At 36.1% G+C, this 72089-nt stretch overlaps 5 protein-coding genes and 1 pseudogene across 5 annotated transcripts; 1 reads left to right on the top strand and 5 right to left on the bottom strand.

Annotated features, from left to right (window-relative positions):
- Window positions 1-3776: 3776 nt before the first annotated feature.
- On the top strand, window positions 3777-4678 carry LOC113175041 (olfactory receptor 4C16-like; annotated as a pseudogene).
- A 7501-nt stretch (window positions 4679-12179) lies between these two features.
- Window positions 12180-13112, bottom strand: LOC113175083 (olfactory receptor 4C16-like). Its single transcript, XM_026379247.2, has one exon. It carries the CDS (start codon window positions 13110-13112, stop codon window positions 12180-12182), a length of 933 nt encoding a protein of 310 aa, XP_026235032.1.
- An 8354-nt stretch (window positions 13113-21466) lies between these two features.
- Window positions 21467-22399, bottom strand: LOC113175085 (olfactory receptor 4C11). The gene has a single exon (XM_026379249.2). The coding sequence runs from the start codon at window positions 22397-22399 to the stop codon at window positions 21467-21469; it is 933 nt and encodes a 310-aa protein (XP_026235034.2).
- An 18674-nt stretch (window positions 22400-41073) lies between these two features.
- LOC113175086 (olfactory receptor 4C11-like) lies at window positions 41074-42060 on the bottom strand. The gene has a single exon (XM_026379250.2). It carries the CDS (start codon window positions 42058-42060, stop codon window positions 41074-41076), a length of 987 nt encoding a protein of 328 aa, XP_026235035.1.
- Window positions 42061-50474: 8414 nt separating this feature from the next.
- On the bottom strand, window positions 50475-51410 carry LOC113175087 (olfactory receptor 4C13-like). Its single transcript, XM_026379251.2, has one exon. It carries the CDS (start codon window positions 51405-51407, stop codon window positions 50475-50477), a length of 933 nt encoding a protein of 310 aa, XP_026235036.2. The 5' UTR covers window positions 51408-51410.
- Window positions 51411-68024: 16614 nt separating this feature from the next.
- On the bottom strand, window positions 68025-68969 carry LOC144254369 (olfactory receptor 4C46-like). The gene has a single exon (XM_077797453.1). The coding sequence runs from the start codon at window positions 68961-68963 to the stop codon at window positions 68025-68027; it is 939 nt and encodes a 312-aa protein (XP_077653579.1). The 5' UTR covers window positions 68964-68969.
- Between the last annotated feature and the right edge of the window lie 3120 nt (window positions 68970-72089).

Below are 72089 nucleotides of genomic sequence, written 5' to 3'. Positions count from 1 at the left end.
CCATCAACAGCCTCAACTCTTTATTTCTCTTCCAAGTCTTTACAAACACTCACTGCACTAAAGACCTTAAGAGCCTGCCTTTTTTCTTTTTCCATCTTTCTTGCATTAGTAAATTAGTTAAAGTACTAAGGAGTGAGCAAGATTCCCAAAAGCAAAACAGTAGGATGGGAGTGACTCATGTACTTGAACAAGCTCTTCCATGTGGGCCATTTGAACACATGTCTGTCTATGTCAAGGGAGTTGCTTGCAGATGGGAGCCAACCCAATAGAGCTGGCAAGGAGATGAGGGGCTGAAGCATGGGGTATCTGAGCTCAACCTACCATTCTAAGAATCCTGCTTTCCACCTAGCAGGAGATTCCCACCCACTTTAGTTCCTTCTCCTTCCGGGGCTATAAAGCAGTTCCAATGCATTTTATATCCATGACTAGTAGAAATACTGACATTATGCAGTTTGGATCTGATGGTAACCTAAGCAGTTGTATTACTGCAGGGGAGAGAAAACAGAAATAAATCTCATGTGAGCATTTAGCTCTTCAGCCTGCCAAATATTGAGGTGTAAGTGATACATTGGAAACAAAGATGAAATGGAACTTCAGAGCGTCACTATGTAAAAACCTTCACCAAGGTTTGAAAAACAATTTCCTACTCCTTATGAAGTTGTCTGCTGCCACATATATAAACAATGGAAATTTCAAGAGACATGCAAGTCTTGAGTGAGGATGGAGATATGAGGAGAAGGGATAAGAGTCATCTCAGGAAGACACTCTTGCAGAGGCAGAGAATTGACATGAGTTCATGGTCAGGGAGAATGGAAAGAAGTCCTGGTGACAGTTCTTGAAGAGATCAGACACTGGAGATAGAAAAAACATCCTAGGTCACTGATTTAATGACTTCAGAGAATCTTTTCCTGTGTTGAGGGAATCGGAGTCTGCTAGCAAGAGCCATTTTCAATAGTGAATAGTAGGATTCAACTCCAAAGCTTCTTGCCAAAAACTGTTGGCTGCTAGAAGTTATCACTGGGGAATTGAAAAACAACTGTGCCTGTTAGTGTATAAATAGTTTTGGCAGCAAATATTCTGAATAATTAAAGCATTGTATCAGCCTTGGAGACCAAGGGACTATGTTGGAAGGAGCTATTGACCACAGCTTCCCATATCCCTCAGGGAATGCTCCTTTCCCTTCCCAGCTTCTCAAGCCAGCAGCTGAAGCTGGAGTTTCAAGGGATCTGTAAGCGGGTCTGATCTAAAGAATGGATCATTGTCATGCCCTCAGAATAGCTCATATCCCTAAGAAATTACACCCTAGAGAAACACTTGGCATATGCCTGCAGGCCTCTATATATCAGCAAATTAATCATTTTGGTTTTATAAATTATGAAATAGGATGAAGATAAAACTTTGATTAGAAAATCACTGTGAATATTTACTTTAAGTCATTTCTTATGGACAAAAATATCTGCATACAAGAGTCCTCCATTAGAAGGTAGCAGGTAAGACTCAAGGTTCTGAAAGTTGATCTATTTTTTTTAGTTGCATAAAAAATCAGTAAAAGAGTAAAGGCAATACATCTCATTATCATTTTCCAAATGGGAGAACTAATTCTATTTGGTTAGACTTTTGATTCTAAGCTTTTCTCAGGAAAGAAAGAACACTAAGTTCTCATATTATATTTTAAAACTGCATTCCAAGGAGACATGCTATGTTTCTGATAACCTCTGCAAGTCATCTTTCATTAATGTAAATATATAGCAGTGGAAGGAAGTTTCTTATGAGTATGCTTGTCAGTAATAGAAAAATCATAAACCCCAAATCTAAATTTCTATCTCATATATTTTAATGTATTTAATACATAAGGGTAATGACACAAAGAAAGGACATCTATTTTAGTGTTCAGATATTTTCTGCTAAATATGATACATATCAACTGACATTTAAAAACTGACATTAAAAATATAAGCTCAAGATTTTTATGGGTTACTGATTTATCCATGTATGTTATTAAAATAAAAAAAATAGAGGATTTTTCAAGTTAATCCTCTTCTCTTAGTGTGGAAGTTACTAAATTGTTTCACAAATATTGTCTCTTTCATTCTCTGTTTCTGTCTCTCTCTCTCTTTCTTTTTGGGTACATGATTACATTTCCTAGTCTGGAAAGCTGAACATTGGCACATCTGGCAAGCTATCAATTGCATTCCAAGGAGACATGTTTAAAAATGTTTGTTCATTGGTACAATATTGGATAAATATGTTTTGAATAATCACACATGGGATGTGGAAAGAATTAGCTTTTTGTGATGATTAATACAAGAGTGATGTTCAACTCAGATTCTTTAGAATTTAAGATCATTAAAAAATCCTTAAAAGTGAATAATTTTTTGATTTAATTTTCAACACTTCAAGCCTATTGAGAAGAAAAAAATTTACTGACAGAAAAGGAGAAACAAGTAAAAGTAATTTTGTGTTTATTTTGTCTGTCATATCCTATGTGTTGGCTAACTCACGACTCTCAATACAACATATTGACAATATGAATGGGAACATAATGGGCCAGATATGTCTTCCAGATTGAATTTAAGTAACTTACACTTTAATTTATGTTTTTACTTCCCTATCTGAGTTTTCTAAGCTCATCTTGACAAGAAAGTTCTAGGAAAAATGTTTTGTTTTTGAAAGTGGAACCCATGATAATATTTTTGTGCACATTAAAATAAATCTTCATTGAAAGAAGTGCCATTTCAAAATTGAATAATCATTGACTTTTGCAGGACATAAACAAAATGAAGAATTCAAGTAGTATCTCTATCCCTCAACTCTAAAACAACATATTGTTCCCTTTTCCGGATTTCTACTCTGTTTCATGTACTTTTCAGATTGGATAATAAAAACTCTTCTTGGAGATAAAATCATGATCTCATCCTATGACAGCTGCCTGGTGATGTCCCTCCAAATAACTCCAGTTCCCAACTTCATATGCTACAAACTTGAATGAGAGCAATATGAATAATGAAGTTGTCATATACTCTACTACCATTTCATTTAAATGTAACCAAGAGACTACAAATGCTCTTTATAAGGTAGTAGTGGTATTTAGGTTCTTATTTATATCATGAAACTCCAAGGTACACAGATATACTATAAATATTGTGACATATTTGTAAAACATGGGTGCTGATATTTACTATGAAAAAGCTGAAGTTATTATTAAATTGATCCATACCTTTTAATTTCACATTAATTGAATTGGCAAAGAAATTATCAGAATCATGTAAAAATTAAACAGCATTTGTATTTGAAGGAAATTATGGAAAATAATTACATACAAAATAATATTTGAGACTCATAATACAATGAATTGGTCATTAAAATTGAGAAAAGTTTGTTGACATGATTTTTTAAGAAACTATAGACAGATGGCATGGGAGTACATGCCTGTAATCCCAGAGACTCTGAAGGCTGAGGCAGAAGGATGACAAGTTTGAGGACAGCCTCAGCAACTTAGACATTCAACAACTTAATGAGACTCTGTCTCAAAAAAAAAAAATACTTAGGATGTAGCTTAGTGGAAAAATGAAAGAAAAAAAAAGAAAAAAGAAAGGAAGGGAGGAAGAAAGAAAAAATGAAAACATAGACTGTGGTCCCTTGTGAGAAATATAAATTTTACTTAAAATATTTCATAACATAACAGCATATTGTTAATTAATTTCTTTATTTTTGCAGATAAACCATCTCTCACTCACCCCTTCTCCTCATTCATGAAATCATGCAGCTAAACTATAATGTGGATATTGACACATGATCCATTTAGGAAGAAAATAGTATTTGAAATAGTATTTGTCACATTTTTGCTTTTCTATTTGGGGACATTGCTGGGTAACTTGCTGATTATCACCACCATCAAGACCAGTCGGGCACTTGGCAGTCCAATGTACTTCTTCCTTTTCTATTTATACTTATCTGACACCTGCTTCTCTACTTCCATAACTCTTAGAACAATTATGGATGCCCATTTGGAAGAAGGCCACTATTTCTTTCAGTGAGTGCATAATCCAAGTCTTTTCATTGCATTTCTTTGGTTGCTTGGAGATCTTAACCCTCATCCTCATGGCCATTGACCTCTATGTCATGAGCCACCGGGTCGGTAGTGTGTTGGTAGCTGTGGCCTGGGTGGGGTCCTTTGTGCATTCTTTAGTTCAGATTTTTCTTGTCTTGTGTTTGTTTGCCTCTCTGTGGTCCCAATGTGATCGTCCACTACTTCTGTGACTTGGAACCCTTATTGAAGCTCGCCTGCACAGACATATATGTGACCAACCTCCTCCTGGTGTCCAATAGTGGGGCCATTTGTACTGTGAGTTTTGTCATGCTCATGTTCTCCTATGTCATCATCTTGCATTCACTAAGAAACCACAGTGCAGAAGGGAGGAGAAAGGCCCTGTCCACCTGCATCTCCCACATCACCGTGGTCATATTGTTCTTTGGACCATGCATATTTATATACACAAGGCCTGCAACCACCTTCCTCATGGATAAGATGATAGCTGTGTTTTACACCATTGGAACACCTTTGCTCAACCCTCTGATTTACACACTGAGGAATGCAGAAATGAAAAATGCCATGAGGAAGTTGTGGAGCAAGAAATTGGTCTCAGATGACATGAGATGCCTTCATATTTTGTGTTGACCTGGAAGAAGTAAAAAGAATATTATCTTTTTATTGTTTGGTTAATATACTAAAAACTTATCTCCTGTGGGTTAGTTCCTTCTGGAAAGGAGGAAGTGTACTTACAGACACTAATTAATGTTGAGTCAGGTTTATTAGAGGAAGAATCAGCAATCCTGAAAAACCAGCATCACATAGTTGATGCCAATGTCTGCTCCCATCTCCAGCAGTAACCAACTTCCAGGGACCATGGCTGCAGTAACTTTCAAGTGCCTGGGTGGCTGAGCATGGTGAAACAACTTTCTAGACCCACTGTGTGAAAGCAGAGTGTCCTGATTGTCTCTGGTCAGGGGAATTTTCACTTTTTCATCTTTGAGTTTGAGATGGGTGTGGTCTTGCCAGTTCCTGAGATGATCTCAAGTCATCTTTCTTACTGTCTCTGGGCAAAGTCTTTTAGTGTTTCTTTAGTGGCTAAAATGTTGTTTTTAACAACCACATATTCATTAACCCACTTTTACTTGCAGTTTTCTGGCCAAACTGCAAGTTTTTCAGATTTTTCTGCTTTGATTTCTACTCCTGATCATCACATTATTTGGATAAAAGCTGCCAGCAATATCCTTGCAACTGCCTGAATACTGTTTCCTAGAATCTTTTTCCACCTGATTAATTCCATAACTTTTATATTCAGCCTCACTGAGAGTGTCAGGACATGGGGAAAATGTAGACAACTCCTATGACTGTTTATTTTGCGGCTCACAGTTTCAGAGGTCTCAATCCATAGGCTACAGACTCCATTCCTAAGTTCAAGGTGGGGCAGAGCATCATGGTGAAAGAGTGTGGCAGAGGAAAGCAGTGGGGGATATGGCAATAGGAAGCAGAGAGAGAGATAGCTAGAGAGGCAGAAAGACAGAAAAGGGAGGAGAGAGAGAGAGGGACTCCACCTTGCTAGGAACAAAATATATACACTAAAGGAAAACACCCAATGAACCACCTCCTTCAGCCATGTGCTACCTGCCTATAGTGACCATCAGTTAATTCCTATCAAGAGATTAATGCACTAATTGGGTTAAGACTCATAACTCAAATATTTCACTTTCTTGCATTTTCTCACACATGAGGTTTGGAAGACACCTCATATTGTAACCATAACAAGTGGAAACCAGAGGGAAAAAAAGTAAACTCATGAAAGTAGAAGGGAGATCAAGAGAGTAAAGAAAGGAGATCAGAGGAAGGGGGTAAGAGCAAGGGGATGGTGCTGGATAATAAATTAATCAAATTATCTTATATGCAGGTATGTCACAATAAAATCCACTCTTTCGTATAATTAGTACGTAGCAATACAAATTAAATGAAAAAGAATCATCTTCAAAGCTTATTTTGTTCTTAGTTAAATATAGTTATACACATAGCTGAAGAAAAAAATTAAAGTAATCTTTTAAATAGAATCTTTTGGCCATCATCATTTAAAATGATGAAGATTTTCTTAGAAATTTTTTTTCCTTGCTGATGAATTTCCACTATGAATAGATTGTATGATTTGGAGGAAAATATTTAACTTACATCTTTGATACCAGCAAACCATATTTGAAAGTCTTGATTCTACTTGAATCCTACCTATATAATTCAAAATTTAAACTTGACTTTGAAATAATCAGCTCACTATTTTATTATCTTATTTTACACTGGAAATTCATAAATACTTCCTATATGTTCACAATTATTGTAGTGTTTGTGCAGCATTTTACATGTGTCAATTTGCCAAATTTTCTCCTTGTGCTTCTGTGAAAGTATTAATATTGCTATATCATGCATGAAATTAAAATATGTGTATTAAATTTAAAATAATTTTACAAGGGCTGGGGTTGTGGCTCAGTGGTAGAGAACTTGCTTAGCACATGTGAGGCACAGAGTTCAATTCTCAGCACTACATAAAAATAAAAAAAAATTAATCACTTTATAGTGCTTTTTACAATTTCTAGCATATTTTACAGAATATTTGAAATGAATATATAAAAGTCAAGAAAGAAGAGACCCTAATGTCATTTGATTAATAGTCATTAGAAAAAGTATAAGAAGAGCAGTTTAATTAAAACAAAACACAAAATTTAACTGTGAAAGACCAATCAAGTGATCTGGAGAAGTTAGTCATTAGCAGTGCAATGAAATACATAAGGTATGAAATAAGGTTTTAGGGAACACATGAAAAAGGAAAAAACTTACGGAAATGGGGAAATTTAAGACTGACCTTAATTGTGTTAAATAAAAAGAAAAATTATTTCACTATTAATATATGATCAGCCTTGATAGCAGAGAGGAGGATTATTAATACTTATGATGAATACATATTTATTTTCTGCATAAATAATTTTATGACTATTTTTTAAAATTTTTGGTTACTAACCATAAAATCTATCCTGAAATTTAAAATTATATATTTAAAGCTATTTAAATAATTTACAAATTATGTTAGAAAAACTGAACAACTATAAAGTCATGAGAGTTACATATTGTTAGATTTGTCCAAGAATTGCCATAGGGATAGCCAATGGGCTTGAACCCAGGTACCACTAGTGCGCTTAAGTCTTCTCCCAACTCTATGTGCACCTACTTCAGGAGCCTCTATACTCCATGCATTTAGGGAACTGGTTTTGGATGCTCATTATTGCATGGAAGGAAGAAAGAGCGAAAGGCCAATATGCATCTGATTTTTCTCTTGGAGTATTGTGATGTAACTCTCATTCTCATGCTTAGTACCCATAGAGTAAATTTTTATATTTTAAATATAATTTGAAAGCTACATACAAAGCATGAGGATTTTTTCACTGTGTTTCTGCTTAAGATATCTACTTCTTATTTGGGGTTAGAATTTAGACTTTTTATATTTGTTGTTATGATTTCAAGAACAAAGATATTGCTTCAAATGCTGATCGGAATTGAATGACAACCAATGTGGAGTTTTTATTATATTCATCTCATTTTTACATCTTCCTCTGCTTTGTATTCCTTGCATGCCAAAGTCTTCGTAAAAGTCATTATTTTGAATAACAATAACGTTAAATATCCTTATTTGCCTGTTTTTCAAGAAATTTTTTTCCATGGGTAAATACTCTAAAAATATAGCTGGTAGGCAACTATTTTTTAAAACTTGTGCCCTGTCTTGGGAAACAGGTATTTCAACTGAGACATCTGTTACAGATACAGAGAATTGAGAACTTTTTTTACTGAGGTTTCCATTGCAATTAAAAAATGAAGAAATATTAAAAAAATCTGTTGTATTTTAGATCTGTAACAAATTAAGGTTTGAAAATTGTGTAGTACAAAGTAGTTTTCCTATTTAAATTGTAATTGATGGAAGTTATTGTAAATAATCCTTAATAACCTGTTGGTGGTGTAATTTACTAATCATGAGTTTCAAATTGGGGCAATGCCATATCAAATTGATGAAATAGAAATTTCTATCATATTCCCCCCCATAGAAATATCATTTTGAACAACTGTCAATGTACAAATATCCTTTCACAAGAGTTAACAAACCAAGTGAGTGTTTATAGTACCTGAGTGTGTAACATAGACATTAGAAAAAATGAATTTAAAGAAGCAGGAAGAACAGTTTTACTTTATGGGTGTCACCCATTTTCCCATGAAGAGAGAGACTCCCTGTCAGGACAGAAGAGGGAAGGGAGCAGTGCACTTTGCCCTAGACCCCTAAGCAGGGCCTGCCTCAGTGAAATCTAGTGCTGTGCAGACTCTTAGAGCACCAGATTCTAGTCCCTGTACCTGTGGACTGAGCCTCTCACTCACCACAGCACCAGAGGCCCAGACTCTAGGCCTGTCTGGAAGTTCTTGGGGCCTGACTCACCACTAGTACAACTTGAGTAGCCCTCGACTCTAGACCAATCCCACCAAAGGACTGATCTTGGCCCCAGGCACTAGAATGATCCAGACCCTAGTCATAGGGTGGTACCCACAAACTCAGTCTTTAAGGAGATCTTTCGGATATAAGCTCCAAGCTGGCAGCCATGGACTGAACTTCCAAGTCTGCCTTATGCCAGGCAAGATTCTGTAGCCCCAGATCCAAGCCTGTCCCACAGGACCAGGATTCAGGCCCCGTCCAGCACCAGGCTGGAACCTGTTACCCTATTCATTAGGCCATCACCATTTAATCAGAGTCCAGGACAAAGCCTGCAGACACAGACTCCAGAATGGTACCCATAGACTGAACTTCCAAGCCCTCCCTCATGCCAAACAGGATCCTGTGATCCCAGGTTCCGGGCCCATTTCTGTTCCAGGATAGCCCCCCTGACCTCAGGCACAGACTGGTGCTGTGGATACAGACTCCTTGTCCAATAAGCAGCATGTAAGTCACCATGGCCTCACACTCAAGGCCAGCTCCTTCAGTCACACCAAAAGCAAATTAAGGGGCCAGTCTTTTCCTAGTAGTTTCCATTGCTGGACCAGCTCCCACAATCTCAATCCCCTGGACCATTCTTATTGGCCCAGGTTTCAGCTTTTCCCTGAGGGATCTAGCTTCCAGATCAGCATCCATATACCCCACATGCAGGCTTGCCGTAGCAGGCTCAGGCTTCAGGCCAATCTTCAAAGTTGCGGGTTACAGGCCAGCAACAGGCTGACCCTAGGCTACGTGTACGTAGTCTCCATGCCTACATCAGCTTAAGGCCAGTTTCAGGCTCCAGGATGGTGTGGTCCAAGATTCTTCAATATTTAGGATCCATGCCTTCTCCAGAAGACCTAGCATCAAAGTTCACCCCAGCAGACCCCAATGCCAGGATATTTCCCATGAACTGAAATTCTAGGGTCACCCCTATAGACCCAGGCTCCAAACCAGTTACCATAGACCCACAGTCTCATCTGGAGATTTGGTTCCCAGACAAAGCCCTACGAATTGAAGGTACAGGTTCATTAAAGTGGTGGAAGAACAAGGCCTAGTCCAGTTCCTAGAATCCCCTGTAGATTAGACTGGTCCCTGTGGACATAGGCTGAAGTCCATCCACCCTGCACATAATCAAGAGATCCATCTCAGTGGGTCCTGGATTCAAGAAAAAATTCATGGACCTAGATGTGGTGCCTTCCAATTCCTGCTTACATTTCCCATCTGTTCTTGCAGTCTCTGTACTTTATCCATGAGAGCCTTGGCAGGGACTGAATGTCATGAATTCACAACTCCCATGTTGAATCCTAACCCCAGCTGAGACTTAAGGAGGCAATTCAATTGTGAAGGCAGAGTCCTCATGCGTGGAATTAGTGCCCTGACAACAAGAGACAAGGGGACCTGATTCCCTCCTTCTCTGCTCTCTGCCATAAGAGGACATGGGAAGAGGATGGACATCTGAAAACTAGCAAGAGGCCCTTCCAGACCCTGCTGGTGTCCCTCAATGAATGCTACTGCATTCTGGGTCTGGGTCCTGAGTAAGTTGGAGTGGGTGGATCTGAGCGGCTGGGCTTGTCCTCCCGGGTAGTCCACTGGTCAGAAATGCTAGTCCTTAACCAGAAGATAGGATCTGCTGAGTATCTGCCCCCTCCCCCCAGAAAGGGGTGGACTAGGCCTGCTGTGCACTGGGCCCCCTCAGAGGCTGGTGTGGTTGGTCTGGGAGTAAAGGCACTTTTTAGATCTCTAAATTTGAACATACTAAAATCTTTCCAGGAAATGTAGTTAAAGTCATTTAATGCAAATTACTCACGATAACCAGCATTCAAATTAATGTTTATGAATACTTAATATTTCTCAATATTTAAAAACTGGCACACAGAAATTATAATATTGTGCATTTAATCATGGCATTTGTACCATTTGTGTTGCACACTAGGAAAAATTTTGGGTTGAGGGCACCAATATGTTAATAGAAGAAATACCAAAATTTTGTAAAAATTTCCAATAATACATTTTAAAAACTGATAATGGAAAGTTGGGTTTTCTGTTGTTAGCATAACTTAGAAATATGCTTTGTTTTTAGGGCAATTTTAGGTTTACATGAAAATTACACAGAAAGTACAGAGAATACCTTAATAATGGCATTCTGCCCCTTATAGTTGTGCAAGGCCCTGTTGTGGCCCCTTGCATTGGTGTTAAACATTTCTAATAATTTTGAACCAGTATTAATAAATTTTTACTGAAATTCACAGATTTTGTTACTGTTTATTCTTTGTATTGTAGAATTTTATGATAAATTTGTTGTCATGTATCTATTATACTTGCATCGTACAGAATAGTTTCACTGTCCTGAAGATGTTCCGTGCTTCATTTATTCTTTGTTTTTCTTCTCTTCCTGAATCCCTGAAAACCACTTATTGTTTTTTTACTGTCTTTAGTTCTGCCTTTTCAAGGAGGAAAATTTATAATTCATACACTATAGTAAATATTTGTTACAAAGCTCAAATTCTCTTTTTGGTATTTCAAACTTTGTTAAAATCATTCATATTTTTAAAGTCTTCAACATCAACTGCTTATATATATATTTTTACTTTGCAGTACTGAGGATTGAATTATGGGTGCTCTATCACTGAGCTACATTCATAGTACTTTTTAAAATTTTGAGACAGGGTCTTGCTAAATTGAGGAACTGGACTTGAACTTGTGATCTTCCTCTCAGCCCCCTGTCACTGGGATTACAGGGGTACACCAATACATCTGACTCAACTGCTTGTATTCTTGCCTTATAATCCATATAAATGTATCATTTTTCATTCGCATCATCTATGCCACAATCATAATGAGGCTCTATTATGAACAAATTTCAATAACTGTAATTTTTTAAGGAACCTAAGGTCACTCCTTCAAATTAGAAGCAACAAATTAGGACCATAAAGTATATTTTAGGAAAAGAATGATTTATTAGAAAAAGAAAATAAAACCACAAAGTCTGTGTAAGATCAAAGGACTCCTTCTGAAGGGTGAAATTTCTGCCCATATTCTGCCTGTTCTGGAAGGTTCTTTGTAAACATAAGGTAAGAGTCCAAAGTATATTCCTTCAAGTATTGGTTTGGGGATTACCTAGATTATCCATAATGTTCACAATAACAGGAAACTTTACAATCATTGCATATGGTACATTCTGCGGAGTCAGGAGGAACAAATAAGTTGAGGTACATAATCAGATATAAGAAGTTAAAATGTCTAACAAATAAGGCTATTTGGATGAGAGAGAAGCTGCCAGTCTGTGGATATGAGCATGTGGAACAATATTGATAAGCAGAGAACACCAATGTGAAAAAAGACCAGACAAACACTAGAGAAATTTCACAAAAGATCATAGGCAAATAAGAGAATGACACAGAAGGGAAAAAATATTTAAGGCAGTAACCCTTATATATCTGTTGGCACCTCAACTAGTCTCATTTTCTACATATAGTCAATTCAAACTAACCAGTACACATGTATGCACATTTCCTAAAGGAACTCTCATTCCCCTAGGGAATATTCTATAAAATCTGCTATTAGAAGTTAAAAATTTCTACGTACTTCTTTTAGTTTAATCCAAAGGAAGAAGAATTCAAAAACCTCCATTCATCTCTTATCATCAGGGACCAATTTCTTGCTCCACAACTTCCTCATGGCATTTTTCACTTCTGCATTCCTCAGTGTGTAAATTAGAGGGTTGAGCAAAGGTGTTCCGATGGTGTAAAACACAGCTATCATCTTATCCATGGGGAAGGTGGTTGCAGGCCGTGTGTATATAAATATGCAAGGTCCAAAGAACAAGATGACCACGGTGATGTGGGAGATGCAGGTGGACAGGGCCTTTCTCCTCCCTTCTGCACTGTGGTTTCTTAGTGAATGCAAGATGATGACATAGGAGAACATGAGCATGACAAAACTCACTGTACAAATGGCCCCACTGTTGGACACCAGGAGGAGGTTGGTCACATATATGTCTGTGCAGGCAAGCTTCAACAAGGGTTCCAAGTCACAGAAGTAGTGGTCGATCTCATTGGGACCACAGAAAGGCAAACGCAAGGCAAGAAAAATCTGAACTAAAGAATGCACACAGGACCCCACCCAGGCCACAGCCACCAACACACTGCAGACCCGGCGGCTCATGATGGTCATGTAGTGCAGGGGCTTACAGATGGCCACATAGCGGTCAATGGCCATGAGGATGAGGATGAAGATCTCCAGGCAGCCAAAGAAATGCAATGAAAAGACTTGGATTATGCACTCACTGAAAGAAATAGTGGCCTTCTTCCAAAGGGCATCCACAATTGTTCTAGGGGCTATGGAAGTAGAGAAGCAGGTGTCAGATAAGGATAAATAGAAAAGGAAGAAGTACATTGGACTGCCAAGTGCCCGACTGGTCTTGATGGTGGTGATAATCAACAAGTTACCCAGCAATGTCCCCAAATAGAAAAGCAAAAATGTAACAAATACTATTTTCTTCCTAAATGGATCTTGTGTCAACCCAAGTAAGATGAACTCAGTTACATTGTTGTTTAGCTGCATGATTCCATGAATGAGAGGAAGGGGTGAATGTCAGATGATTTATCTGCAAAAGAGAATGGATTTAATTTATGGTATATTCTGGTTAAGTTGTGAAATATTTGAAAAAAGTAGTTCATAGTGCTGTGTGTGATTATGGAATATTTAAAACAAATATAATATTACTCTCTGGGTACCTTCCTGCTATGATATTTTAATTATTCATATCAAAACTTGATTCCTCAATTTTTAGTGACCACTTAGTCCCGGATATCATTTTTAAATAAGGATATGAATGTGATGCTTTCCTACACAATTCTTCAAAAACAACTCTTCTTAACTTTGGTATGATTTTGATTGATTTTGCAACTTAGATATATGAATTGCACCTACGAATTGTTTTTTACTTCTTTTTTTCATATTAAAAATTCTTGACAGTATATTTGCATGGTGAATACTTTGCATTAAAGACATATTTGATTGCCTTGGAGCTTCATGATAAAACCATAAAATCACATACTACCCTCAAACTCATACAGTTATTTATATGTGTAATAGTTACATATTTATGAAACTTCATTATAAAAATAAATGTTTTATAGCTATATAAATAATTCTAATTCTCTGAATATTTACCAACATATATGCCAGCTTGAAAAGAGGAGTAAGAACCATTTGCTCTTTTCTATGATTCTGTTTAACCTTCAAGTATCTTTATAATATTTAGTATTTGACATTTTAAAAGGCACTTAAATGAATGCTCTTTTATAGTTTGTTATAGCTCAAAAAGTCCCAACTTTATTTTTATTGTTCCCTTTTCTGAAAAGCAATCTTAGTGCCTTCACAGACCCAAAAGACATTAATTTAAAGAAGGAGTTATCCTATTTGATAGTTAAACATTTTCATGGTTGATGTTTTTAACTTAATTTAGACCTGAATTGGTTGTGTGTCGTGGTTACTACCAGTCAGTTGGTTAGGACCAGATCAGGAACATAGTGTCTCAAACCTCACATTGAAATGTGAGAAATGACAGGGGATGTGGTTTAAAAAGACACAGAGTAATCAATAACCAATTTCATTCCATTTCTTTCCATCCCTTTCATACTCAATATTTAGTCACTTTTCAAATGTCACTTTAAAAATAAAGTTTTCACTAGGATGTGTAAATATGTATAAGGGAGTGTTTACACACACACACACACACACACACACACACACATATATATATATATAACTATTACATATAGTTATCCATGTATATATGTAATTATACTATAGAATTATACATATAATTATATATAAGTGTATATAACATCATTCCCATAGCCTACCAATTTTCAGGAAAAGCTCTTTTTTTATACTTATGTATATATTTTAAGATAAATTATGCATCATAAATACATATGACTTATTTAACTTTTTAATGATTTTTAGTCCTTTTCAAATATGTAACCAATAGTATCAGAATGACATTAAGTTCCCAGCAACTTCTGTAGCCACAAAGCCCATTTCAATCATTTTATATTCTAGATAAACCATTGTACATTCATCATGTATTTCTTGATATCTTTGAAAACACTTTTCTGTGCCCCCAAGCACATTTCAAGGATTTTTTTTTTCCAAATACAGTTTATTTTGTAATCTACAATACCCTGGAATCAAGATATTAGGGAACATAGTGCTCACACCACCAAATATTTACTGGAGTATGTTATCTCATGCTATGTTCAGCTGCCTTGCAGGCATACTGAAGGTTAATATGTACATCCTATGGGATCTCTATCATGGGGAAGTGAAGAATCCAGAAGTTAAAGCAGAGTAGAGTATTCAAGCTGATCTTGCTCCCTCCTTTCCAGAAGAGCCTTTTAATTTCCATCTGGTTAAACTTCAGGACTTGTCTTTTGAGGAAGATCTCTAAGGCAGCTTTTGATAATAGTCTTAGGATTAAGAAAATTATCATTCTTGGTCCCTACAAGCTTTCTTTACAGCTTGTAAATAACATCATATATTTCTCTTTAGCACACAAGCTTCCTTCCTAGAATGAGAGCATTGGAAAAATATGTGTTCTCAGAATATTATTCTCTAAGTTCCAAACCAACACCTGTACAATGTAGGTATCATCTAAATGTTTTTGAATCACTCATTCTTTACCACTTCTGAAATGCAATAGCATTTATCACTGTTGTAGTACTATGATTACCAAGCACATTAACATCATTAATTTACTGGGGCTTTCTATCTATCCTGTATGTAGAGACATAAACATGCTCCTAATTTATAAATCCAGGAACAAAATAAAACAATAACCTAAGATTGATTTTAAATGATTTTGCAAATTCACTCCACAACCTGAATTAGAAAAATTTTAACTTTAAAAAACACCATGTTGTGATGCATGATATTGGGGATGTAAAACTCATAGAATGATCATTTTAAAGTGTTTGTGTTGTTTTTATGTTTGTTTCTCATGAATCCTTTCACCTTAAGGATAAAGGAAGAGGATTTACATGTCCTCTTGATATTAATTCATATTTTCATGTGTGTATGTAGGTTTATATACACATAATGGTTTGGAGACAAAAATGTCACTATAACTAGGCACATCCTGTAATGCCTGGTACAGTGAGTGGTGCACATCTTTAATCCCAGCTACTTGGGAGGCAGAAACAGGGAGGTTGCAAATTATGAGGCCATCTTGGGCAATTTAGGGAAAGATTTCATTTAAAAAAAGACTTTAAGTATAGCTCAGATATAGAATACTTCTGCCTTCAATCCCTACTACCATACACACAAAAAAATAAGCATCAAAAACACATCACCTTTGAATTAATACTCAACTTGAATCTTCAGACAAAACCAGCCAAATTTAGAATGGAAAAATTTCTCAAAATTCTATTAATGAACAGATAACTTGTTGGCATGGTCAGTACCAGAAGTGCTGGAAGCAAGGTAAAAAGCATTGTGTGGACAACAGAGGAGCGTGGAATACAGCGCCAGGGGTCTCCTATGATTCTGTGCTACACAGGGAGATGGCATCGAGGAGTCTTCTGCTCCTTCAGGCCTCTCTCTAGAACTACCCAACCCTCCCAGATTTAGTCTAATACATCAGAAAAATATCTGTATTGACTTTATTTCTATTCAGAATTTCCCATTCTTTGTGGGAAAACTGATGTGCTCCCATGATGTTTTATTGCCCATAACCCAAATTTGGGAGTAATATAACCTACTCTCCTGGAGCTTCATGAATCCTGCTCATTGACCAAGACATTGGTCCAGAGCTCATCATGGAATTCAGTACTAATGCCCATGCATTGTGTATCTAGCTGCCCCAAATATCATGAAATCAATGTACAGTTAGTTATTCCTCTTTTAAATGTTATGAGAGAGAGCAGGAGTATTGTGGAGAAGCAAGGATAGATTGGACAACACATTGAAGAAGTCTGATCACAGCAAATATTGAAGAAAATGGAAAGCTCTTTATCCAAAGTATTTTCAGGAACTCCCTCCTGTGCTTTATCAATCAATCAATCAATCTATCTATCTATCTATCTGTCTATCTATCTGTCTATCTATCTATCTATCTATCTATCTATCTATCTTTCACTTTCATTGCACAGTGTTTAGCCTATGAAGCATTATAATGTTTATTCTGAACAATAATGATTCTACTTATAAGTCTCAGAAATGTGTCAACTACAAATTATGTTCTTATGATACCATTTAGGAAACATGCAAGGAACACAAACCGTATAGTGTGATAAACAACATGCATTCCAGACTCTCACTTGTCAAAGTCATTATTTGCAATGCCCTTTTCTCTCAGTTCTGAGCAGTTCATAATCTCTGCTAATTTTTTGTACCAACCGCCTACTGAGGATGTATTCTGCCAAGCAATCTAATTCAAAAGCATGAATAGACTTTTTTTTTTCATTCTTCCACTTGAAGAAATTGTGGTACATCTTAAACACTGAAGTCCTCCCTCTCCCACCACATAAAGATGGCTTTCACATGCCTGGGTGCTCATAAATTTTTAGTTGAGCACAAAGGATAATATTTTCTCCCAATACTTGTTTTTATTCATTTATACTCTATATTAACATTAATCTAAAAGAAGCCATTTGAATTGTTCTTTAAAAACAAAAACCTTCCTTTCTCAGAGTATATGTCAGTAGTATAATCAGGAGACCTATAGAATTAAATTTTAAAGTTATTCTGGATTACTTTTTAATGATGCCTCTCTGTCCACAAAGACAGAAATAATATATTGCTTACCTGTTAGAGGACTCTCTGAATTAATGTCAAGTGTGTTCATCCTGTTTTTATAGAAAACTAGAAAACTAAGGTCCTCTCTATATTCCAGGGAGGTTATTTTAAGACATAATGATGTAAGGCATTAGTATCTAAGAGAGTATTATCCCTAAGGCTTCTCCTACTTTGCTGCTCATCAGCATGTTAATTGTAATGCACTTAAGTTTTGGTTTCCTATAAGAATAGCAAGCTGATCCTTCTCACAATAACTAATGAAATACAAACAAGGGTTTTGACATGTTAAGTACTCCAGGTTGAGCAAAGGTCCAGGGTAAAAGAGAAAAACCACCCATAGATAAGGAAGCAGAGAGTAGAGAAGGGGAATAAAAGAAAAACAAAGTGATACTAGTGAAAATAGAAGTGGATAATCAGGACACAACTCTACTCCTACCCAATGCCCTAAGTTGCCTCATCTTGCTGTAGAAGACAAGTTCTCTAGGTCTTGTAATTAATTTGCAAGTACAGTCTAGGGAAATCAGTGCAGCATTCTGAAATCACAGGTTCCATGCTGTGGGCTTCAGACGCCCCCCACTACAAAACAACAGATTTATAGAATATATTCTGAGGATTAATAATTACATTAAACATGGATTGCAAAATAATTTTCAAATTAATTTCCACTTGGTTTGCTAACTCATGTGAGTAAAATGACACTTCTTAACAAAGACATTTGTGTTGAAATAATTTTATTTTTCAAATATTTCTGTATTTGTCAGTTTGCATTTGTTGTAGTTTCAAGTCACATACAAATTCCATGAGGTATAAATCAACAATAGTTCATGAGAGAAAAGTGAAGCTCATAGAAGTTAAGTAGCTTGCTCAGCTTACATATTTAGTAAATTCATTAACAAGATCTCACTAATGATAGTCTTATTTCATGGTTTTTAATATTTCCATATATTTTTCTATACCAGTTAAAGAAACCTAGAAAGCTATAAAAACAAATTTCTATTGGCTGAGTTATGTGGCCTCAGGTTGTGGAGCTTAAAATCCATAGTGAGTAAATGAGGTTATGTTGAAATTCAGGTATCCATGGGGTATGCAAATAGACAAGTTTCAGTTGACAGATGAAGACAGAGGAAGGTTTTTTTTTAAAGTCTGAATTTCTAGACAAGGCTGTAGAGCTTGTTTTGGTAATAATTAATTTAAAATAGTAATTTAAATTATGATATTGGGTGAGTTCATCTGAGAAACAATTTGAGATATTAGAAAAGCCAATCACCCTTAAAATGTAGGATGACACCAATCTCTAGCCAAAGGGGAATATTGAAGTGACTACCCACCCTTCAACACAACTAATCGAAAGAGAAATTATAAATTCTAATTGTCCCTGCATTTTAGCAAATTAATTTGTTGAAAACCATCTTTGACAGGAGACATGGTTGAAAAATCCTCTGTTGGGATATAGGAGTGTATATTCTTGTGCATGTGTTGGTGTGTGTGTGTGTGTGTGTGTATTCTTGTGCATGTGTTGGTGTGTGTGTGTGTGTGTGTATGTGTATGTGTGCACATGTGTTGGTGTTATGCAAAGAAAAGATTGAACAAATCTATGATGGACTCATATTCCCAGGGTCAATAATTATAAGACCCTCATTGTACCTGATTTGTCAATTGTGGGACACCAATGTGAGCACTGGGTTTTATTAGGTTTCATGAAACAAATAACAAAAAAATGGATACAAAAACAGAATATGAAGAAGCTACATAGGGAAAAATGGAAGATGCTTTTATATACCAAAAGCATTAGTAGTAAAATTAAAACTGAATAAATAAGCCAGGCATAGTGTCATTTGATTACAGGCCATGGTCTTCTGAAGATGAAATGAAAAAACTACATGGATCAGGAGTTCCAGGCCAGCTTGGGCAACACAGAAAGACCCTGTCTTAAAAAAAATAAACAAACAGAATACTACAGTGACACAGCCACATCAATTTTTATAGCAGCTCAACACACAATAGCTGAACTAGGGAACCAACCTAGATGTCCTTCAACAGATGAATGGATAAAGCAAACATGGTATATACACAATGGAATACTACTCTTCAATAAAGAAGAATGAAATGATGGCATTTGCTGACCAATGGATGGAGCTGGAGAATATCATGCTAAGCAAAATAAGCTAATTTCCCCAAACTAAAAGCTAAATGTTTTCACTGATATGCTGATGTTAATGCATAAGAAGGAGGCAGGGTCTAGGGAAGAATTGTGATTTTGGATTAGGCAGAGGGGAGTAGGGGGGTATAGGGGTAAGGAGGATAGTAGAATGAATTGGACATTATTACCTTATGTGCATATATAATTAAATGACTAGTGTGATTCTACATCATGTACAACCAGAATGAGAAGTTATACTCCATTTATGTATAATATGTCAAAGTGCATTCTGTTATCATGTATAACTAATTAAAACAAATAAAAAATGAAAAAAACACACAAACAAACCAAAACTGTGGAAGTGAAAGAAAATAATTTTTTAAAGTTCTGTTACACCATATCCATCTAAATCACAATTTCAGAGTGACTACCCACTCTCAAACATGATTGATCTAAAAGGAAACTATGAATTTTAATTATCTCTGCATTTTAGGAACTGTGTGGGATAAATAATCATCTCTGACAGAAGACATGGTCTGAAATGGCCATATTTTCTCATTTAATAATGCTGAGGCTGGGGTCTTTATAATATACTGAAGCTAAGGAGTATTGACCCTTCATGGTACAGTTCAGGGATTGCAAAACTAACATGGAGCTGTTAATATGCTCCTCACACTTGGGCATGACAATTCCATTAACAATTATAACTTGTGAATAATCTATACAACCATTCGTAGACAGCACAAATAAACTGGTGGTGCATACTTATAATCCCAGCAGCTTGAGAGTCCCAGGCAGGAGGATTGCTAGTTCACACACAGCCTCAGCAAATTAGAAAAGCCCTAAGCAACTTAGAAAGACCCTGTCAAAAGAAAAACTAAAGAGGGCTGGGGATATGACTCAGAAGTAAAGCATCCCTGAGTTCAATCAGAGCAGTGGTGTGCTCGCCCCAATCTCATTGAAGAGAGACAAGCAGTATGAGGATTTTCTGAATGCATATAGTCTTTTCACTTGTTTCTTTGACATTATCAACTTTGCAGATCATATCATTTTTATCTTCAAACTGGATTCTATATCTTTGTCTTAAGTCTCTAAAAATACATTGTATCTTCAGTGCAGTTTAAAAAAGAACTTTTAGTTTGCAACATCTATTATTTTATTTTCCTATTTCTTGAGTCACGCAGTTTTGTTATTATACTTTCAATGCCCTAATGAGTTAAGTAGCTGAATATCTCAAAGATGTTCACTAGCACATTTAGGAATCTCGCAAATAGAGTTTTATCTTACTAGTGAAAGGAAATAATAAATTAAAATAAACTAAGATGTAAAAGGAAAGCCTCTGATTAAAAAGAATATAAGTTTTCAAATAGAAACTAGCCATGAAATGAAATGGGAAGTCCTGATACACTGAATCCATTCCTTTGCCTTAAAATGTTCATGAGGAAGACCAATATTTTGTTGTAAATCTGTTATAAAAGAAATTAAATACAAATAACTGTACGTTGTTGGTAGATGTTCGCAAGTTTGAACAGGTGGGATTTTTATAAATGTCTTCCTTCTTACCAAACCTGTACGCAGACAGTGTTGTGAGATGTAGCTCACAGGCAGCCAGAATTGAGCTCTCAGAAAAATTATGAGCCAGAATTAGTATTTTGGGGAAACTCCTGTCTATTGGTCAGGAGAACAATTCATCAGCAGGAAATCAAATGTAATGATATTAGAGTTCAAAGGGGTAGTCAGGAAAGTGGAAAACAAAAGACTCTTAAAAAGTCTATTGGAGCATGATATTTTGAATACTCTAGCACTGACACACACAAAAATGACTTAATATGGTCAACTAACTAAAAAAACTAAGAACCCCACAACATATGCAATGATAGTAAGATACATCCACAATATTCAGACATGATTGAATTCAATGTCTGTACTTATTCATCAAATCATAACTGAATAAGTATAAGACATGGCCCTCAGTTCACGCCTTGTTTTCTGATGCAGTTTTAACATGCCAAAGCTTTTTCATGGCATTTTTCACCTCTGCATTCCTCAGTGTGTAGATGAGTGGGTTGAGGAAGGGTGTTCCAATGGTATAAAACACTGCCACCATCTTGTCCATGGGGAACGTGGTTGGGGGGCGTGTATATATGAATATACAGGGACCAAAGAACAAGACAACAACAATGATGTGAGACGTGCAAGTGGACAGTGCTTTTTTCCTCCCTTCTGCACTGTGGTTTCTCAGAGAATGCAAGATGACAACATATGAGATCATCAAAATCACAAAGCTGCTGGAACAAATTGCCCCACTGTTAGTAACCAACAGCAGATTGATCATATAAGTGTCCATACAGGCAAGTTTTAGCAAGGGCTGCAGATCACAGCAGTAATGGTCAATCAAGTTGGGTCCACAGAAGGGCAATCTCAAGGCCAGGATAATCTGAGCAATGGAATGTATAAAGGACCCTATCCAGGCAAGGACAATCAAGATGTGACAGACCTGCCTCCTCATGATCCTTGGATAATGCAAAGGCTTACAGATGGCCACATAGCGATCAGCAGCCATGAGGATGAGGACAAAGATCTCCATGCAGCCAAATAAGTGTAGTGCAAAGACCTGTGTCATGCACTCATTGTAGGATATGACTTTCTTTGCAGAGAGAGCATCCACAATTAATCTAGGGGCTGTGGAAGTGGAAAAGCAGGAATCAGCAAAGGATAGATAAAACAGGAAGAAGTACATGGGGCTTCCAAGCGTCCGGCTGCACTTGATGGTCACAATAATGAGCATATTCCCCACTACAGTCCCCATATAGAAAATTAAGAAGATTAAAAACACCATTTTCTGCCTCAGAGGATCCTGTGTCAATCCTAGCAATACAAACTCAGTCACATTGTTCTTTTGCTGCATCATCTCAGTTGATATGGGAGTATCACAATTTGGAAACCCCCTATCTGCAAAGAAGAAAAGAAGAAAATGTAAAATGAATACTAAACATATGCTTTGAATATTAATTATCAAACATGAAGTTGAAAATTTCAAAGAGATTAGCATTTGCATTTTTATATATTTTTTCTGAATAAAATTGAATTTCTAGAATTTATTTAATGCATTTACAATTTATTTAATGCATTTACCAATTATATTTGAAAATAAGGAAATATCAAACTAATAAATAGCAAGAGCTTCCTCAAGCAAACGTGTGTGTGTATCACATTTAGTATATAAAACCATATTTTTTCAAATACAAATGGATCACAGATCTGTCTTAAAAATTTAACAGAGGGCAAAGAATATATTATCAAACAGAATCTCATCTTTATTAAAAAGATTAAGCATATTAACAAATGCTCCATTTCATTCAGAGTTCATGCATTCAAGTTAAAATTCCAGTTGGATATCCTTTGCACCTATATCAAATAAATAAAGCAATACTTTGATAACTGTCTTTTTAATAAAAGATATGTAGAAATGTGTGAGAAATAGTAAGTTACACCTATCTTTGGTGGGTTCAAGTGCTTGCAAGCTCCTAGTGATCTCAAAGCTTGTAGTCTCACAACTGTACAAAGACATTGATCCAGAGATTCCTTTCCCTTAGACACAGCCAGTCAGGCACAAAGAATCATTTTAGAGCTGATAAGCAAATCCAACAAAGCAGCAGGGAACAAGACTAATACTGCAGCCCTTTCAGTGGTAGTTAAAAAGAAAAAGCAAAGGGAGGGCTGGTTGTATAGCTCAGATGGTAGAGTGCTTGCCTCCCATGCACAAGGCCCTGGGTTCAATGCCCTCTGAGTTTAATCCTTAGCAAAAAAAAAAAAAAAAAAAAAATCAAAATGCTAATGAAAAAAATCCAGGATGATACTATTATGAAAATACTGATTACTATAAAGAACACATTGTAAGTTGTAATTCAAAATTTCAACAGGGGCTGGGCTCAGGGGCACAAACCTGCTTCCAAGAGCCTCAGGAGGGAGGCTGAGGCAGGATTTATTGAGAGTTGAAAGCTAGCCTCAGCAATAGCAAGGCACTAAGAAACTCAGTGAGACCCTGTCTCTAAACCCCTAAAAAAAAAAAAAAAATTCAACATGGTATTCTCATAGGATGATAAAATTTTCATTAACAGAAAAAATATGCTTGCATATATATACATCCTTATAAAAATAAATATTATTTAAAAAACCATAAAATATTTGCAGGGTGGACACTGCTTTCTTTGAAATGAGGAAGAGCTATTTTTAAATGACTCACTTTAATAATATTTGAAAATATTATTATATAATATTAAATATATAATCATACCCCAATTAGAAAAAAAGTTGAAATACCTTACCTTAGGAGAGACTATTATTCATATCAGCATGTCATTGATTCATCACAACTATCCTCTGTTGTGTACAGGAGAGATGTATTTTAGACAGCACTGAGCTTCAGCAAGAGGAGAGGTAATTGTAAGACTCAGCACTGTTTAAGTGCATCATAAACCACCACACTGTATTAACTACAGGTTCACTTGCTTCATATGGATATGTTCTAAATATATTCCTTATGAGAGCTATTTAGGAAACAGAGATGAAGAAAATGTTCTTGTCTTCTAAGAATTAAGTAATATAAAATATGTTCATTTATATCAACAAATCAATTTTCTTTTCTTATCTCTATAGATAGATAGATTTAGATATGTAATCATCCTAACACATCTGTGTGGTACTGTGTGTGTGTGTGTGTGTGTGTGTGTGTGCGTGTGTGTGTTTTAGGCATAAGAATGGTATATATTGGAGTAAATTGAATAAGAGAATCAAGATATTTTCTATGAATATAAATAGGTATTGTTCTATACCATTTTTTTACTTAGCTACTATTGAAGAAAAGGTATTCCTACATTTCACAATATGAATAGCAACATCTAAAACACCAAAACTATTATTTCTATTTATACCTTATAACCATACCTATCAACAACCATACCTAATAGTATCAAATTTCTGTTTACTGTGCCTATTATTTTATTTTATTGGTACTTATTTGTACATGACAGCAGAATCCATTTTGAGAAAATTATAAAAGCACAAGATATATCTTATTCTAATTAGGACTCCGTTTTTTGGGGGTCGACATGATGGTGGAGTTCACTTAGGAAAATTATGTTACATTTATTCTACTGTCTTTCAGAATATCATGCTAAGTGAAAAAAGCTAGTTCCAAAAAACCAAAGGTAGAATGTTTTCTCTGATATGTGGAAGCTAAACCACAATAAAGAGAAAGAGGGGAAGAAGAGAAGCTCAGTAGATTAGACAATAGGTGTAAGGAAGGGAGTATAGGAAGAGGAAAGACAGAAGAATAAATATAACATATTTTTTAATAAATCATGTTCTCATTTTAGATTGTAAAGCATTTCTATAAAATATTCTAAAGGTCTTATTCTTCAACAAAGCCCTGTAATTGTGTTAGATACTGGTTTTGACATTAATCTGATTCATTTTCTGCAAGTTTAAATACAAATCATACCAACCTTACCATCTTTGGCAAGATTAGAATGCAAGGTTAGAATGTTCATTTGCCCTCTTCCCAAGGTAATTTAGAGTCTACTTACTCAAAGGAGAATTTTAAATGTGGTACTAAGTCAATCCCTGATTTTTCTGCAATCATGATGTCTTTGGTCTCACCAACAAGTTTATGCTCTAAGCTGCATGCTTGAAGGCAAAATAAACTGGCTCCAGATTCATTCAGCACTTTCTGAAATCTACCCCCACACAGGATTTTCACTAGGACTTTCCTCCCTTTTGCCCGCCTTGGAGATGTATTTCATATGAATGATGCAAATTAAAGGTGTCCTGGGAAGAAATTCCCTGAAGTGTCCCAACCCTCTCAGGTGAAAAATAAGTCATATATGATGAGTAACTTAATCTTCAATTTATTTCAGATTATGAGATAAAGAGGTTATTTATTCTTATAATTAAAGATACTAATTTGGGTAATACGTGGCAGTTTGGGCTACAAAAACAAAAATTTAAAAAGTAGGAACTTATCTTCCAATACTATTCTCCAATAAAATGATAGCTCCTTTTTGAAAGAGTGTCTATTTCCAGAACTGAACTGGGAATGCATAGGAGCAACTGGAGCGTCTTACAGTGATAAAGAATGGGTTATTGCTGAAATACACACACGCTCACAGTGATGGACATGTGGGACAGGGATACAGGGTCAACTTAAAGAGCCTACAGGGATCAAAACTGAATATATAGCTGCAACATAAGTAAGTAAACCATACTGAAATATAGCCTGAAGTATGACATATCTATCCAAGAGTCCACAGTGTTATAATTGAATAAATAACAGAAGAGAGGAGAATAGAGAAACTTATATGAATATAAATTTGAAGTATTTGCAGAGACAAGGTGTCCTGGAAGTTTTAGAGGACACCCATGCCTCTTCTTGTGGGCTGTGTGAATAGTGACTTCCTTCCAAACAAGATAGTATTGAATGGGGGACAAGTGGATGCAGAGAGGAATGCAACCATGGCTGCCTCAGCCAAGTGGGCAAGTTCCCAGCAAGTGTAAAGTCACACTGGTGGCACATACCCACTGATGTGACATGATAAAAATAAAACTTTATTTCTTTGATGTTCCATCCTCCAAAATCTCACAATTCCAGGCTGAGTAACAGCAGGCAAGCAATACCTGAGAATGTTAGTTCAAAATGTTGACTTGCTTTCCTGAAAAGTGTCAAGGTCATTGAAAAACAAAGACAGTATCCCTGTCTATCTGTACTGACAAAAACACGACAAAATCAATGTGTCATCTTGGACAGGATTCTGAAGAGAAAAAAGATAGGACATAAAAATTGGGATATCTAATAAAATATGAATCTCAGTCAATAATTGTGTACTAATATTTATTCATTTGTTTTGAAAAATGTAATCAATAAATTATCAAAAGACCTAAATAGATACTTCTCAACTGAAGAAATACAAGTGAAAGCAAATACTTGAAAAAAATGTTCAACATCTTTATCAATCAGAAAAATGGAAATCAAAACTTTGTTGAGATTTCATCTCACTCCGGTCCAAATGGCAATGATCAAGAATACAAATAATAATAGATGCTGACAAAGGTGTGAGGGAAAAGGTACATTCACAGTGCATTTGACTGCAAATTAGTGCAATCACTTTGGAAAGCAGAATGAAGATTCCTTTAAAGACTAGAAGTGGAATCACCATCAATCCGACTTTCCCACTCTTTGGTATTTATCTAAAAGAATTAAAATATGATATAGGCACTAAAATGTTTATAGAAGTGCAATTCACAATAGCCAAATTATGGAACCAGCCCAAGTGTCCATGAGATGATGAATGAATAAAGAAAATGTGGTGCATATGCACAGTGAAATTTTACTCAGCCCTAAAGAAAAATGGAATTATGTTATTGGGTGGAAAATGGATGGAACTGCAAAACTTCATGCTAAGTTAAATAAACCAGACCCAGAGTTAAGCGTTGACTCTTTTCTCTCTAATGAAAAAGCTAAGGCAAAATAAAGGGGAAATTGGGGGAAGAAAATGTGAAAATAGAAGGGAGATCAGATGAAGGAGATGTTGAAGCTCAGATAATTACCACTGTCCCGTCCCAATAGGCCATTGCTACTCTGCTGCTTTTAGGTTTTTTTACACCATAGATTAATTTTTCATCTTCTAGAAATTTATATAAATAAAATCATAAATATGGAACTCTTTTATGAACAGGTTCTTTCATTCATCAAAATATTGTTGCTATTCATTACAAGTATTGTGCATATCAGTGCTTCTCTCCTTTTTCTTCATTTTTTTTATTAATAGACACTTGAGTCTCTTGATATTCACAAACCTGCCTAAATTGTATAGTACAATCATTTTATGAACATACTGTATTTCTTGAACAAAGAGCTAGAAATTGGATCATTGGGATATATTTTAAGTGCATATTTACTTACTTGGTGAGCAGTCAGAACTTTAATGGAAGTTGTTCTCAGTGGTACACATCAGTAATCCCAGAAGCTCATGAGGGTGATACAGGAGGATTGTGAGTTCAAAGCCAGGCTCAGCAACTTAGTAAGGCCCTAAGCAACTCAGTGAAAGACTGTCTCTAAATATAATACAGAAGGGAGCTCAGGCCCAGGTCAAGCCCAGGACTACCCCCATCCCTGCCCAACTGTGGGCCCTTCAGCAAGCCCAGGTCCAGGCCTAGGACTGCCCATGCTGACCCAGGCTGGAGACCAGGCCTAGTCCACACCCATGGGACACTGCAGATATTGCCGTAGCTCTTGCTACATAGCCCTCCCTACATAATGGCTTTCACCCTGGGACAATAGACAGGGCCTGGAGCCATCTGAATCTCCAAACAGGCAGCCCAAAGCCATTGTAAGCACACTCTTCCAGCCCCATCTCTGAAAGTGGTTGCACCCATCTTGGGACACTCCTACCGCTATCTTTGCTATTGCTGCTACCATCTTTAGTTGCAGTAGCATCTATCTTGGGACACTGGCTGTGAACTGGAAGCCCAATAGCAAGGTGAGGTACAGGTAATCTTCAGGGTCACTCCAAAAGTATAGGGTAGAAACTGTAATACTTCAGATCTGCTCTGCAAGAAGGTCAATACATTGACAACATGAAAACACAAGGAAAGAAAGTGCCCCAAAACAAACCAGGATACTACAATAATAGAATCCACTGACAGCACAGTTGATAAAATATCAGAGAAAGAGTTCAGAATGATCATAATTAAAATGATCTGTAATTGAAGAATGACCTGATAGAGCAAATACAGGAAAAAAATGATCATTCCAACAAAGAGACAAGAGACAAATTCCATTGATCACACCAACAAAGAAATATGGGAGCAAATACAGGTAGCAAAATATTACTTCAAGAAAGAGATAAAAATTCTGAAAAAAAATAAGAATGTTTTGAAATGAAGGAGACAATAAACCAAATAAAAAACTCAACAGAAAGCATCACCAACAGACTAGATCATTTGGAAGATAGAACATCAGATAATGAAGACAAAATATACACTCTTTAAAATAAAGCTGACCACACAGTGAAGATGATAAAAAACCATGAACAGAACACACAAGAATTATGGGATAGCATCAAAAGAACAAATCTAAGATTTATTGGGATATAAGAAGGTACAGAGATTTAAACCAAAGGAATGCACAATCTCTTCAATGAAATAATATCAGAAAATTTCCCAAATATGAAGAACGAATTAGAAAATCAAATACAAGAGACTTACAGGACATCAAATGTACAAAATTACAACAGCTATATAGCACTGCACATTATAATGAAAATGCCTGGATATAGAATAAGGATAAAATTTTAAGGCCACATGAGTGGAAACAGATTACATATAAGGGAGACCAATTCAGATCTCAGCAGATTTTTTCATTTCAGACTCTCAAATCCAGGAGATCCTAGAACAACATATACCAAACTCTGAAAGAAAATGGATGCCAATCAAGAATCTTTTATCCAGCAAAATTAAACTTCAGATTTGATGACAAAATAAAAACCTTTCATGATGAACAAAAGTGAAAAGAATTTACAGTGAGAAGCCTGCACTACAGTGCATTCTCAGCAATATATTCCAGGAGGAGGAAATGAAAAACAACAATGAAAATCAGCAAAGGGAGGAACTACAGTAAAGGGAAGACTAATCAAAGGAGAAACTAAGTCAAGTTAAAAACCAAAAATAAAGCAAAATATCCAGGAATACAAATCATATTCCAATAATAACCCCAAATATGAATGGCCTAAACTCATCAATTAAAAGACATACACTGACAGATTAGATTTTAAAAAAGACCCCAAAATATGTTGCCTTCAAGAGATTCATCTCATAGAAAAAGACATCCACAGACTGAAGGGGAAAGAGTGGGAAAAACATACCACTCAAATGAATCTCATAAATAGGCAGGGGTTTCCATCCTCATCAGATAAAGTGGACTTCAAACCAAAGCTAGTGAAAAGGGATAAAGAAGGATATTTCATTTTGCTTAAGGGATTCATACATCAACAAGACATAACAATCATGGATGATGAGTCATCCATGTATGTCAAACAAAGCCTCCTCAAATATAAGAACCAAAAGGACCACAACACTTTAATACAGTGACTTTAATACACTTCTCTCACTACTGGATAGATCTTCCAAACAAACAAACTAACAAACAAAAATAAACTATAGAACTCAATAAAACAATCAATAGTTTAGACTTCACAGACATACATAGAATATTCCATGCATCAACAAGTGAATACACTTTTTTCTCAGGTAAACCCTAGCCACCAGGATGAAAAGTAGGAGAGGTAAAACTCAACTTACTAAAATTCATGATGAAAAAGGAAATACCACAACAGACATTATTGAAATATAGAAGACAATTAGAAACTATTTTGAAAATTTATACTCCAGTAAAATAGAAGACTTTGGAGATATGGACAAATTTCTAGAGGCATATGATCAAACCAAACTGAGTCAAAAGGACATACACAAATTAAACACATCAACTCCAAGCAAAGAAATAGAAAACACCATCAAAAGCTTACCAAACAAGAAAATCCCAGGACCAGATGGATTCATAGGTGAGTTTTATAAGACCTACAAAGAAGAAGTAATACCAATACTCCTCAAATTATTCCATGAAACTGAAAAGGAAGGGACCCTTCCAAACTCATCCTATGAAGCTAGAATGAATATAGATGCAAAAATTCTCAAAAAATCTGGCAAATCACATACAAAAACATATTTAAAAAAATACTGCACCATGATCAAGTGTAGTTCATTACAGGGATGCAAGGTTCAACATACAGAAATAAATAAATGTAATTCATCACATCAATAGATTTAAGGATAAGAATCATATGATTATAAAAATAGATGCAGAGAAAGCATTTGATAAAATATAGCACCTTTTCATTTTCAAAACACTAGAAAAACTAGGGAAAGTAGGAACATAACTCAACATTGTACAAGATATCTATGCTAAACCCAAGGGTAACATCATTCAAAATGGAGAAAAATTGGAAATATTCACTCTTAAAAATTGGAACAAGTCAGGGATGCTCTCTATCAGCACTTCTGTTTATCATGTAGGGGAAAAGACACCCTCATACATTGCTGGTGGGACTGCAAATTGGTGCAACCAATCTGGAAAGCAGTATGGAGCTTTCTTAGAAAACTTGGAATGGAACCACCATTTGACCCAGATATCCCACTCTTTGGTCTATACCCAAAGAATTTAAAATCAGCCAACTATATTGATGCAGCCACATCAAGTTTTACAGCAGCTCAATTCACAATATCTAAACTGTGGGACCAACCTATATGCCCTTCAATAGATAAATGGATAAAAAACCTGTGGTATATATACACAGTGCAATATTACTAAATATTAAAAGAGAATAAATTTGTGGCATTTTCAAGTAAATGGATGGACTGGAGAATATTATGCTAGGTAAAGTAAGCCAATCTCAAAAAACCAAAGGCTGAATGTTCTCACTGACAAGTATATGTTGATACATAATGGTAGGAGCATAGGAAAAGTGGAGAAACTGTGATTGGTAAAGGGGAAAAAGGGAAGGGAAGGAGACATGGGGCAGGAAAGATGGTGGAATGAGATGGACATAATTACCCCAGGAACATGTATGACTGTACATATGGTGTGATGCTACATTGTGTACAACTATAGTAATTAAAATTCTGCTGCAGTTGTGTGCAATGAGTCAAAATGTATTATGCTGTCATATATACCTAACTAGAATTAGTAGTGAGAGACCAATCTTGCACATGACTGAGTCACACTCCCCAACTGGGTGCTGAGGCATCCAGTTGCAGAAATGTGGCAGAACTTTCCCCACCCTTCTTGGGTTCAAGGGATGTGTCTTCAAGCATGGGCGTGTCTTGCTACAGCCCCATGGGTGGAACTATGCTCACCTGTTCCTTTGTAATATTAACCTTTGCCCTGTTTGGGATAGAATGTTCCATGGAAACACCTTTTGTGTGTCCCCTTCTCTTACTGTGCTCTTGGGTGTGGCCTACCTAGATGTCAGTCAACCTGCTGACAGCAGACATCATGAAGCTAGACCTGACCCCTTGTCTCATTTGAACAGCTTCTCCTCAATAAAAGGGGTCAGCATGTGTGGGATCTCTTTCTCTCTCTCTTCCTGCAGACCCTTAAGGCCAGAGGAGCCGTCACAGCGACCTCAAAAGAAAAATGTTTTTCTGTCTCTTGTGTGGTTATTTCGTGCAACCCAATTAGCTCAGTTCACCTGGGTGACCCCTAAGCATTTTAGTTACAAACCACCACCCCCCCCCCCCCGGCAATAAATAAATAAATAAATGTAGTAATCAGACTTCTAGGACAGTTATTTATAATCTAAAAGGTAGGGATCCATGGTTAATTAGACTTCCTGAAAAAAGACTATGAGCAAAGGAGAACTGACCCTTTCCCTGGGCATAGGTTTTTTACCATAATGCTTTTTATAATTTCATTTCACAACCAGGTCTGGTTTTGCCATCACAGTATATTGATTGTAGAATATTTGGAAGTCTGTATAATGTAGATTGCTAGCAGAATATCTGTATAAGTGGAGACAAAAACAAACAAACAAACAGAGAAAAGCAGAAAACAAACAAGAGAATAGGAGTGAATTAAAGGATAAGCATTACAAAGGATCTTTCTAGTGGTCTGTTTTTTTTTTTTCATACACATATGCAGAAAATGGACATTCATTATATTTAATTGTTGATATGGCCGAACATCAGACTAAAGTGTTGTAGATAATGAATCCACAAAAGGCCTTAAAGGTCTTTTCCCTGGAAGTGGGTGTCTTTGCACAGTTGATCTTGTGTTGGACTGGGAAAAGCTAAAACACTTTGCTCTGTAGAGCCCTAGTGTGGGACTGGACTAGTTTCCATGAATTGTTCAGGTACACTCACTCCCATCTGGCTACTCCAAGTCATCAATGCCTGGACTATTGGCTCATCTATTTCTCATCAAGATTTAGTAAAATGAAAGGACAACAAAGGTCTGAAAGATAAATCTATGAAGGAGAAAGAGGGGGACCAGACTGCTTCAATAAAAACTGAAGTGTTTGGGGGCAGGTTATGCCACAGCAAGAAGTTGCAACTAGAAATTACTTTTAACCCAGCCCCTTGGTCAAAGTCCTTAATTGACATCCCTGCCTCTCTTTTTCAGAAGAGGCAACAATGTCTATTGACTTTCTACTTGAGAACTCAGGATTAGATAGATATTCACAGATTAGGCACCATAATGAAAAAGGACAAGGTTGTGTCAATAAATTACTAAGTGTTTTGTGGTGTTTGTATGGAGATCTGTCAACCTCTTCTCCTAGAAGATGCATTTCTTCCTGGGCTAAGTCATGACTCAATTTGAAGTTAAGTCATTCAATCTAGCCCTGATCTACAGGACAGAAGACATTTCTTTGGATTTCTGGCATTTGATAGTATGTATTTTTAGTTTTTTTTTTGTAGGTTTTCCCTATAATAACTTGGAGCAAATTTGTAGGTGTCCTATAAAATTGTAAAGGTTTTTATATAAATTTTTTGTAGATGTAAGAATTGTGTACATTTGCATGAAGCAGAACCATAGAACTAAGAGATTTCTTATGGATACAAATCAATAGAGTTCCACACTAGTCTATACTTAGTTGCAATTAGGGGAAAGGGATTCCAATTATATCAGTGGGAACATCATCACCAACAGAATTACCTAGAATATCCAAAATAGATGTTATTTGCATATATCCACTCAAGTTCCATTTATCAACAACCATCCCTAGTAGTGTCCATTTCCATCAGGAACTACAGTGCCCAGTTTTTGATTATTTTTTGTTGCTTTTAATCCATGTTCTCACTTTTGATTGGAAAGCATTCCTAGAAAAGACCCTACAGGTCCTATCCTTCAATAAAGTCCTGGAGTGTGCTAGAAACAGGTTGTGACCTTAATCTGATTTATTTTCTGTAAGTATAAATACAAATAAGTTAATATCAATCGTACCAACTTTGACAAAATAATGCAAGGTTAGAATGTTCATTTGCCCTCTTTTCAAAGTAATATAGAGGTCACTTACTCAAATAAGAATTTTAAAAGTTTTCCTAAATCAATGCCTGATTATTCTGGAATCAGGATGTCTTTGGTCTCACCAACAAGTTTATGCTCTAACCTGCATGCTGGAAGGCAAACTAAATGGCTCCAGACTCATTCAGCACTTTCTGAAATCTACCCACACACAGGAGTTTCACTGGGACCCTCCTCCCCTCTTGCCTTCCCTGAAAGTGCATTTTATATGAATGATGCAAATCATGGGAATCCTCGGAAGAAATTCCCTCAAGTGTCCCTTCCTAAGAGGAGAAAAATGAGTTAAATGTGATAAAGAACTTCATCCTTGATTTATCTCAGATTATGTGATAAAGGGGTAGATTATTCTTATAATTAAAAGTACTAATTTGGGTGATAAGTGGCACTTTTGGTTAGAAAACAAAACAAAATTATAGGACATGGATCTTTCTTTCCAATACTATTGTTCAAGAAAATGATCAGTCCTTCTTGAAAGAATGTCTGCTTCCAGATCTGTGCTAATAGAGAAACTGGAGCATCTTACAGTGGTAGAGAGTAAGGGTGTCCTAAAACACACATTCACTCATGGTGAAGGGAATGTGGGACAGGGACACTAGGTCAACAGCCTACAGGGGTCAAAACTGTGAAAAGTGTAGGAGCAACATAAAGAAACTGTACTGAAATATAACCTGCACTATAACACATGCACCCGAGAATCCAAATAACTAAATTTAAAGGAGAGTAGAGAAATTTCTAAGAACATAAATTCAAAGTATTTACATAGATAAAGTGTCCTGAAAGTTTTAGAGGACGCCCATGACTCTTCTTGTGGGCTGTGCCTAGTGACCCCTTCCAAACAAGTCAGTATGGGATAGGGGATGAGCAACTACAGAAAGGAATGTGACCATGGCTGCTTCAGCTACATAGGCAAGTTCCCAGCAAGGGTGAAGTCACACTTGTAGCACATACCCATTGACGTGGTATGAAGAAAATGAGTTTATATCTTTGATATTTCTCCCTCAGATCCATGATCTCAGGTCAATCAGACAGTTACAGGATTTAGTTTAAACTCTCTGACTTGCATTCCTGAAAAGTTACAGGTTCTCAACAAATTTTCCCTGTCAAGATGTGCTGAAAAAAGGTGATAACTAAATCAATGTGTTATCTTGATAGGGTTCTGAAGAGAAAAAAGGCAAGAGTTAAAAAAATAAGGAGATCTGAATAAAGCATGAATCTCAGTTAATACTCATGTACTAACACTCATTCATTTTTTTTTTGAAAAGGCAGCCTATTGATATATTTGGCAAACATTTTTCCATTGAATTTATATATGGTGAGTTTTAAAAATACATTTTTATTAAAAGTAAATTTATATATAATGAAATGCAGACCTCATATGATTTGGTATTTTGATAAATTAATATTTTCAAGTAACTATTAACAGATTTAGGATGTAAATTTTTTTCCAGTAACTCAAAGTGTTCTTTGTTGCTTTTCCTTTTTCAGTTAAAAACTCCCCTTACCACTTACAATTCTGAGTTTTACCACCTTATATTCATTTTATCTCATGTAGAACTTCATGTAAACCACAGTGTTGAATCTTCTGTGCCTAGCCCTTAAGATTCATCAGGTTGCTGTGTGGAGAAGTAATCCATTACTTTCTTTGCTGAAAAATGAATGTGACATCTTCTGCCTTTGAAACGTACAATGTTTGCTGTTAATATTATTATTTAGGTATTTTAATCTAAGTTTACCATTATTGTAATTTTCTTCCTCCCTCCCTCCCTTCCTTTCTTTCTTTATTTCCCATCTGTACTTTTCTTTCTTTTGAACAATTGAGTGATTGTTTTTGTTTCAAGTTTAATTCTACCTTTCCTACTGGCTTGAAAGCTTTACCTGTTCTTATTGTTCTTTGGATAGAGATTACAATAAGATATTGTAATGAATAAACATCATATAATTAAATGTAGTAGTTACATAAAGTCACCACATTTTACCTTAAAGTGAATAAACTACTTTATGTGTGATGTAAGACTCATGATAGTGGGATTCCAGTTACCCTTTTCTTGTGCTATGTGCTACTGTCATACATTTTTTTGGCAACATGTCTTTTAGAAGTAATAATTCAATAATTATTATGTTGACTATACTCAATTTTTAAAAAATACAAAAAACTATTCTTTATACATAATTGTTTATTTAGTGACATATGTCATGTTTCTTCCTGGGATATTGGATTTCCACAAGGTATATATTTCTTTTAACACGATACCTTAGCCTTGTATTTTGAGTTCTGATTATCTGAAAATATTATAATGTTGCTTACATTTTAAAAGACTATATTCTCTTAATATATATATATTTTTGTGGATCTCTTTTTTTATAATTTTTTAATTTGTTTTAATTAGTTATACATGACAGTAGGATGCATTTATGCACTTTGATATATCATACATAGATGGGATATAATTTCTCATTTTTCTGAGTGTACACATTGCAGAATCATAGTGGTCATATAGTCACACATATACATACAGCAATAATGTCTGTTTCATTCTACTGTCTTTTCTATCCCCACATTCCCTCTCCTTCCCACCCATCACTTCCCTCCACCTAATCCAAGGTAATGCTAGTCTTCCGTAGTGCCCCCCACCTTATTGTGAATTAGTATCCACATATTAGAGAAAACATTTGGCCTTTGGTTTTGTGGGATTGGCTTATTTTGCTTAGCATGATATTTTCCAACTCTTATCATTTAAGGCAAATATCATAATTTTACTCTTTTGCAAATCAAAACTTCTCTAAGATTTCATCTCACTCCTGTCAGAATGGCAATTATCGAGAATACAGGCAACAATACACATTCGCAAGGATGTGGGGGAAAAAGTACACTTGCATTGATTTTTTTGTTGTTCTTTTTTCTCTTGTCTTTTAGGTGCTTTCTTTTTACATCATAGCCTCCCCAGTTTCTAATAGGTGTCCGCCATTATTGCTCATATTTTTCATTTTTATATAATGTAGAATGACTTTTAATATCTGGCTGACTGTATCTTTCTCTTTCTATATATTTCCATATATATTAATGGATTTATGAAGTATATACACATATTTCCATATATATTTCTCTCTCTGTGTCTATATGTTTTTTATTCAATATGAAATTTTACATATATCTCCTCAAAAATTTTGCCTCATATTCTCTCTCTCTCTCTCTCTCCATTTTTTCTGACACTCCATTTTTATAGAGGTTAGATATTTGATTCTTACATTTACTACTTTGGATCTTGGGTCAGTTTTAAAAACGTTTTGTCTTTGGTATTTAGTTTGTATATTTTCTACTGACTTTTCTTCAAATGTACAGATCCTTTCTTCTTCATTTTCTAATTCTTCTCAATAACATTCAAAAATCATACATTTCAGACTTTATCTTTTCTCATACACGTGTTTATTGCCATTAATTTCCTAGTCAGCAGTGTTTTAGCAATGCTCTGCAAATATTGATTTCTTATATTATTATTTTTATTAAGTTTATTAAAATATTTTTTCTTGAGATTTTCTTTTTTGTTAAAGGATTATTTATTTAGGAATCTGTTTACTTCCAGATGTTTAAAGATAAAGTAAATAAGTAGATCTATATAATGGAGTTTTACTCAGTCATAAAGAAGTGTGGAATTATAATTATGGCTTTTGCAGGTAAATGGGTAGAGAACATTATGCTAAGTGAAATAAGCTAGACTGAAAAAGTCAAGGATCCAATATTTCCCTCATATAAGCAAAATAAGATGAATAAAGACAAAACCCCATTGAAAAGGAAAAAGATCAAAGAGTTATGTAATCAATGGATTGAGGAGTTAGGAGGAAGGATTGAAAAAAAAAAAGCAACTGTAGAATGAAATTGACTAAATGATGCTATGAGCATATACGAATGCACCAGTGAATTCCACCCTTATGTATACCTATAAAACAAAAAATTAAAAAATACTAAGTGAATAGAAGGAATAACAGTTAGTATAGAGGTAGAGGAATGGGGGAGATGGAAGAGAGGAGGGAAGTGGGGGAGCATTGTATATATGATAAGGTTATAATGGTCCCCACTAATGTGTAAAACTATAATGCACTCATTAAACAATCAACAAAAACCTATAAAAATCCTAAAAAAAATTAAAAAAAAGAACATCGATATTAAGTTTCTCACCACAGATACAAAAGCATAGAATTTGGGTTCATGCAGTCTAACTTCAAAACTTGTAGTCTTACATTGAATTCTCCCTCCCTTCTTGAAGTTAAAATATGCAAATTATGACCATTGCACAGCTCATATAAAGTTTTTAGATTTTTTAGGACTTTTGCAGCAATGTTTCAATTTTGGGATAAAGTAGGGAGAGGAAGTTATTCCTGACATGCGAGATTAAAAGAACAGGTTCAAAACTATTTCTGCTAGGCACTGTGGTGCATACTTTAATTCCAGCAACTTGTGAGGCTGAGGCCAGAGGTCAGCAAGTTTGAGGTCAGTCTCAGCAACTTAGCAAGATGCTCAGCAACTTGATGAAACCTTGTCTCAAAATTAAAAAGGAAAAGTAGTAGGGATGTAGCTCACTGGTAAGTGCCCCTGTGTTCAGTCCAAAAAAATATAAATATAATAAACATAATTATAACAACCAATCATAAATATAATTGAGAAATTAATAAAATAAAACATTATTCTGACAATTCTCAGGAAATTTATTCATTTCTCTAAACTATATATTTTCATTTTTAATTCCTTAATAGATATAGATAACTTTGTATATTTTTGTGTGACATAATTATGTGGTAACAACAACAAAAAAAACATCTGATACATATTAGACCCTCTCCTTATTCTTCAAGTGAAAGGATAGTTTGAAATCGTAGTTTTAGGTGTATTAGTATTAGTGAACTGGTAACTGTGAACTTATTCATTGGATGTTTATGGTATCCTAGATTTATTATGTTAATTTTCCTTCATTTTATCAGAAGATTTTTTTAAATGACAAATAATAATGATACATATTTATGGTGCTTTTAATCACATAGAACTATTTAAATTTTCTTTCCTTATAGAGGTATTTCTTGTTGTATAATCTATTCATTTTCCTCTACGTTTTAAGAATATTTCATTTTTTTATCTACCTCTGATCTTGATTTATTTTTCTAAAATGCAAAGCTCTATGAATCCTCTGGTGTGTGTGTGTGTGTGTGTGTGTGTGGCTTGTGTTATATATGAGTAAATTAGATAAGTCTATCACAGAATCAATTCATTTCAGGGTCTATAAAGTATAAAGTGTATTACTCCCTTTATGCATGAATTAACTTTAAAACAACCAGTCGTGGCAGTAAGATATGGTGAATAGTGGTAAGAATTTTTAATTGAATTATAAGGCAGAGTACTATTTTTAGTTTTTGTTCTTGCTAGACACACGTGACAGTAGAGCACATTTTTATATATTATACACACATAGAATAACTTGTTCCAAATAGGGTCCCACTATTGTCGTTGAATATAATGTGGAGTCACACTGGTGGTGTATTCACATATAAGGATAAGAAAGTTGTTTGATTCATTCTTCTGTCTTTCCTAATCCCATCTCCCCACTCTTCTCCTTGTTCCTCTTTTTCTAGTCCAATGAACTTCTGTTCTTCCCCACCTTTGTTATGGGTTAGCATCCAAATATCAGAGAGAACATTCTGCCTTTGATGTTTTGGAACTGGTTTATACATTTAGCATGATAGTCTCCAGATCCATCCATTTACCAGCAAATGCCATAATTTCATTCTTCTTTATGGCTGAGTAATATCCCACTGTGTATATATAGCACATTTTTATTTTTCTGTTCATCTGTTGTAGGGTACTTAGGTTGCTTTCATAACTTGGCTTTTGTGAATTGTGCTGCTATAAACACTTATGTGGCTTTGTCACTGTAGTATGTGAATTTAAATCCTTTAGGTATAAACTAAGGAGGAGAATAACTGTGTCAAATTCAAATAAGAAAAGAACATTCAAAGAATAATAAGGAATTCATTTTAGCTGTAGGAGCAGCAAAGCAAATAAAGTTCAGGGTAAGTCAAAAAGTATGTTAAGGTCAGAGCATGAAAAATCTGTAATTGAAGATTCTGTAACAAGAATTATTGAAAGACTACAAATATTAAATGATTAATGTTTAATAAATAAATAAATTATAAGGCACAGTATTAAAAAATAATATGGAATTTGGTAAACATTACTAAAAATGTGGTAAAATTCTCTACACTGAAGTCAAAGAATTTTTAAATTTCAGGATATAATCTGAAGCCTAGGCCTCTAAGATACAACTATTCACCTGTCCTTTTCCCCATTCTTGGCATGAAAAACAATGGAAATTTTAATTTGTGAAGCTATACACACAACACAAAGGCATAGAAAAATAACAAATAAAGAAAGGGGACATAGCAGTATAAATGGAGAGAGAAAGGGGCTTTGCACAATAGTAGTGAGTTCTCCCTGAGCCTACTCTCTAGACACAAGTGCTGTATTTCTGAATGTTCATGGTAATTTCATCAACATCATTCACTTCAAAGAAAATAGATCCTATCACTTTGGGGTTCATGTCAGTTTCTACCTTTCTGCTCTTCAGTCTGAGAAAACATGTTGTATCTCTCTATCTCTAGTTTTATTTAGCTTTCACAATGCCCACTATTGTACTTTTATTTAACTTACATTTAGAGGGTCTTTTGCTACAAATCTTAAACATTAATTTTGTAAGAAAACCTGAATATCTCAAGGCTTTTCAGCATTAGCTTTAAAAAAACTCAATGTTTTGGTTAGAAATATATAGGTTAGAATAACTTTATATGAAAAGAGCCTCTTATTTGAAACTATGGAACTTTCCAAAGACAATCCAGTCATAAATGACAAGGGCACTTTAGATACCAGAAAAAGATTCCTTTGTCTGTGAATGTTCAAGAAGACACTTGCTACTTATTGCAAACCCCTTACAGAGGGAGGAGATAATCACAATAAAATGGCTGCACTCTATTTATATCTACTTATAAATTTCAGCTGCTCTGATGGTATAAATGTTTTCTGATCAGATCAGAGTGAAGATTGACGGACTTGTAGGTCATGTTCACAAGTACCAGAATGGAATCTCAGGGAAAGAAAGAGTCAGACTAAAGATGTCAGGGACATTAACAGTCAGAGGTCAAAACATAGAAAACTCTAAGAAAGCCAGCACATGAGTTTAGAATGTATAGAAGTGGCCAGGCCCTAGAACCATAGTGGCTGGAAAGGATGATAACCTGTTGAGACAGAATATTTTCTATAACTACCTGACTTAAATTTCACAACAGCTCTGTAAAAAAGATACTATGGAATTCATACTGCTTATCATCTAAACAATATTCAGAACCCACAAACTTATATGTAAGTACATATTACTCTCACAATTATCACAAATTATCACATTTAATATTTATAGAGATGTAGTCATATCATAAGTGTATAAACATGAGATTGGACTCTCAACTCGTCTCCTGTTTTCTGATGTAGTTTTAACCTGCCACAGATTTCTCATGGCATTTTTCACCTCTGCATTCCTCAGTGTGTAGATGAGTGGGTTGAGGAAGGGTGTGCCAATGGTATAAAATACTGTCACCATCTTGTCCATGGGGAACGTGGTTGGGGGGCGTGTATATATGAATATACAGGGACCAAAGAACAAGACAACAACAATGATGTGAGACGTGCAAGTGGACAGAGCCTTTTTCCTCCCTTCTGCACTGTGATTTCTCAGAGAATGCAGGATGACAATGTATGAAATGGTTAAAATTGTTAAACTGACTAAGCAAATTGCCCCACTGTTAGTAACCAACAGCAGATTCAGCAAGTAAGTGTCCGTGCAGGCAATTTTAAACAAGGGCTGCAGATCACAGCAATAATGGTCAATCAAGTTGGGTCCACAGAAGGGCAATCTCAAGGCCAGGATAATCTGAGCAATGGAATGCATAAAGGACCCTATCCAGGCAAGGACAATCAAGATGAGACAGACCTGACTCCTCATGATCCTTGGGTAATGCAAAGGCTTACAGATGGCCACATAGCGATCAGCAGCCATGAGAATGAGGACAAAGATCTCCATGCAGCCAAATAAGTGTAGTGCAAAGATTTGTGTCATGCACTCATTGTAGGATATGACTTTCTTTGCAGAGAGAGCATCCTCAATGAGTTTAGGGGCTGTGCATGTTGAATAGCAGGAATCAGCAAAGGACAGATAAAATAAGAAATAATACATGGGGCTTTCAAGTGTCCTGCTGGATTTGATGGTCACAATAACAAGTGTATTCCCCACTACAGTTCCCACATAGAAAATTAAGAATATTAAAAACACCATTTTCTGCCTCAAAGGATCCTGGGTCAATCCTAGCAATATGAACTCAGTTACATTACTATTTTGCCACATGGTTTCATTTGGTGTGGGGATATCTCAGGTTTGAAACAATCTGCAAAGAAGAAAAGAAAAAATATAAAATAAATACTAAATTTGAAGTAGAATACATATTCTTTGTCACTAAACTACAACTTTACAAGAGGTGCTTTCAGTGAGAACCCCCAATAGATTCCAATCACTTTTCATTATGGGTATTTTTTTTCTGGATAACATGAATTTTCTAGAAATTATTTTACTGCATTTACCAGATTGGATATGACAATTATTAAATAAGACATAGAAAATATAATAAAAATGCAAATGCTTCATCAAGCAAATTACACATTACTTTAGGGTACTTGGTGTGAGTAGATAGCTTTCCAAACTGATGAATGTGTTCCATCAGTCCTCAGGAAGGAGCTATCAACAGTAGGTTGATGCACTGAAAATCTAAAGAATGCTTAAGCTTGATTTATTTCAATAGACATTCACATAATTTGAAGCTGGTGCTTCTATTAAAATGTAGTTATAGAATAAGCATGTTGAACATTTCAGTAATGACTGTTTAAACATTTGAGATAATCTTTTTCACACAAACACACACATTCAATGAGTGACAGAGAGGGAAAGAGAGAGAAACGGAGATAATGAATTTACCTCAGTATACTTTTTATCCTTCTTGAACCTGCTAATGCAGTTTAGTATATTTATTTTTAAAATATTCTGAACATTAATAAATAACTTTCTAAACATTGAGATTGTCTTCATGAAGAGAAGAGGAGAGAATAGGAGAAAAGAGAAGAGAAAATAATAGAAACATTAAGCAAAATTTTGTGAATGAACAAGACAGTGGATCCATTCCAACAAGAGTTAGTTTAATCTGTTGTTTAACTAAGTCAATCTCTATTTACTTTACCTCTTGAAACATCTTATGTCCAAATTCAGCATCTACATTTTTTTATAACATTGTGTTACATATAGTTAAATTCTTTTTTTTAATTCTTTATGTTTCTGAATATTTAAATATGGTTTTTTTGACCCTAGGAGACACATTAAAGTAAAGGAAAAGAGGAAAACATACATCAATAAGAGTATTTTTCCAAATTTCAGGTTCATGACTAAGGATTTTTAGAAATGTTAGCAGTAAATTCTCAAAGTTATAGCTGAAACTTTCAATAGAATTACAACTGATATTATTAGGTATTCCATTTCCTGACTTCAAGGGAGAAAAGATAGAAATAAAATGGTCATTCATTTGTTTTGACTATGCCAAATATAGGACAAATTTTTCTATGAACCTTGTCACATATGTTCTCTAAATAATGGCATAGTCAACAGCAAAAGTTAATTATGAAATGAATAAAATATGTGTAAAAATCTCTTGACTTAAGAAAGCATATTTGCTTCAAATTAAATGGATTTCACAGGTAAACTTAAAAAAAAAAGAACACATACAGAATTGACAAAGTGTCAATTTTAAAAGACACCCTTTTTCTTATTAGAAAGAATCATAAGGAAGCTTAATTTTTATTGAAAAGTATATTCAAATTAAAATTCCAAAGAAATATCTTTTCAGTTCTCTAACTAAAACTGTGATTTTTTAAGTAAATATCTTTTAATAAATAGTTAATAAGAAAGATGTGGAAAACAGTTATCTCCAAATATTCTTGGTAGGGATTTAAATGGGCACAATCTCTTAAGGGGTAATTTTCTACATTCATAAATAATAGTATTTATAATAAATACTAAAATATATTTCTTATAGAACTTTATAGCCACTAATGGTCACAAAGAACTTCCTAACAGCCCTTTCCCTGGAGGTGAAAGATACATAACAATTTAGTGCCCATATCAGCCTCTTTGAGATTGAATGAACCAGGAATGGTATTTTTATGCAAACATTAAAAAATTATACACACATGTACACACATACACACATGGGCCTTTAAAATATATTCTAAATTAAAATTTACAAAATATAGAGCAGTTCTGGGGAAGGAGGTTGACTTTTTCAACATCAGAAGGATTTTCTTATAAGGCACATTCACTAAAATGTAATTTCTATAGTTGTACCACAGGCAAAGGCAGCATATGATAAGACTCCAAGTTTTTTAAAATATTAAAACCCATATACTGTGTTTCAAATATGCATTACCAATGATATATTGTAATACAATCATTAAATAAATTTTGATATTATCATTAAAAATAAAAAGAAAAGAAATAGATATGTATGCTTTAGATGGTGACATTTTTGTTCACATCAGGCGATTACAAAGTGTTCATAGGAGATTGTATTTTTGGCATCAGAGATTGGAGGAAGACCTAGTTTTAAAAAGTATTCACTGTGGTAAAATTTGAAAATGTGTCATATTCTTTTTTTAAATTAAGCCTTAATAGTTATACATAGTAGTTGAGTTCATCACAACATATTCATACATACATGAAAATCAATTTCACTTCACGATCCCCCTTTTCCCTCTTTTCCTTCAAGAATTCTGTTCCCTGCATTCTCTTTTCTCTATTCTGATTTCTTTTTGCTCATCTATTAATTTACACTTGATTGGTTCTTTGTGTTATCCTATTCTTCCCTCCCTCTTTCCTTTATTTTATTCTGGTTTCTGCATATGAGAGAAGACATTTGACCTTTGAGTTTCTGAATTTGGCTAATTTCACTCAGCATGAGAGTCTCCACATTCATCTGAAAATGTGTTATATTCTTGATGCATTAAAAATAAAGCTCTGAAACCCCTTACCTTAGTAGAAGTTCTATTCACACTGTCATATAATTTTTTCTTAACAATTATGTTCTGGTGTAGGCAGGAAGTATTGTGATATTCCCAAGGTAGGACTGTGATCCAGAGTCTTGATTGAGATGGTGAGTCAATTGCATGGGTATCTTAGAAATCCAGTGCTCTTTGATCACACTAAACACCACAAAATTGCTATTACCTACAGGTTTGCTTGCCTTCATGAGATTTTCCACATGCACTCAAACAGAAGTGAATATCAAATAAAAAAAAACTAACACTTGTAAATTTCATAGATAGATAAGAAAGATGTAAATTAGAATGAGCAACATAAGGAAGAGGGCTACATCTGTTCCTCATATCTATATTTCTTATAGATATAATGCAGTGGCATTCCATACTCTTCTATGCTCAATGGCCAAGAGGAGAAGGGATGCTTGCCTTCTACTGTATCCATTGCAACATCATCACCACTGGGAACCCTGAAATATTTTCCTGGAACACAGCAATAGTTACTGTTTTCATTTGCTTCTCATCTCCCTGTCTACCAATATTCCTTACCCACAGAGTAGTGCCCATGTCCATCAGAAACTGCTGTGCATGCTTTCTATTTCCATTTTCTTTCCTTGGATTGTAGTGCTCTCAGAGAAGTCTCGAGAATTTCTATCTTCCACAAATGCCTACCGTGCCTTAGATACTGGCTGTGGCATTGATTTTACTAATTTTCTGCAACTATTAAATATGACTAAATTACTTCCAAGTGCAATTCTTCCTTGCTTTGCTAACTCTTTTATAAGTTAAGTATGTTCAGTTTCTTTTTTTTTTTCCTTCCCAAGGCAATTTGGGAGTCATGTATTTAAATGAGCATAAAAAATGATTCTCTAATTCTGTCTGAAGCAGATTCACTTTAAATTTGCAAGTTGAAGCTTTTATTCTTATCTACATTTTAGAAGACAAGCTAAATTATTCCCAGATTCACCCATTTCCTTAAATCCATGATCACACAGAATTCTGGCTGTGAAGGCTTCTCTTTTGCCATCCTGGGGGGAGTATTTATACACAAATGATGCTAAACACAGGAATCTGGGGAAGAGTTGTTCTCTAAAGGGTTCCTCCTCTCCCAATTAAGAAACACAAATAAGTTGTGATAATGAATTAACCATCCATTTGTCTTATTGTGGGAAAAACAGGTGGCCTATTGTATTTAAGTGTGCTAAAATGATCTATAAGTGCCATTGTCTAAAATAATAAGAAACAATAATTGTCTAGAGTATTGGTATTATTTTTAGTAACATTCTCCAACAGAAATATTAGGAGTTCTTGAGGTAATGGCTGATTTTTGGTCTGGAGCACAAATTATATGATCAATTGAGCATCATGTAATGGCAGAAAGTAGGGAATTCTAAAATGCACATACGTTAATAAGCATATGTGACAGAGAAATTGGAGTCGACCCATAGAACCCATCAAAGCTATAAATAATTTGGACATCAAAATAAATAATAAAATATTGAAATATATCTTAAAGTATAAAATGAATACCAATGAGTTCCTAAATATGTAATATAATGAGTAACTAAATAAAGAAGCATAAAATATCTCACATGAAAAAAATTCCAAATGATTTTTCAAATTTGACTACTTTAAGGTACTTCATATAAATGGAATAATTCAGTATTAAACTTTTTGTGCATGGCTAATATTTCTTAACACAGTGTCCTCAAGCTTCATCCATCACAAGTATTGGAACATTCTTTTAATACTGGATAATATTCCTAGGTATGTATGTATCACATTTTTAAAATCTGTTCTTTAGTTGTAGATCACTTGAATCGCTTATGTGGTTTGGATATTACACATAAGGTTGCCATATACATGAGTGCACATCTATTAAAGTCCATGAGTTCAATTGATTTGTGTTTGTGCACAAAAATAGAATTGGATCATTTAGTAGTTAATTTTTAAGGAGCAAATCTCATAGAAGTCAAACATTGTATAGTCCCATAAATAGGACACAAGTGTTCTTATTTTTATATCTTTTCCAATTTTTTCTTTCTCTTTCTTTTCTTTTTGTTAATAATAGCCATCTGAAAGGTTCAAGGTTCTTTTTCTCTGTGCTTTCAATTTACGTTTCCCCATGAGTACTAATGTTGACAGCCATTTCTTGTGCTTATTAGCCATTTATTTATCTTCTTTGGAGAAATGCTCATTTAGTACATGGGTTATTTTTAAAAATTGAAGAAATGTATACAACTACATTTGATGATGGAGTAGTGAGTGCCATGCAGGCTCAACTTTGTTTTTGTGAGCAAGATAATATCATGTTGGACAGGTCAGTGTGCATGGTCATTTGGTCGCTAATGTGTTTGGGATTTTTAATGTCCCTCAGAAACCTATGTGTTAGGGGCTTGGTCCTCAGGGTGGTGCTGGGAGCCTTGAGAAGCCAGTCCTTTAGGGGTTTCTCTTTCATTGGTGATGTGCCTCTGAAGAGAACTGTGGGACCTCATGCTCTTTCTTGTATTCTTGCCTCCTGGATATGATCAACATAGAGGGGCCCCATTGTTCTTTTGGTCTTAGATGATCCTGGAGGGAAATGGCCAAAATATTGACAGTTTTATTAAGATCTTTAATCCAACCCACATCTCATGGGGGCAGTGGGAATGGGATTCCCCTTGGTGGAATGGGCTGGCTGAGAAATGAAAGCTAAGAGAAATACAGTAGCAAAAAAATCACAGAACAGAGAAAGTAGTTTCAAAAGTGGGAGCATGATGGGCAAGCTGAACAGATGGACGGAGCTTCTGGCAAAATGGTGCCCACATCTGCTTTATTTATATTGGGAGACATCAAGGGCCTTCCATAGAATGTTCTTCTCCAAAAAAGGTTAAAGTTGGGCTGTTCCGTTCCTAATGGGCTACACCCATCTCTGGACCTACTATGAGGACCTTCCTAGGAGAGCAGAGGGAAGGGCCATGTGCTTTGGGAATCTATTTCTATGGGAGAGCTACAGAAAGTTCCCAATGCCAGGCCTCTCTCTCCCTGGCTTCCAGGCCAAGAGAAGATCCTCCTGTATTTCACGGATGGCTTCTTATACTTTCATTTTTCTTGTTTTCGTCCTCCAAGTCTTAGTTGTTGAACACTCAGAAAACCAGTTTCACCAGTTTTGAAACAGGTGTGGTGCATTTTAACTTTTATAATATTACAGTTCCCCTTTCCATTTGTTTGGGGTCAATATTCGTATTGGGAGTCAGTGTTATATCTTCCCTTTACATTATAACTTATTGTCTCAAATAACCTCAAAATTAACCTTTTGAAGTCCACTGGTAGTGGGAGGGAAAACATTTTTATAGGAAACAGAGGCATTTTTCACTTGCAAAACTTATGTTTCTCTCTCCTCCATCTTCTGAATTTCCTCAAACATTTGGTGGTGGAAGTCAGAACCTGAATCTTACCTATAATTCTTCTCTTTCTAATCTTCCTCATAATCAGTTCTGTTGTCTAAAACTTTTAAAAAAATTGGGGAACAATTCCTCTCTCTCCATGTCAGTTTGTGTTCTATAGATACAGAACTTGAACTGAAGATGTTTTAACAAATGACAAATGTAAGTCAAGAAAGCCAATATGATAGGGGAAAGAAAGCATGTGGTCTCAAGTGAAGTCTGGTTTTAACTTTGGCCTCAGCAGCTCTAGAGTACTCACTGTTAACTGCACAACATGGTCTGCATGGAGACCAGGAGACACAAACTTTTTGTACTCTTATAATAGTCTTTTGCTTTCCCCTCTATTCACAAAACAAGAATCTAACTACATTACTTGCTAGATTAAAAATGCTATCAAAATTTGATCCACGGACCTTACCTTTAAGGTTTAACAGTATTATGAAACCTTTCTTGATCTTGCCTTTTTCTGTCTTTTGAGTCTTGGAAGTTAAAATTTACCTTTATTCTAGGTTAGTATGCAGTTTTTCTGCATAGGTTTTTTTTTTTTTTTATAATCTCTGTATCTAGTACCTGTCCTAGGAATGATTTAGTCTTGTATCTTGCCTATTTACCGATCCTACTCTCTCCCTTGGATATGATCTTTATGATTTTTAATGTTTTCCCATTTAGGAATCTTTCTTGACCCATGCCTCACTTCCCTCTTGTATGGTTTCGTAGCACCCTGTCTATCTTACCATTGTTAATGCTCTGCAGTAGTTTTATACTCCTTTCTGGGAGTCTCTCAGTAGATTTAAAATGTATAAAGAAAGAAGCTATTTGTACCTTATGCCACATCAGAAACCCACCAAAATATATTCCCTGAGCACAAAATTTTGTTTATTAATGAGTGAAGGAAGAATTGCCTGAAAAGTATTTAATCCTGCAATTGCTCTGTGTGTAGGAAGATCTACATATTATGAGAAATGACTTTTAATGAAATGTAATACAGAAATAATTACATTATAAGTTATTACATAGTGAATTATTACATAATTACATAATGAAATGTAACCACAAAGTAACTGGAAAATGATAAAGAACCCTCATTTGTAGAATAATGATGTCTTCCTTAGGGAATATCAAGGCAAACACTTTCTCACATATTGTGAAATTCAATTCCATAATCTTTCCCATTCCTCAAAGTGAGAGGTAAACAAATTTTTGTTTTATTTAAAGGGCAATCAAGAATTCTCTACAGAATTCTCATCCAAAAGAAATAAAGGTAGAAAAAAATTCCCATGATCCCTTGTAATCATTTTAGTGTATATTTTATTGAATTCATTTTTGTGATTTATACTTTATTTATTTAATATGTAATCAGGTACTAAACATTGTGCTACTTGTGGAAAATATTGATAGCTAGCAGGAAAGTACCTTATGGATTATAACTGCTCTTTTAGTAAACAGGAAGTCTAAAGTGACATTCAAAAACTCTTTTATTTAAGTCATCACTCTTTCTAATAGGTTATCAGCTTGCAGTGACCTGAGCAAATAGCCGAGTTCAAAGGCTAAAAGGAAATGTAGAAACATGGTTGAATCTTTCTCACCACTTGCAGGGTAAATGAATGGCCATTGTTTTTTGCCCTGAAGTACTTAGACACCACAATCTTATTAGAAATATATGGCCATCCATTTTGACATATAAAATAAAAATAAATAATAATAAAATGTCTTCATTTTTAGTTATAGATAGTAAAAGAGCATTATAATAGGCTAAGTACAGTTCTTTTCTCAAAAATTCTAACCAATAAAATTATATTAATATTTTCTCATCATTCCTGGAAATGTATGATAGCAATTAAGCATATGGTCCAGAAAATTGGTAATATTCTGGTTACTGGACCATTAATACACCACTTCTTATAACTCCCTATTTCTGTCAGGTACTATATGGTAATGGTAGTGTTTACCTGATGTAGAGTTATAGACATTAATGATCAATACCAGTATTTTTTATATTCTTAATTTTTTTAGAAGGAAAAACTATAAATCCAAATAAATGGATCAATCTAGGAAAATCAGGACCAGAATTAATAGAAACTTGCAATATGAGTAGATTGTCCTGGGTTAGGTAGTCTCTGATCTTTAACCTACTTATTCTTATTTCAATGAAGAGTTTATAAATAACAGTCTTTTTTCATCCAAACATAATCTTCTGAGATACTCCAAAATTTTCATTTATCCTTTCCTCACTTAAATCAATGTTGGAATTTAGTCAAATTCATTTATCAAGCAATTTCCTGCTAAACAATTTTCTCATAGCATCTTTCATCTGAGCATTTCTCAAAGTGTAGATCACAGGATTTAACATGGGAGTTATCATGGTATAGAATACAGCAACTGCTTTATCAATGGGTAAATTAGCTGGAGGTCTCATGTACACAAATATGCAGGGAACAAAGAAGAGGACAACCACTGTGATGTGAGAGACACAGGTGGACAAGGCCTTGCGCCTACCCTCCAGGCTGTGGGTCCTCAGGGAGTGCAGGATGACCACATAGGAGATCAGCAGGAGGAGGAAGTTTAACAGGCAGATGAATCCACTATTGGCAGCAACAAAGAGCCCCAGAGTGTGGGTATCAGTGCAGGCCAGATTGAGCAAAGGGTTCAGATCACACATAAAGTGATCAATGACATTAGGGCCACAGAAGGGTAGTGGTAAGATGAAGAGGATCTGAATGATTGCATGGAGAAAGCCTCCCATCCAGGACACTCCCACTAGCAGGGCACACACTCTCCAGTTCATGATGGTTGTATAGTGCAAGGGCTTGCAGATAGCCACATAGCGGTCATAGGCCATCACTGTCAGCAGAATGACCTCTACACCTCCAAAGAAATGTTCCCCAAAGACTTGTGCCATGCATCCTTTGAAAAGGATGGTCTTCTTTTCATGGAGTGCATCTCTAATCAGTTTAGGATTGTTGACAGAGGCATAGCAGGCATCAATAAAGGAGAGATAGGCCAGGAAAAAGTACATGGGGGATCGCAACAATGAGCTGCTAGTGATGGTTATCAAGATGAGCAAATTTCCTACTATAGAGATAATGTAGATGAGCAAAAATACAGCAAATACTATTTTCTGCATCTTTGGGTTTTGTGTAAGTCCCAGAAGAACAAACTCTGTCACATTGTTTGTAGTCTTCATGTACTTCATGTGGACGTTTGTTACATTACCTGAAAAAGTTGATACAACCTAGGATTTATTCAGATTTTCCATCCTAATAAATATTAAATGCCTGGATGCCACTGAGATGTGAAATCTTATGACATTTGTATGTTTTTGTGGTTGCACTTATTTATTTTTTGAGATGTATCAAAGAGTTCTGAATTCCTGAAGATTACTCAAATTGCCTCCTGAGTGACTATTAGGAAAACAGAATATAGATAAGGGCTTTTCTATAGATAAGGATTGGGATCTGAGTACACTAATATATCTGGGATGACTTTGAGCCTGAACTGAAATAATGGATTTCATACACCAGTAGCAACTTAGCCCAAAAAAGGAGGTAAAAGTTGAAACTACTGGATATTCATATACAGGTGAAAAATTGTGCCCTTTATTATTAAGAAATGGAAAATTACAAAAAAAAATAGAGAATGAGTAAAAGGATGACAAGGAGTTTGATTAAGGTAAACCTTGAGTACTAATCTCATATAGGTCTTCCTGGGTCCTGGATGAAGCTGAGTCAGGTTAAGTACAGTGGAAGTCAGAGGCAAGAGCCGCAGGTAACAGAGTATTATAACATTTGATATAAATATGATGGAAATGTAATGAAATACAAAATAGATAGTATAAAATAACCTATAATGTGTGTTTACACAATTCAAGAACTTATCCTTGATAATAAAATATTTTAATGTGAATTCTGTGTGTTCCAAGGTACCAAGTACTCCACACACAATTCATTTTAATAATTAGAATAACCTTGGTGGTCAAAATTATTTGTACATTTAACAGGTAAGGAAATGATGTCAGAGACTAATGTTTGCTGTTCAAAAGCAATGAAATATTATATAAAGCTTTCTGAGCATTTCATGTATTTTAAGCGATTTTATAGATTCTTGTTGCAGATTCTCTTTCTTGGGCTACATTTCCTGCCACTTTGCATACCTAAATCATCATCTATAAACTGAGAATAACAATACTACCTCATCATTTGTTAAGAGAATTGATTGTTATATTATTGTATCCACCATGGTGCTGGGGATACATATAGGAACTTTCATCCACTTTTATAACTGCATGCACTCAGCAGAGAAGCAGAACTTTTGACCCTACAACAATCTGAGTAAAAATGCTTTCCAAAATTACTGTTAAAGAAGCCAGAGAGACTTACCTGTATTATCCACAGTATTTGATATCAGAAAGAGTCCAACTTGCCTGTGCTTGGACTAACAAGTGATGATTTGTGTCCATTAAAATTCATATTTAGATCATTTTTGTGTGAGAGATATATTAAATTTTGTTTTCATCTTCAAGATTAATCTTGGTTATTAATTGATATGTCTCTTCCTTAAATAATGGTTCCTAGTGCTAGACAGCTTGGTTTTAGAAAGTACTTCATCTCTTGGAGTCTCAAATTGTTCAATGTCAGATTAGATTCATGACATATTTCAAATGTGTTTTGAAAATTTGGGTTATGAATGAGATTCTCTGTGACAGTATTTGACAAATTTAGAAAAGTAATGTTAACTGTATATGAAACACAACAATATTTAGTAACCCTCACCCCTTTTAAAAACCTACCTTTGCAATTCTAGATGATTTTTGTGGCATTACGATGTGTTCAGGCACAAATCCATCTTCAAATTAGTTCCCCTTGCAATAAGCAGAGTTCAATATGAAAGATAAAATGGAGTTGAGGAAAAACCACTCAGATAATTCAAAATCAAATCAGCCATTTTTAAGGCTGTGTCTTTATAAGTTTAAATCTTTCCATCTTAGATAAGCCTAAAGTGGTTTCACCAAAATCCTGAGACTTGAATTTAGAATGGAATCACTTGATTCACTATTATGGAGAAATGATCCTCATTACCTGGTTCTGGCCCATCAGGGCAGGATGTAGGAAATGCAGAGCAAAAGCTTTTGAGTGGCTCATTCCACTCACAAGGATTCTTGCTGTGGAGACATTAATGACAAGAAGGAATATTTTCATCCCACACTATCAGGATATTTAAAGAGGTTCCCATAAAAACTCAGGTACCTTCCTTGTAGTTGTTCATCCTCTCCCAGGAATTAGTTATCCCTTGTTGGAAAAGCTTTGTGTTTAGAAGTGGGTGTCCTGGCAGTGTGTTTGTGTGTCACCGACTCTAGAGTACAGATGGCATTCCCTGCACTTACAACATAAACAAGTGGGAGTTGCCTTTCCCTTTCTGAACCTGAGTTGCTAGGAGAGCTGAATACCAGGTAAATAGCACAGTGGCCTAAGTCCAGCCTGGGGACCAGTGGTGCAGGGTCCCTGATGATACCTGTCACAGAGGGGCGTCTTTCTTCTTATCATTTTAAAACCATTTCTGAAAACTCCTCATGATTGCTAAAACTCCTCATGAGAGCTAAAGCAGTGAAGACAGAGCTTTACTGAGAGACATTTTAAATAGATAATTGAAAAAAACTGCTTTTCCTAATTTTCATAGTATTTTGGAAATAGAATCCTCAGAAGGCTCTAAATTACTTATCCCTGATCTCATGGTGTGGTCAGTGTAGATTAACAGGCAGCATGACAAATTTGAAAAGAGATCTAAAACACAAGAAGAGAGTTTCAATCTTTCCATATTTTGTCACTTGGCATTGTTTATTTTTTCCCATTCTGTATCCAGGTGTCAATTGTTTTGACTTTAAATTGAAATTTTGTGATGACTGTCTATGAAGATTTTTTTCATATTCTTATCTACTGTTAATGTTAATATTTTGTAAAATATTTATTTATATCTTTGCATAAGTTAAAAGTAATTGTTCTTGATTTCTTCCTATTTAGTTATAAGTGCTCAGCATTTTACAATGCAGGTCTTTGTCATGTCTATAATGTGTAAACCCATAAACACACAATTTACTCAAAGCCTGTGAATTCTTTTATCATTTCTCAAATAACAGTTGTTTGGGTTATAATTTACATACAGAAAAATGTGCACATATAATATATAAAAACCACTCTCTGCATTGGAGTTAGACTCTTACAGATTTACCATGTGAATGTTGTCATGTCATATTTGTCCTCTGTGCCAGATCTTTTTTTTTTTAATTTTCTAAACATATTATCTTCTGGGTTCATCCATTTTGTTGCAAATGAAAGGATTTTTTTAAGCCAGAATAATGTTCTGTTATATACATATGACAGATATTCTTTATGTAATGATCTATCAATGAACGTTTAAGTTTCTTCCATATTTGGCTGTTGTGAACAACATATAATGGTCTCAAGAATGCACATATGACTTGGAGATCCTGTTTTAATTCCTTTGAATAAATATCCAGAAATAGCATTGTTAGATTATATGTAGTTCTATTTTTTTTTTGTTAATACTATAAAGGAATGTTCAAGCTGTTTTCCGCAGACAGAGCCAATATTTCATTCACACCAACTATGACAAGTTTTTCCTTTTCCCTATCATTGCCTCTATTTGTTATGTTGGTTTTTGGTTTATTTTTATAATATGCATCCTCCTGGGTTATGTTCATATGTTGCTTTGATTTGATTTTTCACTTTTCCTGATGATTATAAAAATATTGACTTTGGATTCCTTTTTATATAGCTGTTGGCCATTGGTATTCTTTGGACAAATGTCCATTCAAGGTCTTGCATGTTTAACTTTTATTTATTTAATTTTCTTTTATGTTGAACTAATAAATAAAAATCATATAATATACATATTAATAGGCTACTCATGTTTTGATACATATTTCATATTTCATAATGTTTCCACTAGGTATTTAACGTGATGTAAATACCTGAGGCTGGGATCCCAGCCTCTTTCACTTCCTTCTTTACTTCCTGACCATGATCTAAGCAGTTGTTTCTGTGCCATAAGCTTTTCTTATGATGTACTGCCTCAGGGCTAAAGTAAAGCAAACAACTGAAAATGGAATGGAATCTACAAAGTCTGAGCCAAAACTTTTCTTTCCTCTATATACATTGATTATATCAGATATTGTAATATGGAGATGGAAAGGAGAACCAGGCCAAGAACTGTATGGAAATGGGTAACAGCTACCTATGAAGGATAGCATGAATCTCCCTAAAAATCCTGAGGACTTACATTGAAATTCACCTGTTGGTGCCATCTGTACCATAGGCATTTTACATAAAATTGGATCATGTGATTAATATGACCTATGTGGCAGAACTCTGCCATTTGTTTTATAGACTTCTCTTCTTCTGGGCCCCCCTCAAAACTAGAATTTTGGGGGACATCCAAATGAGAAATATGTTGTCTCTAAAATTCAAGTGATCCACTAGGAATCATACCTCTTTTTTCCTTGTAAGAGGGGCCAGATGCATCAACTTATCATTCCATTCACCTTAGAAGGGATATCTGGACATACCTCACAACACTGAATTCCTAGATATTAAACAGAGGTAGAAAGTCCACAAATTTTATTCAGAATTATTTCTCTCACTCCAATGTGTTAACAATAAGTCTAGAGTAGTTGCTTCTTCTCATCTATTGATAGTTCCAATAATCACAAAGTAATCAACGTACAGGCCATAATGTTCTTGAGGAAGAACAAGTCAACAAGATACCTGTGAACTAAGTTATAACATGGTTCTGGAACACTGGCATACACCTGAAGTTAGCCACATTTACCTTTTTAACTGAAACCAAACTGGTCCTTTATGGGAGAATAAGGAAAAAAAGACTTCGCCAAACCATTAGCTGCATAGCAGTTACCAGTGGGATGTGTTAATTTGTTCAAGCAATGAAGGCACATCTTGTATAGCAGCTGTAATTGGAGCCTCCACCTGATTAAGCTTATGGTAATGGACTATCATTTTCTCATAACTGTCTGTTGTTTGCACAGGCAAAATAGTTGAGTTGAATGAATATGTGGTAAGAATCAGTGGACCGTCTTTCAAGTCTTGATAGTGCCGGCAAACTCTGAAATCCTTCCAGGAATGCAGTAGTATTATTTATCAAGCAAAATGCAATCCTGTGTTTGGTCATCTGTTTTCTTATATAGAGGAAGCTCTACCAGCTTCCACTTTGCCATTCCCACCCTAATATTCTTCACTCCATAGGTCATGGTGCCATTGTGGAGATTCTACCAATACCAGGTCCATTCAATTTTGCATTCCAAAACTGGGGAAATAGGTACCAAAGTAGTTTGAAAACCCACTTGCCTCATTCAGAGAATAACTTGAGTTATGTTTCCCTTCATCATGTAAGTCCATGAGATCTTCCTCCCACTGCTAAGCCAGGGGTATATTTTAATTTGTTCAAGCAACGAAACCATGTCTGGTACAAAGCTGAAATTGGAACCTCTATCTGATTAAGCTTATGTTAATTGACTATCATTTACCCATAACTGTCTATTTTTTGTACAGTCAGACCATAGAGATGTTTTGGGTGTCCTTGAATTAGTGTCAGTTTATAACCAGAGTGAAGCTGTCCAGCAATGTCTAAACTATTGTACTGCACAGTTACTGTGGAAAAGGTTTTAGATCCCTTTGTAGAAAACTGGGAGAAATATTTGCACATAAAGTTTTGGCAGTGTATTAGTGTCCTACCTCAAGAAGATCCACTTCACTTACAACTCAGGGGTTCTGGATCTATAGACTGGCTCAAGTCTGAAGAATGATTTAGGGATCATGACTTTCTGTTCCAGTGATTTAATTTTGGCATTCATTTACTTATTACAGAATTTTTTCTGCTTAAATAATATAGTTTAATAAGCACAGACCTGTTAAATTGATTAGTTTTTCTGTACAATAATCAGATTGTTATGATTTCTCCTTTATTTCTGTTTTACATAATGGTAACCACACCCCTAACACCTCTGAAACTTGAATGCCTCCACTTAGTCCTTGCAACCCTTTGATATAATAACTTGCTTTCTACTTAGGTTTTTCAGTTCGATTTCTGTTTCACTCACTGTAGATTTCCTTTTTGTCTTGTTGTAGCAAACTAGCCAAAATGAATTCTTCTTAACTCTATTACGTGCAGCAGTAATAGAATAATCTTTCCTTACTTTGCCTATGACAATAAAGTTGGCATGATCCCAAAGTATGTTTATTTTAATATTATCCCACACTTTTTTTATTTATTTATTTTTATTTTTTTTTATTATTGGTCTTTCAAAACATTACATAGTTCTTAATACATCATATTACACGGTTTGATTCAAGTGGGTTATGAACTCCCACTTTTACACGGTATACAGATTGCTGAATCACATCAGTTACCCTTCCATTGATTGACATATTGCCTTTCTAGTGTCTGATGTATTCTGCTGTCTGTCCTATTCTCTACTATCCCCCCTCCCCTCCCCTCCCCTCCCCTTTTCTCTCTCTACCCCTTCTACTGTAAATCATTTCTTCCATTTGTATTATCTTGTCTTACCCCTCCTTTCCTCTTATATGTCATTTTGTATAACCCTGAGGATCGCCTTCCATTTCCATGCGATTTCCCTTCTCACTCCCTTTCCCTCCCACCTCTCATCCCTGCTTAATGTAAATCTTCTTCTCAAGCTCTTCGTCCCTACCCTGTCCTTGTTTACTCCCCTTATATCAAAGGAGTCATTTGGTATTTGTTTTTTAAAGATTGACTAGCTTCACTTAGCATAATCTGCTCTAATGCCATCCATTTCCCTCCAAATTCTATGATTTTGTCATTTTTTAATACAGAGTAATACTCCATAGTGTATAAATGCCACATTTTTTTATCCATTCATCTATTGAAGGGCATCTAGGCTGATTCCACAGTCTTGCTATCATGAATTGAGATGCTATGAACATCGATGTAGCAGTGTCCCTGTAGCATGCTCTTATTAGGTCTTTAGGGAATAGACCCAGAAGGGGAATAGCTGGGTCAAATGGTGGTTCCATTCCCAGCTTTCCAAGAAATCTCCATGCTGCTTTCCAAATTGGCTGCACCAATTTGCAGTCCCACCAGCAATGAACAAGAGTGCCCTTTTCCCCGCATCCTCTCCAGCACTTATTGTTGTTTGACTTCCTAATGGCTGCCAATCTTACTGGAGTGAGATGGTATCTTAGGGTAGTTTTGATTTGCATTTCTCTGACTGCTAGCGATGGTGAGCATTTTTTCATGTATTTATTGATTGATTGTATGTCCTCCTCTGAGAAGTGTCTGTTCAGGTCCTTGGCCCATTTATTGATTGGGTTATTTGTTATCTTATTGTCTAATTTTTTGAGTTCTTTGTATATTCTGGGTTATTAGAGCTCTATATGAAGTGTGTGGAGTAAAGATTTGTTCCCAGGATGTAGGCTCCCTCTTTATCTCTCTTATTGTTTCTTTTGCTGAGAAAAAAATTTTTAGTTTGAGTAAGTCCCATTTGTTGATTCTAGTTGTTAACTCTTGTGCTATGGGTGTCCTATTGAGGAATTTGGAGCCCGATCCCACAGCATGTAGATCATAACCAACTTTTTCTTCTATCAGATGCCGTGTCTCTGATTTAATATCAAGCTCCTTGATCCATTTTGAGTTAACTTTTGTGCACGGCAAGAGATAGGGATTCAGATTCATTTTTATGCAAATGGATTTCCAGTTTTCCCAGCACCATTTGTTGAAGATGCTGTCCTTCCTCCATTGCATGCTTTTAGCCCCTTTATCAAATATAAGATAGTTGTAGTTTTGTGGATTGGTTACTGTGTCCTCTATTCTGTACCATTGGTCCACCCGCCTGTTTTGGTACCAGTACCATGCTGTTTTTGTTACTATTGCTCTGTAGTATAGTTTGAAGTCTGGTATCGCTATACCGCCTGATTCACACTTCCTGCTTAGCATTGTTTTTGCTATTCTGGGTCTTTTATTATTCCATATGAATTTCATGATTCTTTTATCTATTTCTACAAGATATGCTGTTGGGATTTTGATTGGCATTGCATTGAACTTATAGAGAACTTTTGGTAATATCGCCATTTTGATGATGTTAGTTCTGCCTATCCATGAGCAGGGTATATTTTTCCATCTTCTAAGGTCTTCTTCTATATCTTTCTTTAGGGTTCTGTAATTTTCATTGTATAAATCTTTCACCTCTTTTGTTAGGTTGATTCCCAAGTATTTTATTTTTTGGGGGGATATTGTGAATGGAGTAGTTGTCCTCATTTCCGTTTCAGAGGATTTGTCGCTGATATACAGGAATGCCTTTGATTTATGCGTGTTGATCTTATATCCTGCCACTTTGCTGAATTCATTTATTAGCTCTAATAGCTTCTTTGTAGACCCTTTTGGGTCTGCTAGGTATAGAATCATATCATCTGCAAATAGTGATAATTTAAGTTCTTCTTTTCCTATTTTTATGCCTTTAATTTCTTTTGACTGTCTAATTGCTCTGGCCAGTGTTTTGAGGACTATGTTGAACAGAAGTGGTGAGAGAGGGCATCCCTGTCTTGTACCAGATCTTAGAGGGAATGCCTTCAATTTTTCTCCATTCAGAATGATGCTGGCCTGTGGCTTATCATAGATTGCTTTTACAATGTTGAGGTATGATCCAGTTATCTCTAATTTTTCTAGAGTTTTGAACATAAAGGGATGCTGTACTTTGTCGAATGCTTTTTCTGCATCTATCGAGATGATCATATGGTTCTTGTTTTTAAGTCTATTGATGTGGTGAATAACATTTATTGATTTCCGTATATTGAACCAGCCTTGCATCCCAGGGATGAATCCTACTTGATCATGGTGTATAATTTTTTTGATATGTATTTGAATCCGATTCGCCAGAATTTTATTGAGGATTTTTGCGTCAAGGTTCATTAGAGATATTGGTCTGTAGTTTTCTTTCTTTGAAGTGTCTTTGTCTGGTTTCGGAATCAGGGTGATGTTGGCCTCGTAGAATGAATTTGGAAGTTCTCCCTCTTTTTCTATTTCCTGAAATAGCTTGAAAAGTATAGGTGTTAGTTCCTCTTTAAAGGTTTTGTAAAACTCTGCTGTATACCCATCCGGTCCTGGGCTTTTCTTAGTTGGTAATCTTTTGATGGTTTCTTCTATTTCCTCTATTGTTATTGGTCTGTTTAGGTTGTCTATATCCTCCTGCCACAATCTGGGCAGATTATATGACTTAAGAAATTTATCAATGCCTTCACTATCTTCTATTTTATTGAAGTATAAGGATTCAAAATAATTTCTGATCATCTTCTGTATTTCTGAAGTGTCTGTTGTGATATTGCCTTTTTCATCCCGTATGCTAGTAATTTGGGTTCTCTCTCTTCTTCTCTTCGTTAGCATGGCTAAGGGTCTGTCAATTTTATTTATTTTTTCAAAGAACCAACTTTTAGTTTTGTCAATTTTTTCAATTGTTTCTTTTGTTTCAATTTCATTGATTTCAGCTCTGATTTTAATTATTTCTTGCCTTCTACTTCTTTTGCTGTTGTTTTGCTCTTCTTTTTCTAGGATTTTGAGATGAAGTATGAGATCATTTATTTGTTGGTTTTTTCTTTTTTTTGAGGAATGAACTCCAAGCAATGAATTTTCCTCTTAGAACTGCTTTCAATGTGTCCCATAGATTCCGATATGTTGTGTCTGTGTTTTCATTTAACTCTAGGAAGTTTTTAATTTCCTCCTTGATGTCTTCTAAAACCCACTGATCATTCAGCAACCTATTGTTCATTCTCCAAGTGATGCTTGATTTTTCCTTCCTTCTTTTATCATTGATTTTAAGTTTCATTCCATTGTGGTCAGATAAGATGCATGGTATTATCTCTACCCCTTTATATTGTCTAAGAGTTGCCCTGTGACATAATATATGGTCTATTTTTGAGAAGGTTCCATGTGCTGCTGAGAAAAAAGTGTAACTGCTTGATGTTGGGTGGTATAGTCTATATATGTCAATTAGGTCTAGGTTGTTAATTGTGTTATTGAGTTCTATAGTTTCCTTATTCAACTTTTGTTTGGAAGATCTGTCCAGTGGTGAGAGAGGTGTGTTGAAGTCTCCCATGATTATTGTATGGTGGTCTATTAGACTCTTGAACTTGAGAAGAGTTTGTTTGATGAACACAGCTGCACCATTATTTGGGGCATATATATTTATGATTGTTATGTCTTGTTGGTGTATGGTTCCCTTGAGCAGTATGAAGTGTCCTTCTTTATTCCTTTTGATTAACTTTGGCTTGAAATCTATTTTATTAGATATGAGTATGGCCACTCCTGCTTGTTTCCGAAGTCCATATGAGTGGTATGATTTTTCCCAACCTTTCACCTTCAGTCTATGAATATCTTTTCCTATCAGATGCGTCTCCTGTAGGCAGCATATTGTTGGGTCTTGTTTTGTGATCCATTCTGCTAGCCTGTGTCTCTTGATTGGTGAGTTTAAGCCATTAACATTTAGGGTTATTATTGAGATATGGTTTGTTCTTCTAGCCATATTTGTTTATTGATGTTACTAAACCTGATTTGTTATCCTCTTTGACTACTTTCCCCCCTTTACTGTCCTACCTCCCATTGTTGGTTTTCAATGTTATTTTCCATTTCCTCTTCCTGTAATGTTTTGCCAAGGATTTTTCGAAGAGATGGTTTTCTAGCTGCGAGTTCTTTTAACTTTTGTTTATCGTGGAAGGTTTTAATTTCATCTTCCATCCTGAAGCTTAATTTCGCCGGATACACGATTCTTGGTTGGAACCCATTTTCTTTCAGAGTTTGAAATATGCTATTCCAGGATCTTCTAGCTTTCAGAGTTTGTGTTGAGAGATCAGCTGTTATCCTGATTGGTTTACCCCTAAATGTAATCTGCTTTCTTTCTCTTGCAGCTTTTAAAATTCTCTCCTTATTCTGTATGTTGGACATCTTCATTATAATGTGTCTATGTGTGGATCTCTTATGATTTTGCACATTTGGCGTCCTGTAGGCTTCTAGGATTTGGGATTCTGTCTCATTCTTCAAGTCTGGGAAGTTTTCTCGTATTATTTCACTGAATAGACTGTTTATTCCTTTGGTATGGAGCTCTGTGCCTTCCTGTATCCCAATGACTCTTAAATTTGGTCTTTTGATATTGTCCCATAATTCTTGGATGTTCTGCTCATGGTTTCTTAGCAGTCTTGCTGAGCTGTCTATGTTCTTTTCCAGTTGAAATACTTTGTCTTCATTGTCTGATGTTCTCTCTTCTAAGTGATCTACTCTGCTGGTAGTATTCTCAATTGAGTTTTTAAGTTGTTTTATTGTTTCCTGCATTTCTAGGATTTCTATTTGTTTGTTTTTTATTACCTCTATCTCCCTGTGAATTTGATCTTTTACTTCCTGGATTTGTTTGTCAATGTGGTCTTTCATTGTCTGATTTTGCTGTCTCATGTCTTCCTTGAGACTCCAGATCATCTGAAGAATATATATCCTCAACTCTTTATCTGACATTCCATCTGTTGCAGCTATTATCTCTTCTAAAGTTGAGTTGACCTGCATTGCTTGTTGTCCTTTCTTTCCTTGTCTTTTCATACTGCTCGCGTTTCTTTGTGCTTGGTGCAACTGTTGTGTTTTTGAAATTTACTCCCTATTTATTTATATTGCTCTTGTATAGTTGGGAAGTCTCCCTTGCAGGGCGGGTAGTGGCTGTGCTCCTCCTCTAATTAGGGTGGTCTGTCTACCCCGCTGATCGGTCGCAGGTCTGCCCCCCCTGCGGGTACGGGAGCCGGCTCTGCTCTGCCCCCACTCCAATTGTGGTAACGTAACTACCACGCCCTGGGGTCGTTGGTCCTGATCTGGATGTGGGTGGCGGCTCTGCTGGGTCCCCACTCCAATTGGTGTGACGTGTCTACCGCGCTGGCAGGCCTCTAGGCCGGTGGGTCGCAGTTCTGCACAGCCCCCACTCCCAATGGGGGTACCTGACTACCTCTCCAACGGGTCGCTGAGTCCCCTCCGGACCCGGGCGGCGACCCTGCTCCACCCCGACTCCAACCAGTGTGACTCGACTGCCTCGGTGTTACGTGTCCACCACGCTGGCAAGCTACCTGGCCTGTCTTTCCAGTGGGCCGCAGGTCTGCCTGCCCTGCTTGCTCAGATGGCAGCTCTGCACAGCCCCTACTCCAAATGAGGTTACTTGGCTACCACGCCCCAGGGTCGCTGGTCCTATTCTAGGCGTGGGCGGCTACTCTCTTCAGCCCCAGCTGTGTTTGGTGTGTCATGATACCACGCCGGCGGGTCACTTGGCCTGCTCTGGGCGCAGGAGGAGGCTCCACTCTGCCCCACAGCACCCAGCAGGAGCCTGACTGAGAAGCAGTCACCGCTGGTTCCCTAGCCTTTGGCCAAAGCAGCTTTGGTAGCCAGAACCCTGCCTCTCGGATCCCGATACACTCTCCGCTGGGAGCTGGCTCCAGCGAGCGACCCCCACGGGTTCCCCAGCCCCCAGGCCAAAACTGTTCCGGGAGTCAGAACCCAGTCGCCCCAAGCTCAGCGCATGCTCCACTTGGAGCTGGCCTCCACCGGCAGTCTCCGCAGTTTCCTCAGACCTGGGCCAGGTTAGCCCTGGGAACCAGAATCCAGCTGCTCAGTGCCCGGCGCACACCTTGCAAGGCCCGAGCCTTTAGGAGTATTCTCCACAAGATCCCCAGTCCCGAGCCTGAGCAAGAAATCTGTCTGCTAGACGCAGGCAAATACCAGCCTGAAATCACCTGTTCCATAGCTGAATGAGCTGAGATCAGTAGAACAAGGGGATGATTACATCATTTCTTCGAAATGGCAGCTGCTGTCCTCCTCCGTGGTCCGACCAGTGTCTGGAACCAAACTGGCCCACTTCTCTCCTCTGACTCAAAGCCGGAACTCAGCACTCCGTACTGCCAATGTACCACTGGCGGGAGCCCCCTGAATCCGTATCACTGCTCCCCCGCTCCGGCACCTTGCCGCTCCCCAGCGCGCGCCACAGACGCCAGCCGCAGGGTGATTGCCTGTCAGGCTATGCGACCCTCCGTGCAGAGAAATGGAGCTCCCGCAGTCGAACTACGCACAATGGAAATCTGTCCACTAGATTCTGGAGCACCTCAATTTCCCTGGAAATTCCCAACAAGATAGCCTTCAGGCGATTCACATCGTCTTTCTCCCGCTCATTGACGCGGCGCACTGGGGTGATGCACTCCCTTCGCTGCCATCTTCCCTCCTCAGGACATGACTTCTGCACCCGCCACCTGCGGGGCCACCTGTGGAGCCGGGTAGCTGCGGCCGTGTGGTTAGGAACAGGGCGGGTGAGGCGGCTGCTTCCAGAGCGAGCTCTATGCCTCCCAGGGGAGCCCTGATGGCGGAGGCCGACTGCCGGTTCGGGCGGGGCGGGCCAAGCCGCTCGGGTGTCAGCTGCTTGCAAAAGTGGCTGCTGGTTTCAGGTCTTGACTTCTGCACCCGCCACGGGTCCACCTGTGGAGCCGGGTAGCTGTGGCCGCGTGGTTAGGAACCGGGCAGGTGAAGTGGCTGCTCACAGAGTGAGAGCTAGGCCTCCCGGGAGAGCCGCTTGCCGAGCGGCTGATGGCTGCGGGACTAGACCTCTGTGCCCGAGTGGCTGTCCAAGATCCACTTCTCTGGGACAAACTGTCACTTCCAATAAACCTACCAGTTCACGGCTGCTCTCCTCTTAAGGGAATTCTGCTAGAAGTTCCTCCGTAGGTAGGCTGCAGCTGTTCAGGTGGGTCTTTCTTATCCCATTAAAGTGGAGACATTGGAATCACTGCTTCCTCGCCGGCCGCCATGTTGGATCCCCATCCCACACTTTTAATATGTATTATCATACATGTCCCTGTACTCCTATCTGATAAAATCATGTAGTATTTGAAGTGCCATGCACCTATTCATGGGTCACACCTTGCATATATTTTAGGGTCCCACTGAGACATGAACCTAGATATAAGTCTGGAAGCAAAGAAGATATAAGTCTGGAGTTAACCCAAGGGGAGTAAACATTGCTCTTACAGAGCACCTTTGCCTTTATGATCCCCTCAGGCAGTGTAGAAGTATTCCTTAGACATGGTGGAGAGAACACTAACTGGTAGCTGGAGGGCACTTCTACTGGACATAGAGAGGCCTCTTTCACTTGCAAAGTTTCATAGTTCTCTCCATTCCATCTTCTCAGTTCTTTCATCCATCTAGTGATGGAAGCCAGAACATGGATCTAACCCCAAAAATACGTATCTATTCCCTTGTAAATTACATGTAAATATTTGGGGAACTGTTTCTCTCTTTCTAATAAGTATTTAGACTATAGATGCAGAACCTGCATTTTTATGGAGAATTTTTATGAAGATTACATATGAAAACAGGGGTTGGGGAAGCTGATAAGGCCAGGGAAAGGTGCATTGTCTATGTGAAGTCTGGTGTCATTCTGGGACCTTGGTAGCTCTGAAGAATGCATTGTATTATAGTTGCACACAGGGACAGTGGACCCAACCTTTTTATACACCTGTGGTAGTCTTTTATTGTCTACTTAGGGGCCTTGAGGTGTTGGGCATAAGCACTGGAAGAATCTTGCATTTTCTCAAGTGGAATTGTCCAGAGAAGGTTAGGGCTGTCAACTCTTAACAGCCCAGACTTACAGTAGCTGGTTCATGGACACTCTGGCCTGGTGGAGGGGATCTGAGCTGGATCTAATGGTGTTTATCACAACCCATGTAAGAAGACCAGAGTTCAAACAACCAGCCTTTCACACTCAGCTCTGAACAGTAGCCTGCTGTTCTCCTGCTGTGGATCTTGTCCCCTTCATGCCATTCTTCTTCAAATCTAACTACATCACTCACTAACTTAAGAAGACTTCTGATGTTTTCCCCATGGTCTACACCATTAAGCTATAACAAGTTTATGAGTCCCTTGCCAATCTTGCTTGTTTTTGTCTCCCAAGTGTCAACAGTTACAAGAGCTAATTTTATAGTAGCTTGGTCTGCAACTTGGTGGTCGGCACTAGTGGGTTTCAATAAATAATTGTGGAATGAATAGTTTAATAAGCACAGACCTGTTAAATCAATTAGTTTTTCTGTATAGTTTTTTCTCTTAATCTGTTATCTATCTCCTGTTCTAGAAATGCTTTGGCACATACTCTTGCCTATTCCCTCTACTGACACCATACCACAGGTGCCATTTTTAATGTCTTCCAATCTAAGAATCAATTCTTGACCCAAACCCCAGATCTTTGGAAGCCCTTCAGTATATTTTCATAACATTTTGTTCATCTAAATATTTATAACACAGAGTATTGATTTTTTACTCTTTCTAGTAGTCTTTCAATGAAATTTCAATTCTATAAAGGAAGAAGTAAAATTTTATTTTATCTACATCTGAACATTCCCTCTAATATGCATGTACCTTAGAGTAAAAATTATGTGTTTACTAATTAGGAAGGAAGATTTGAGTGAAAAATATTTAATCTTGAAATTTCTCTGTGTGCAGACAGATCTTCATATTTTGAAAAACAGTTTTGAATAATGAAATGATCACAAAGTAACAGAAACACCATAAACAACTCAGATTCATAGGATAATAAAAACTTCTTGAGGGAATATCAATGTACAGTTTATTTTCATATGCTGAGCAACACAATTCCAAGATTTTCTCATTCCTCAGTTTATGCAAGAATAAAAACAAAATGTGGTTCTTCTTAGAATTCCATCTAGGATTCTCCTCTGAGTCTGCATGAGATTAAGGTAGAAAATATCTATTACTCTTTTCCTACCACTTTTATTCAATTAATATATTATTTTATACATTTGGTCATTCCTTCAATATTCATCAGGTGCCATACTTTCAGCTAATTATGAAAAGTATTGAAAGCTACCAGGCAAAACATTTATGGGTTATAGCTGCACCTTTAGTGACTAGGAGTCCCTGTTCAACATTCAAGTGTTCTTTATTTGATTCACTCCTTCTGATGAGCTATTAGCCTATAATTGCATTAGTTCCAATGTCTAAAAGAAAATTTAGGAAGATTGTTGAATCTTTCTTATGTTAAAGAGGGTAATAAATGTCCAATTGTTCATTGTCTCCAAAGAACTTAGATACCATAATATTACTGGAAGCACATGATCATATATTCTGATACATAAAAATATGAGATATATGAATGAAAATGATGTAATTTTTGGTTATAGATAATCTATGAGAATTGTGATGTGCAAAGCATAGTCTTTTCTCAAAAATTCTCACTAGTACCATTATTGGAACTTTTCCTCATCATTATCTGATAGTATATGATAGGAGTTAAACAAATGATCTGAAATGTCAGTGATATTTTGTTTACTAGATCATCAGTATATCTGTTGTATATTGATAATTTCTTCTTTCTGTCAGTGTCCTATAAGTAAAATGCCCTACAGCTAAAATAGCAGAGCTTACCTGTATTGATAGTTATAGTGATTATTGCTCATCACCAACATTCTTTCTATTTTTTTTTCTTAAGGAAAAACCTATAAATCCATATACATTGATAAAGTTGGAAAACCAGGCCCAGAGTTAGTAAAAGTTTTCAAACATACAAGACATGTTTCTAGGCTAGATTGACCCCAACTTTTTAACCAATTTCTACTTTGCCAATGAAAAGTTTCTGAATAACAATTTTTAAAATATTTGTCTTATATTTTGCTAATGTGTTCCAAATTGTCTGCATATTCTCCTCAGCTGAATCACTGCTGGGTTTTAGGCACATTCATTTATCATCTGAAATAGCTTTACTGATAAATAACTTCCTAACAGCAGCTTTCATCTGAGCATTTCTGAAAGTGTAGATAAAGGGATTTACCATAGGAGTTATCATAGTATAGAATACAGCAATTGCTTTATCAATAGATAAATTAACTGCAGGTCTCAGGTACACAAATACGCAGGGAACAAAGAAGAGGACAACCACTGTGATGTGGGAGACACAGGTGGACAGGGCTTTGCGCCTACTCTCCAAGCTGTGGTTTCTCAGGGAGTGCAGGATGACCACATAGGAGACCAGCAGGAGGAGGAAGTTTAATGAGCAGATTAACCCACTGTTAGCAGCAACAAAGAGCCCCAGAGTGTGAATATCAGTGCAGGCCAGATTGAGCAAAGGGTTCAAATCACACATAAAGTGATCAATGACATTAGGGCCACAGAAGGGTAGTTGGAAGATGAAGAGGATCTGGATGGTTGCATGTAGAAAGCCTCCCATCCAGGACACTCCCACTAGCAGGGCACACACTCTCCAGTTCATGATGGTTACATAGTGCAAGGGTTTGCAGATGGCTACATAGCGGTCATAAGCCATCACTGTAAGCAAGATGACCTCTGCACCTGCAAAGAAATGTTCCCCAAAGACTTGTGCCATGCATCCATTGAAAAGGATTGTCTTCTTTTCATGAAGTGAATCTCTAATCAGTTTAGGTGTATTTACAGAGGCATAGCAGGCATCAATCAAGGAGAGATAGGCCAGGAAAAAGTACATGGGGGATCCCAATAGTGAGCTCATAGTGATGGTTATAACAATGACCAAATTTCCTACCACAGAGATGATGTAGATGAACAAAAACACAACAAATATAATTTTCTGCATCTTAGGGTTTTCGGTAAGTCCCAGAAGAACAAATTCTGTCACATTGTTCTTATTCTCCATGAACTTCATGCTAAAGTTAATTAAATATCCTGGAAATATTGATACAACATTGGGTTAATTAAACTTCTCCATTCTAGTAAATAATACATGCCTGAAATCTATGGAGTCATGGGGTCTTATGTTTTATTGTTTTTCTTTACATGTATTTTTTTTTGTTTCTTCAAGTGGAACAAAGAACTCTGAATTGTTAAAATTATTCAAATTCCCTCCTATGTAGAATTTTTGAAAATATTGTATAGATGAAGAACTTCTGTAAACACACTAGGTGATCTGCATCTGAGTATATTAATTTTCTGAAATGAGTTAAAGCCTGGATTGACATAAGAGATTACACACATTGTAGCAGTTTAGCCAAAAAAGGGAGGTAAAAGATGGATGTAATAGATATCTTAACACAGGTAAAGAATTTTGCTTTTTATTTTTTGCAAACGGAGAATGATAAAATGTAATAGAGAATGGATAGAAGGATGACAAGGAATTTGAGTAAGGGGGAATCTTAACTACTATTATCACAAAGGACTTTGTATGTTCTGGATGTAGTAGAGTGAGGTTTAGTGGTGAGTGAATGCTAGAGACAGGAAGCACAGGTAAAGTACTCATAATAGATGGTATAAAGAATGATCGAAATCAGGGGCTAGGTCTGTACTCAGTGGTAAAGAGCTTGCCTCACACGTGTGAGGCACTGGGCTCTATCCTCAGCACCACATAAAAATAAATAAACAAAATAAAGGCATTGTGTTCATCTACAACTAAATTTGTGTGTGTGTGTGTGTGTATATATGTGTGTATATACATACATATATATATAAATATAAACATATATATATATATATAAAGAATGATGGAAATAAATGAAAATATATAAGGGATACTATATATAATAATCTAGAATACTTGTTGACAAAACTTTAAACTATATAATAGTAGATATTGAATATTTAATGTGCATTTTATGTATTGTAAGGCACCATGTACTATACACACATGTTAATAGAATAAACTTTGGGGTTGGGTTTATTTTATAAATTTAATAGGTAAGGAAATAATGTCAGAGACTAATGTTTATTGTCCTAAAAACAATGGTAATGTTAGCTAAAGCTTTCTGAACATTTCATGTGTTTTAAGCAATTTTATAGATTCTTGTTGCAGATTCTCTTACTTGGGGTGCATTTCCTGCCACTTTGCACTCCTATGTCATCATCTATAAACTGAGAATAACAACCCTACCTCATCATTTGTTATGAGAACTAATTGTTGCATGAACAGATCCACCATGGTCCTGGGGTTACATATAGGAACTTCTGGCTACTTTTAGAATAAATTTGCTTGATTCACTATTATGGAGAAATGACCCTCATTACCTGTTTCTGGTGCATTAGAGCAGGATGTAGGAAGTGCAGAAGAGACACATTTCAGTGAGTCATTCCACCCATGAGGAGGCTTGCTCTAGAAATACTGATGACAACAAGAAATATTTTCACCTCACACTGTCAGGATATTTAAAGAGGTTCCCATAGAAACTCAGGTACCTTGCTTGTAGTTGTTCATCCTCTCCCAGGAATTAGTTATCCCCTTGTTGGAAAGCTTTGTTTTAGAAGTGGGTAATCTTGGCAGTATGTTTGTGTGTCACCCACTCTAGAGTACAGATTGTATTCTCTGCACTTAGAACATAAACAAGTGGGACTTACATCTCCCTGTCTAAACCTAGGTTGCTAGGAAAGCTGAATAGCCTGGTGGCCTAAGTCCATCCTGGGGACCAGCGGTGCAGCTCCCTGATGATACGTGTCACAGAGATGCTTCTATCTTATCAGTTCTAAACCATTTCTGAAAACCCATTCTCTATCACTTGATAAGTAAAGCACTAAAGGCCTAAGTGTCATGGCAGCTATTTTAAAGCACTTAGATCCAAAACCTGCTTTTCCTAATTTTCATTGTGTTTTGGAAATAGCCAGAATCCCAGAAGGCACTAAATTGCATCCCTAGGTTCATGGGATGGTCAGTGCAGATTAATAGGAAGCATGAAAAATTTGGAGACATATTTAAAACAAAAGAAGAGAGTTCCAGGCTTTGCACAATTTGTCACTTGCTATTGCTAATTATTTTTCATTTGGTCATTCCAGAAGATAATATTTGTAAATTATTGTGATGTTTAACTTAAAATTTTTGATTACCAAGGATGTGCACTTTTTATTTCAAATGCTTTTGAACATTGGTATATCATCTTTTGTGACGTTTCTATCTATAATGAAAATATATTAGTTTTGGCTTTCTTTTTGTATATTTCAAATATTTTCAACGTATTGTAGGACTTTTGTTATGTACATAATATGTAAATACACACACATATAATTTTCTCAAAGCCTGTACATTCTTTTATATCCTCTTATGCACAGTTCACACCCTCTTTGCATTGCTTTTTTATTTCTTAAACCACTTCTTTCAGGCATAGTTCACAGTTCACATACAAAAAACTGTACACACATAAAATATGTGACTTGATGTGTTGGGAGATACATATATTCATTTGAAACTGTCATCAGAATCTATGCTATAAAGTTCTCCAATCACATATCTGATCTCATTTGAAAATGTGCTCCCAACTTCTTGTTTATAATTATTATTGTGATAAGTACACCTCACACAAGATCTACCATCTTAGAAAAATGTAATGCATACCTACAGTATTGACAATATCAGCACTATGGTGTGTAAACCTCTAGAACTTATTCATGCTGTGCAACTCAAGCCAGATGTGTTGACTAACATCTCCCATGTCCCCTTCTCCACCTCATGAAGCTGTTTCACCCTCTACTCTGAGTTAGACTATTTTAGATTTATCCTATAAATAGGGTCATGCCACCTTTCAATTTTTCCTTCTAACATATTTTTTAATATCATGTCCTCTGAGTTCATCCATGTTGTTAGAAATGGCAGGATTGTCGTTTTAATTATGGATGAAGAATAAGTCATTACATGCATACATCACAAACTCTTTTCTAGTCATCTGCCAACTGAAATTTAGGTTTCTTTCCCTTTCTTGCATACTATGAATAGCATATAATGGACTTGAGAATGCACATACAATTTTGGTTGTGATTTCAATTCATTTAAGTATTAGTATTATCTTGATAATGT

This window comes from Urocitellus parryii, chromosome 4 (genome assembly GCF_045843805.1).
Source record: "Urocitellus parryii isolate mUroPar1 chromosome 4, mUroPar1.hap1, whole genome shotgun sequence".
Classification (NCBI taxonomy): Eukaryota; Metazoa; Chordata; class Mammalia; order Rodentia; family Sciuridae; genus Urocitellus; species Urocitellus parryii.
The sequence above is the reverse complement of the archived record's forward strand: the minus strand, read 5'-3'. Positions and strand labels throughout refer to the sequence as shown.

Coding starts and splice junctions, on each gene's coding strand:
- LOC113175087 (XM_026379251.2), bottom strand. CDS start 51,407: ATGAAGTACATGAAGACTACAAACAATGTGACAGAGTTTGTTCTTCTG.
- LOC113175086 (XM_026379250.2), bottom strand. CDS start 42,060: ATGTGGCAAAATAGTAATGTAACTGAGTTCATATTGCTAGGATTGACC.
- LOC144254369 (XM_077797453.1), bottom strand. CDS start 68,963: ATGAAGTTCATGGAGAATAAGAACAATGTGACAGAATTTGTTCTTCTG.
- LOC113175085 (XM_026379249.2), bottom strand. CDS start 22,399: ATGCAGCAAAAGAACAATGTGACTGAGTTTGTATTGCTAGGATTGACA.
- LOC113175083 (XM_026379247.2), bottom strand. CDS start 13,112: ATGCAGCTAAACAACAATGTAACTGAGTTCATCTTACTTGGGTTGACA.